The 72089-nt window shown below is 35.0% G+C and overlaps 1 long non-coding RNA gene across 1 annotated transcript; it reads left to right on the top strand.

The window, feature by feature from the left end:
- Nucleotides 1–22271: 22271 nt before the first annotated feature.
- Nucleotides 22272–50415, top strand: LOC101687747. Its single transcript, XR_198797.3, has 3 exons — nucleotides 22272–22473; nucleotides 26865–26984; nucleotides 50240–50415. It is a non-coding gene; the product is annotated as an uncharacterized LOC101687747 (long non-coding RNA).
- The last annotated feature ends 21674 nt before the right edge of the window (nucleotides 50416–72089 follow it).

Below are 72089 nucleotides of genomic sequence, written 5' to 3'. Positions count from 1 at the left end.
GTTTTTCTAGCACTATCCTTAGTACTGAGAAAACAATGTTAAGCAGGCAAGCAAGATCTCAATATATTTTAGCACACTGTCTAGAGGTAAATGTCAGGAATAAATATGTAAAAACTGCACAGATAGAAAAGAATAATCCTAAAATTCATACAGAACCACAAAGACCCCAAATAGCCAAAGCAATCTTGATAAAGAAGAACAAAGCAGGAGGTATCACACTTCCTGATTTCACAATATATTATAAAGCTGTGGTAATGAAACAGGACAGCACTGATTTTTTTAAAAAGGCACCTAGACCAATGGAACCAAACTGAAAGCCCAAAATAAAACATACAGTTCACTGATCTTTGACAAGAGTGTTAAGAATACACAGTGGGGTTATGGCAGTCTCGTCAACAGATATAGCTGAGTAAACTAGATATTCACATGCAAAACAATGAAAATGGACCCTTATACCATGCACAAAAATCACCTCAAAATGTACCAAACATTTATTTATTTAGTTTTAGTTTTTATTTATTTATTTGACAGAGAGACAGAGATCACAAGTAGGCAGAGAAGCAGGCAGAGAGAGAGGAAGGGAAACAAGCTTCCTGTGGAGAGAGCCTGATGCGGGGCTCGATCCCAGGACCCTGAGATCATGACCTGAGCCAAAGGCAGAGACTTTAATCCACTGTGCCACCCAGGTGCCCCTAAGTGTACAAACATTTAAACATTAGACCTGAAACTGTAAAGCTCCTGAAAGAAAACGTAGGGAAAACCTTCAAGACATTTGTCCTGACAGTGATTTCTTAAATATGACACCACAAGGGCAAGTAACGAAAGCAAAATAGTCAAGTGAAACTACATCAAACTGAAAAGCTTCTACGGCAAAGAAAAAAACACAGTGAAAAGGCAACCTATCGAATGGAAGAAAATATTTGTGAACCATGTATTTGGTAATGGGTTAATATGCAAAATATGTAAGGAACTCAATAGCAAACAAAAACCAAATAAACCAGTTAAAAAATAAGCTAAGGATCTGAGTAGACATTTCTCCAGAAAACACACAGAATTTGTCAACAGGAATATGAAAAGATGTTCCACATCACTAATCATCAGGGAAATGTAAATTAAAACAATAATGGATATGATCTCATGCCTGTCAGAATGGCTATTATAAAAGAAGAAGAAGAAGAAGAAGAAGAAGGAGAAGGAGAAGAGGAAGAAGGAGTTCGCAAGGATACAGAGAAATTAGAAATTGTTTACACTGAAGGTAGAAATGTAATATAATACAGACAATATGGAAAACAGTCTGGAGGTTCCTCAAAAAAATTAAATATTATACTCCCATGTGATCCAGCAATCCCATTCTTGGTTATTTATTCAAATCAATTGAAATCAGGATCTAGAAGAGATATCTGCCCTACTATGTTCATTGCAATACTATTCACAATAGGCAGATATGGAAACAACCTAAATGGACATTGACAAGTGAATGGATAAAGAAAATGTTGTATATATATGCAATGGCATATTAACCAACCTTTAAAAAGAAGGAAATCCTGAATATATGACAACATGAATGTCTGTAACATACTATGCTAAGAACAAAAGCCAGTTATGAAAGGATGCATGCTGCATGATTTCACTTACATGAAGTATCTAAAATAGTCAAGCTCATAGAAATAGAGTAGAATGCTGGTTGTCAGGGGCTGGGGGAAGGAGTAAATGGGTAGTTCTTGTTCAATGAATATTTTAGTCATGCAAGATGAGTAAATTATAGAGCTATATGGTACAACATTGTGTCTTTGGTTAACAAAAGTTTGCTGTGCACTTAAAAAATTTTTAAGGACATTTCTTAATAAAATGTCCAATTTTATAAAGAAAAAAAATCAGTGTGCAATATATCTTATGAATATGGGCACAAAATCCACCACAAAATCCTAGCTATCAATACATAAAACAAACTATACACTATTTCCAAGTGATTAGTCCCAGAGATACTAGGTTGGTTTAATAGTTGAAAATCAATTAATGCAATATATTATATCTATAATTAAAAACAAAATTGTATGATTTTAATAGACATAGAGAAAACATCTGACAAAAACCAACATCTTTTTATAAGAAAAATGCCCAAAAAATTAGCCACAGAAGGGAACTTCCTCAACTTGATAATGGACATCTATGAAAAACTCACAGCTAACATCTTACTTAATGGTGAAAGACTAGATCCTTTCCTCATAGGATGAATAACAAGATAAGCATGTCTGCTTTTGCCACTTCTATTAACAGTGTACTGGCGGATCTAACTAGGAAAATTTGGCCTGAAAATTTTAAAAAGCATCCACAAAGGAAAGGAAGAAGTAAAACTATATATATCTCCTAAATGATGGGCTAAGAGAAGTATAGCTAAAGGTATAATATTGGGTTTCTATACTATAGTATAGAAAACGGTTTAGAAGCATAGTAAAGAGTTTCTTTTGAAGGTGATGAAATATTCTAAAATTGATTATTATGGCAGTTGCACATACATGTGAAAATACTAAAAATGAATTCTAGAACTTAGATAAAATAAATGTATGGTTTAATGTACGGTATGTTAGATTATAACTCAATAAAACTCTTTTTTTTTTTAAGTAGATATATAAACAGTGTAATATGTCAGTTCAGGAGAAAAGAAAATTTAGATTGGGTGGTTATGGAAGTCCAAAGCAGGGCTCGATCGCAGGACCCCAAGATAATGACCTGAGCCAAAGGCAGCCATTTAACCGACTGAGCCACCCAGGCATTCTTTTCTTTAAATTTTTATTTATTTATTTATTTATTTTTAAGATTTTATTTATTTATTTGACAGAGAGAGAAATCACAAGCAGGCAGAGAGGCAGGCAGAGAAGTGGGGGGAAGCAGGCTCCCTGCTGAGCATAGAGCCCGATGCGGGACTCGATCCCAGGACTCTGGGATCATGACCTGAGCCGAAGGCAGCAGCTTAACCCACGGAGCCACCCAGGCACCCCCAGGCATCCTTTTAAACCTAGCTTTTAGACTACACTACTACTTTTCTCACTAAGAACTCAAAAATGCCTATCTTCCATACAAGCTAGGAAATTTGTCTTATTTAAAATGATATACATGGTCTCTTAAAACCTCCTCACTTACCAAGAGTCACTTTGTTCTTAGTATGTAATTTATCTTTCTTCAATCTGAACATTTTCATAGTCAGAAAATACACACAATATTGCACTTTAAGTTTCCTTTCATTTCTACTGTGTTTGCATATATAAACTATAGTGTTTTAAAAATATAATACCATTGGGTAACAGCAACTCAATAATGACAATGGCTTGCACAAACAACGGATTATATCTTCCTCATAGTCCATGATAGTATGTCTGATGTCTGGCTCTCCTCTACTGACCTCATTCCAGGATCCAAATTGAAGAAGAATCCTCCACATGTAACAAACTCTTTTCATTAGGAATAATAGAAAGAAAGCTGGAGAAAAAAGTGATGGCTCTTAAAATTTCCACTAAAAATCACCATATTGTCACTTCTGACTATGTTCTATTGGTCTCCCCTGTTTTCACTGAGAAGTATACTCCTGTTACGGGAAAGTACTGTTAAGTCACATCACAATGAGCAGGGATATATGTATTTTTTAATCTTCTTAAGGGCAGAGGAGGAAAAAAAGTACATATTCCCACATCTTATGTTATTAATAAATTCATAACTTCTTATTGTATTTATTTTTAACAAAAAGTTCTTTAAAAAACTTTGAGTGGTCTTGAGAAAAAAATGATAAGTCATATCAGCCTTTTATTTTATTTCTTTTTTTAGAGGGGAGGGGTAAACGGGAAAGGGAGAGAGAGAATCCTAAGCTGGCTTCACACCCAGCACATGAACCTGACATGGGGCTCAACCTCACCACACTGCGAACATGATCTGAAATGGAATTAAGAGTGGAACCTTAACCAACTGAGCCATAACCACATAACCAACAGAGCCAGGTGCCCCATGTTGTATCCGCCTTGTAGCAAACTAGCCATATTGATGATACTTATCCATGTCTCTGTGATTCTATTCATCCCTCCTGATAAAATTGCTGATATCCATACATATTTGTAAATATTTTTTGAAATCTCTAATAGAGGACTTTAGCTTAATTACATGAGTCTCTTTCGAAATTTGTAATAGTCAAAGAACTCTGGCTTAATTACATGAGTCTCTTTACATGAGTTCTGTAAGTTTTCACAACTCATCGTATAAGTTTTAAAGTGTGTTCATTTGTTTTTGAAATACACATCATGAGAAACTATAGTCTTTCACTCTTTAGTGTTTAGAAATTTGTCTCTGTATAATTTGCTTTTTGCATCAAGTAGGATTTATATTCTTTTTTGTTTTAAAGATTTTATTTATTTATTTGACAGAGAGATCACAAGCAGGCAGAGAGGCAGGCAGAGAGAGAGAGAAGGAAGCAGGCTCCGGGCAGAGCAGAGAGCCCGATGCGGGGCTCAATCCCATCATGACCTGAGCCGAAGGCAGCGGCTTAACCCACTGAGCCACCCAGGCGCCCCAGGATTTATATTCTTATCGTGCTTTGGTAAATCTTTCATAAACAACTGTTTCACTTACTCCCCAGTATTTTATTTCATGAACCAAGATCTCTTTACTAGTCAGAGCTAGGTAAAGACCGGATGTTCTATTTCTGATTGCTTTGATCTTCACAAAAATTAAAATGCCAATAAAGTATGAATCAAATTTATATAACCCACTTTTTGTTTGAATGAAGCACAGAAAAGATTTTCAGTTGACTCTAATTTCTCTTAACTAATATAGTTTACCTAATATATTTACAGTCTGCATTATGAATATCGTGATTGTTTCATCTCCCTAATATAGTTGGACATTTAATAACATATGTAATACAGCAATTTAACAAGATGTTTTCCTCTGTATTCACCCCTTTAGATTATAGTGTGTCATCACAAGGTATTAACATCCTCACATATATATAACTCTTGTGCTCCTTTCCATAAGTTCCTTCCTTCCTTAGGCCATAGCCAAAGATCTCCTCAGCACCAAGATACCAGGTCCCTGACAACTATAACCTCTTCTTGAACCATCTCTTTTGCTGAGAAATAAAACTAAGTCCATAAGAAACTAAATTCAGTAAGTAGCTACAAGTATATGAGAATGTATCTCCTTTTGTATCCCAATATTTTTACTGGCACCATATAAGAGGCAAATACCCCAGGTCTTATATTCCTGTCTATGTGCACATAAACATATGCTATACGCTGACCTATGCCATCTCTTCCTTAACCTGACCACCCATGTTTCCTATGATTCCTAAATCTTTCTGCTGTAACAAAAACAAAATAATAACATGTTTAAGAAGTTTCTGTGCTAAATATTTTCTATTTGGTATCAATGTGCTATCAAGAGAACATAAACCACACTGGTATTTTATTTTATTTTTAAAGACTTTATGTATTTATTTGAGAGAGAGCATGAGCAGGGGAGGGGCAAAAGAAGAGGAAGAAGAAAAGACCCCCACTGACTAGGGAGCTGGATGTAGGGTTCAATCCCAGGACCCTGGGATCATGACTTGAACTAAAGGCAGATGCTTACCTGACAGAACCATCAATGCACCTCAGCACACTGCTATTTTAATAGAAACATTGAAGATTAATAATTGTTTAACCAACATTAAAAAAATTAAAAGATCTAAAGTCAATATAGAGATATCACAGAATTCAGTTCTAACCCCAGGTTTAGGGAAACAAAGCAAACTTTGGGGACTATTAGAATTTAGAGCTTGGAGGTAGGAACCAGCAAAGCAGGGAGACAGACCTCTGGAGAGCGTTGGCTGCCTGGCTGAAAGTGTTGCCTCTGGGTATTGAAGATGATCACACAAAGAAGGGCATCATACTTCTAAGAAAGAGGTCCCAGCCAGCTGGAGCTAGTATCTCTGATAGCGGCTATGAGGTTGATTATAGGAGGATAAAAACAATCTGCAAACTGAAATATGTTGCAGAGCATAGAAGAGTGGCTTTAAAGCTGAAAGATAACAGTTGCTTTATAACAGACACACAGGTATCAGTTCGCTTAATCACCTAGTATGGACACGAATACCTTCATTTTATAGATGAGTAACCTGAAGTCCAAGACTACTTAGTGCCCCCAAGGTCACACAGCTAGCCAGGACTGAAGCCATGCTGTCTGGCCCTAAGCCTCTGCTTGAACCACAGCTCTGAGCATCTGTATATCACAAGCATCTTGCATCCTCACCTACTTCTTTGAAGATCCATACTTTTCTGAAGACATCCATTGAAGCTACTTCTTTTCTCATAGCCCCAAATCACATTAGTCTGAAAACTGTATCATTCCTTAGGCAATTTCATTTCCATAAAATCACTTATTTAACTACTTTTTTAGGGGCCCTTGGGTGGCTCAGTCTTTGAGCGTTTCAGCTCGGTCCTGATCCTAGGGTCCTGGGATGGAGCCCCGCATAGGGCTCCTTGCTCAGCAGGAAGCCTACTTCTCCCTCTCCCACTCCCCCCTTGCTTGTGTTCCCTTCCTCGCTGTGTCTCTCTCTGTTAAAAAAAAAAAAAAAAAACCTTAAAAAAAGAACGATTTTTTTTAAAAAGGCCATTATTTTCAGTTCTATTGCTTTTTAAACCCCTTTACTGCTAACACATAATTTGAATACCCTCCTCCATTTTCTCCCTCTTATACCTGAGGATGTCATCAAAATCACAGTTTTCCTATCCCAATTTTTGGTCCCATCCTGAAGAAAGTATATTTAAAAAATTAATCTGTCTACCATCTTACACTCTTGGATATTGGTTTCTGCCTATTCTACTCCATTCAAATTTGCTCTTTTACTCCTATGACCAAACTGTATATCCTCTGTCATTCAGAGATGACCAGCACATTAATGCATAAATTTGACTATACCATTACACTTACAATCCTTATTTTCCCAAGCCTCTCATGAATTTTTATTGTTTATACACGCTTTTCAATTCCATAGAGGTCTCTAACACTTAGATCCTTCTATTTATCTAATTTCAATAAATTGGCCATTCTCTGTCATAGTTCCTTTTCTATTCTCCTTAGATTCCATGTGCCATTACATCAACTAATCCTTTAAAAATATATACAAATTTAACCAGCTTCAATTTCCCTAGTCAGCTCCATATCTTTCTCCGGTTCTCTATGTAAAATATTTAAAGTCCTTTGTATATTTTTAAATGTTCAAATTTATTTCCCCTAACTCAAAAGGAGCTACATATTTTAATTAAGTACTAATAGTCAAATATACTTAATTACAAAGACAGTTATATTTTTCTCTGCTCTTCTATTAAAACAGAAGATGTGACTATATTCCTGTCTTAAGCTCCTTCTATCTGGGCTTTGCCTCTTATCTCATTGTGCCTAAATCCCATCATTATTTCAATTTGCTCATGTTTACTCTTCTGGGAAGAAAAAAATCCTTCCATGGACTTAGGCATTCTTCTACCATCTTATCTCTTTGCATTTTATAATGGTCAAATTTCTCAAATATATGTCTGTATTCATACTCTCTATCCCCTCATTTCCATTCCCCATGTCAATCTATTTTTGTCTAGCTTCTACCTTGAAATTCAACTAAAATTCTTGCAAATTTAAAAAGTAACCTCTTGTTTCTAATTCTTGAAATGAAAGAGCAAGTACATTCCACTCCATTTTTCCAATCCTTCTCTAACTAAAAATTCCTAGAGTAAATTCATACAGCAATTGACTAATGATTCCAAAAGATGGAAAAAAAGAAAATAGAGTCATTATGAACCACAAGACATGAATAACAAACCAGCAGCAAATTTCCAGACATTTATTTATTTATTGCCTCATATACATTCTGGTTTGTGTACTAGATAAGTCCACTAGTCAGAACCATCAATGGACATACACAAAACAAAGAAGTAAAGTCTGATCTTTCTAGACAGAGCACAAGTTAAATAGTGGTCCAGTAGAAGAGAAACACTTAGAACATATATGCCTTATTCCAAATAAACACTATAATAAAAATCTTGCACCACTTTCCCTTCTTATAAAGTCCAGAGACTGAACAGAGCCCTGTCTTCTATCCTTGCCCTGTAACAACATGGTGATGGGCCTACTCTGATCATATGATCATGATAGAGACTTATTTTTCATCTCTGCCCTTTAATAAAGTGGAGGATCACTCTTTACACCATATACACACTGGGAGAAAAGGCCAGTCACATATTCACCTCCTGCAATAATGAGACAACTCTTTTCTCTCTCCCCACCATCTCAGCTATGGAGATGGAGGGCAGAGCCTTGTCCACCATTTTATCTCTGGAAAAAAAATGAGACCATGTATCCATATTTCCCAACAAAAGAAAAAGGAAAGGGAGAACTTCAGAGGAGATGGAATTAGAAAAAAGGATATTTTAAGTCTATATGTGAAGTGTTGGGCAGTCCTCAGAAAAGTTCATACATGAAACCAACCAATACAAATCAGAAAAGTTTTGATAACTTAATTCTGGTGTGGGTCTACCCTTGGTTCTAGCTTGGCCTCCAGGAAGCACAGAAGAGGGAGGGACCACAATAATACTGCAAAGCCTTTGAAAATAAAGTTGACATTTCAACCACATTCACAAAGTGGATCAGGATGCATGTTCTAAACACCCACATATTGCCTGGAAAAAAAGAGATTAAAAAAAAAAAAAGATTTTATTTATTTGTCAGAGAGAGAACAAGAGAGTGCACAAGCAGGGGAGAGCAGCAGGCAGAGGGAGAAGCAGGTTCCTTGCTGAGCAAGGAGCTCAATGTGGAACTCGATCCCAGGACCCAGGGATCACGACCTGAGCTGAAGGCAGACACTTAAAAAAACTGAGCCACCCAGACATCCTAAAAAAAAAGAGATTTTTTTAAGAGGAACCAGACACTCTCAACATAATACTCAGATACCCAGCATACTGTATCTTAAATTATTCATCACTCCAAGAATTACGAAAATCTAAACTTTCATGAATAAAAGGCAGTAAATAGATGTCACTATTAAGATGACACAGATGTTGGTATTATCCAACCAAACTGTAAACCATCTCTCATAAAAATGTCCAAACAAACAATTACAAACAGTCTTAAAATAAATGAAAAAAAGAATAAGTGTCAGGAATGAAACAGAAAAAAAGAATGAACATTTAGAACTGATAAAATATAATGGCCAAAATATAAAAACTCAGTGGATGAATTCAATAGCAGACTGGGGTTGACAAAGGAAATAATTTGGGAACTTAGAAATAGATTAATATATATTCCTAAATCTGAGGAGCAGAAAGAAAATGAAAAGAGCCTCAGAGACCATTTTAGGACAATAACAAAAGTAATTTTATTTCATTGTAATTATTTTAATTCCTTTGTTTTCTAGTTCTTGTGATTCCCCTTGGCCTCTGCTTTTAACATAATAGCTAGAGACAGTTTTTAAAAATCTGTTTCCTGAAACTGTCTTCCCTTTGTTCTATACATATTGGTTCTCAGTTTTAAAATCTCTTTTAGAACATTATAATTCCTCTTGAGTTTTTGAAATTATGTTTTATAGTTAAAAGCAAGTATTACCTGATGCCATTCTCAAAATATATGGGCATGATACCTAATTAAACTATATCATAAAATAGAGAATATATGGGAACAAAATGCAATAAGATATGTACTTTCCTTTAAAATTGGTAAATATTTATATTAGTAAATGGTAATGTTACATTATAGATTGTGTTCCCTAAAATGGCAGTGTTTGGCAAACTGCTGCCCTTGAACTAAAACCCATCCTCCATCTGTTTTTGTACATAAATTTTGACTGGTACATAACCATGTCCACTCATTCATGTATTGTTTATAGCTATTTTTTGCCACTCTTGCAGAACTGACTAGGTGACCATATGTCTCACAAAGCTTGCACTATATACTATCTGTTCCTTTACAAAAAGTATTTACCAATGGGAAAATAACCACTAAAAGCTTATAAATTATATATAATAATCATAAACATGGGTAAATGAGGAAACAAAACCAAGAATAAACAAGTGGAATTACAAGCTAAAAAGTTTATCATCAGTAAAATCAATAGAGTGAAAAGGCAACCTATGAAATGGAAGAAAATGTTTATAGGCCATATATCTGATAAGGGATTAATCTCTAAAATATATAAGGAACATAATAGCAAATAAAAATTATGTCTCAATTAAAAAGTGGGCCAAGGACTTTGAATAGACATTCCTCTAAAGAAAACACACCAATGCCCAAGAGGGCTATGAAGAGATGCTCACAGCATCACTAATTGTCAGAGAACTACAAATCAAAAACACAATGAAATATAACCTCACACCTGTTTGAGTGGCTATGAACAAAACAAGAACAATAATAACAAAGAAAACAAGTGTTGGCAATGATGTGGGCAAATTAAAACTCTTGCACTCTTGGTAAAAATGTAGAATGGTGCAACTGCTTTGGAAAGCAGTTTACTAAAAAATTAAAAACAAACCTGCCATATGTACCAGCAATCCTGCTTATGGTTATATATATAAAATAACTGAAATCAGGATCTCAAAGAGAAACTAGCACTCCCACTTTTCTTGCAACACTAGTCACAATAAGATAAAGATGTGGCAATAACTTACATCCATCGGATGTATGAATAAAGAAAATATGGGTGTATACATACAGTGGAATGCTGTTCAGATGTAAAAAAGAAGGAAATTCTGTCATATGTGACCACATGAATGAACTTGGGAGACAGTATACTAAGTGAAATAAGCCTGTTGCACAATTCCATTTTTTTGACAAAGGTACTTAAAATACCCAAATTTATAGAATTTCAGTACAGTAAGAAGAATCAGTTCTAGGTATCAGCTGCACATTATACCTATGGTTAACAGTAATGTACGGCACACCTAAAATTTTGTTAAAATGATGTATCTCCTGTTCAATTCTTACCATAATAAAATAAAATTTGAAGATGTAGAGAAACCAAAATGGTTAGTCAACAATGTTCAAATAATCCACAGGAAAATAGGAAAGAGGGAACAGTGGAACACACACACACACACAAGTAAAAAAAAACAGAAAATAAATGAAATTATGGCAGATGAAAATGTCTTCTTTTATGTAAACCATTCTAATTCTTCCATTTCACTCTTACAATTTTCTTAGGTCTAGTCATTTAGAATGTGTTAATAAATTTTGCCTATTGTTTTAAACTACTCTTTCATAACCGGTCTCCGGTAACTGATGGCATTTAAATTTTATTTGACAAAACAAATTCAACAAACATTTATAAAACACTATGACTTTGTGGACAATTTACTAGTCTTTGGAAATTATAATAAAATATCTTTAAGTGAGTAACTCAATTCCAACCACTTTCTTGTCCTGGAGTAAGTAGTATAAGAAAGAAAGTGAAAGAAAGTCTTTAATTTCCATGATTTCTTAGATATATATTTATCCCTCATTAAGAAACTAGGAATTACTTAATACTTAATAATCATAATAATAATAATAATAATAATAATCTAAGTGCTATGAATAGCACTTAGAATGATCTGTATTATGTAGGAATCATATAAAGTAGTCATTTCATAGCATGAAAGATCAAATAATTAATTCTACCCAGTGGAAATAGAAAAAAATTCTTATACCAGACAATATTTAATTTTCTAAGAGAAAAGGGTGAATTTTGTCTAGAAGCAAAGGAAAATACATGGAAAAATTAGGAAAACAAATGGAACATACGAATATATTCAAAATGCACTAGTGGGAATTAGATTTAAATACAACATAGAAGTTAGAAAGAGAGATACATTTAATCATGATAAATGCAATAGCAGAAGAAAGACTTGAAGCAATATTTAAAGAGAATGAATAAAAGATTAAGAAAAATAAAGAACAGTGGCGCCTGGGTGGCTCAGTAGGATAAGGCCTCTACCTTCAGCTCAGGTCATGATCCTGGGGTCCTGGGACCAAGCCCCACATTGGGCTTTCTGCTCCGCAGGGAGCCTGCTTCCACCTTTCTCTCCCTCTCTGCCTGTCAAATAAATAAATAAATAAATAAATAAAATCTCTAAAAAAAAAAAAAAGAAAGAAAGAAAAGAAAAAGAAAGAACACATTCCACTTGTATGTTGTCAATGTTTGCAAGAACACTGTGTGACTGGGAATCATAAGGCACCATTAAGAATGAACAACCAAGAACGCGTGTACAGGGAATGGTGGGGCAAAAACATCAAAAAAACTAAAATTTAAATTAAAAAAAATATATATATACATCAACAAATTTGAGAGCTTAAAAGGTGTCCTTCCAACCCCAAATGAATTACGTAGTAGGTAACATAAAGCCCAGGTTTTACTGTAAACTTCGTGCTATGATTTGAAAAAGAATAATGAAAACTAATCAAGAGAAAATCCCAGAGAAAAAGTTTTACTTTTTTCTTTTCATAACTTTCAGTTCAATAAGGCAAACCAAGTTAAAGGAAATGAAACCTAAGTAGGGAATGTACTTTTAATACTCAAATTAAGAACATATCAAGGTCAAAGTATTGATTTCTAAAAGAGATTTTAGAAGTATGAGAATCAATACATATGGAACAGTGGGAAGACTATTTTAGACAATAGATAAAAAAGATCTACTGTCTTCCGTGATTATGCTAAAAGCAGAGACTATGAGGAGCCCTAGGAGGTAAGGGAAAATAAAAGGAATTCAAATAAGAGCAATAAAATAAAGTTGCTTTGGTGCTTATCCATGCATAATATCTATGAGTAAGTTTGAGAATTAGAAAGCATTTGTCTCTAAAATGAATCAGACATCGTCAGGAGATCTTATAGAATAACAATAATTTGATCATGTTTCTAAATTCAGGAAAGAATACTTAGATGATTTTAGTAATCAAAATTTTTAAAGACTAGGAAGCATGGAAGCATTCAGAAATCAAAAACTGAAATAATGAAAAAAGACAAGAAATGACTGGTTAGATAGACTTGCTTTTGTTGCCCTAAAACCCTGACTCAAAATCCAGAGGTTAAAAAAAAAAAAAAAAAGGAGGGCAATCCCTCTGGAAAAAATATCTTTTTTTTCTTTCTTTTTTTTTTTTTTACATTTTACAATTATTTGTCATGGATCATTAAGTCAGCAGCTAAACATTTCCTTCTTTCCTTCCTTCCTTCCTTCACGTGTTCATCTGTTGCTTATGGTTCATTGTTTATGTGACAATTTGGGTACTGAAAATACTCCTAAACATCGAACTTCAAGGTACAACAATGCCATTCATCTTGTCTGAACCGCCCCCCTCAGAGACCTTCTATCATGCAATAAATTTTTCCTTTGTGTTCTATTCAGTCCCCCACTGTGTTTATGGGAAAAGTTTAACAATTACAAACCAGAAAATTTTACATTTGGAAAGATACCTAGCATGCAAATAACCTAACTCAGTATGTACTAATTGGTCACTGTAAACATGAGGCTAAATTATGGCAGATTCTCAATCCGATGAAGACATTTTTAATTTTTTAATTTTTAAATTTCTTTTCAGTGAACCAGAATTCATTGTTTATGCACCACATCCAATGCCCCATGCCTTCCATAATACACACCACCAGGCTCACCCAACATCCCACCACTGCCCCCCGCCCCTTCAAAACCCTCAGATTGTTTTTCAGAGTCCATGGTTCATCTCCCTCTCCAATTTCCCTAAACCCCCTTCTCCTCTCTGTCTCCCCATGTCCTCTGTGTTATTTCTTATGCTCCACAAATAAGTGAAACTATGTGATTATTGACTCTCTCTGCTTGATTTATTTCACTCAGTCTAATCTCTTCCAGTCCCATCCAGGTTGATAGAAAAGTTGGGTATTCATCCTTTCTGATGGGGCATAATACTCCATAGTTTATATGAACCCCATCTTCCTTATCCATTCATCTGTTGAAGGGTATCTAGGTTCTTTCCACAGTTTGGTGACCATGGCCATTGTGGCTATGAACATTGAGGTACAGATGGCCTTTTTTTTCACTATATCTTTATCTTTAGGGTAAACACCCAGTAGTGCAATTGCAGGGTCATAAGGAAGCTCTGCTTTTAATTTCTTAAGGAATCTCCACACTGTTTTCCAAATTGGCTGCACCAACTTGCATTCCCACCAACAGTGTAAGAGGGTTCCCCTTTCTCCACATCCTCTCCAACACTTGTTGCCTGCCTTGTTAATTTTGGCCATTCTAACTGGTATAAGGTGGTATCTCAATGTGGTTTTGATTTGAATCTCCCTGATCGCTAGTGATGATGAAAATTTTTTCATGTGTCTGATAGCCATTAGTATGTTTTCATTAGAAAAGTGTCTGTTCATGTCTTCTGCCCATTTTTTGACATGATTATCTGTTTTCTGTGTGTTGAGTTTGAGAAGTTCTTTATAGATCCTGGCAGTATTCAAATTGGCAATGAAGAAGTCAAACTCTCTTTGCAGATGACATGATACTTTATATGGAAAACCCAAAAGATTCCACCCCCAAACTACTAGAACTCATACAGCAATTCAGTTATGTGGCAGGATACAAAGTCAATGTACAGAAATCAGTTGCTTTCTTATACACTAACAATGAAAATACAGAAAGGGAAATTAGAGAATTGATTCCATTTACTATAGCACCAATAACCATAAGATACTTGGGAATAAATCTAACCAAAGAAGTAAAGGATCTGTACTCGAGGAACTATAGAACACTCATGAAAGAAATCGAAGAAGACACAAAAAGATGGAAGAGCATTCCATGCTCTTGGAACGGAAGAATAAACCTTGTTAAAATGTCTATACTGCCTAGAGCTATCTCTACTTTTAATGCCATGCCAGTCAAAATTCCATGGCATTTTTCAAAGAGCGGGAGCAAATTATCCTAAAATTTGTACAGAATCAGAAGAGACCCCTAATTGTGAAGGAAATGTTGAAAAAGAAACAAAACTGGTGGCATCACATTACCTGATTTCAAGCTTTACTACAAAGCTGTGATCACTAAGACAGCATGGTACTGGCATAAAAACAGACACATAGACCAGTGGAACAGAGTAGAGAGCCCAGATATGGACCCTCAACTCTATGGTGAAATAAGCTTCGACAAAGCAGGAAAAAATATACAGTGGAAAAAAGACAGTCTCTTCAATAAATGGTGCTGGGAAAACTGGACAGCTATATGTAGAAGAATGGAACTTGACCATTCTTACACCATACACAAAGATAAACTTGAAACGGATAAAAGACCTCAATGTGAGGCAGGAATCCATAAGAATCATAGAGGAGAGCATAGGCAGTAACCTCTTCTATATCAGCCACAGCAACTTCTTTCAAGATATGTCTCCAAAGGCAAAGGAAACAAAAGCGAAGATGAACTTTTGGGACTTCATCAAGATCAAAAGTTTCTTCACAGCAAAGGAAACATTCAACAAAACAAAGAGGCAACCCACAGAATGGTAGAAGATATTTGCAAATGACAGTACAGACAAAAGGCTGATATCCAGGATCTATGAAGATTTTTATTTTTTTTAATTTAGAGTTAGTATTGATGGAAAGTTAATTTTCAGATGACATATACCTTTGAAGAATGGAAGACAGCATCTAAGTGTGAAACGATTTTAAACTTTCTATCCCTACCTGACTTAGTAACTCTACGGAGCTGCCACAGAAAGGACAAGACTCTAAAGGAAGTGACTGCTAGAGGCTTACATGAGGACACTGGCAGCAGGAGGACACATGCAGACTTCCCTGCCTGTCAGGGGGTGTCAAGTCCTTCTCTGAAGCAGGAAGTGGGTAGCCCATATCCATGTCTACCACATCTTGGCATCTAACTATGTTAGGTTTTCTTAGTTGAGCTCTTTGCATTTGAGTTAACTCTTCGATTGTTCCCCTTATCAATGTCTGATTCTATTTCTGATGTGGCTATTTTGTAGTAAAGTTTAGAATCTTCTAACAGAGCTACCTTGTTTAATATGGTTACTCCCATTTGTATCAAGAAAATCCCAAATATGTATCCCCTCTTAAGAGTTAGGACTGAGGGAGAAGATGGCCAGGACATTCAACATGTCATTATTTCATAAATAAATTATGTCATACTATAAAGTTACCTGATAGTTTCCAACCACATTAAAACATTGGAGAAGTTCTGTGTTTCCTGATCCACATAATGATTAGCTTATTATCTCTGTCTTAGACTATATGTAGAGATCACCACTGTAAACTGATGTACTGGGATATTTTTGGAGTCTGGATACTAATAAAATAATAATTAACATTAAACAGATATTAATAATTCAGAAATTGATTTTATAAACACTATCCAGCATTCACAAAAAATGTAGGGGTAATGATAATAAAATTAACATTTATTGGCATTTAATATGAACCAAACACAATATGAAATGTTTATATAGGATATCCCATTTAATATTCCTGGCAATTTTTGAATTAGGCATCAGTAATATTCTCTCCATTTAAAAGTGAATAGTTTAGAACTCAAAGAGAAGCACTTTGTACAGAGCAAACAGTAGATGTGTGACTTAGAGCCAGAGACTTTAACCAGTACATTCTTTTGTCTAAGGAAGACTATATATAGTTATAATCCTCACTCACCAACTGAGAAACCTACATTTTTCAGAGAAGTATCTTAGACTACTTCCTAAATGCGGTGACGAGAAGTTTCAACAGTCGCTTAGAAAAAGATGAAGAAGATGATGACGAAGTTGTTTCAACAGTTGATGGTGGAACAGAGTAGTTTATTAAAATAATTACTAAGATTGTTAATAATAGTATTTGTAGATAATAGTATTTATAATAAATGTTAATTTTAGCACTCTTAATGGGAAATATGAGTAAAAATTAAATACACTGAAAAATAATTAAATGTATTATATACATATACTGTGCATATTATTTAGAAAACACGGTGTCGTTCACCTTTATGTTCAAAAATTTCTACTGAAAGCAGCTTAATGTAATAATGTATATTTGGTTCAAGTCTTACCAGTTTCAAATTTCACCTCCAGAAACTAATATGAAAAACAATAAAAAGGTATTTAATGTGATTCTTCAGTCTGAAATAGGAGATACTCCCCTGTTTTTGTGTGTGTGTCTGTCCTTCACTATGCAAATACTGAAAGAAAGAGAATGATCTCACCAGTTTTGGAAGTTATTTTCTTGCCTCTTCTCTGTAAAAGGTGAAGTGCCTTACCACTTGTTTTGCATCCTCAGTATTTCTCCAGCTGAAATTAGAAACTGGCTATCATATACGGAGGGAAAGGAAAGACCAAAGAAAGTGGCAGGCCACTCTAGATTTGTAGGTGGCGATAAGCAAGGTGGCTTGACTAGGTGTTTTGTCTTCCGCCACCTCAAGACAAATAGATCTCAGCACCAACCCACCAAAATCTTAAAAGTTTATGTAGAGAACTTAATGGGGTTCAGCCATATATACCATCCAGAGGGTCTCAGCAACACCTCACTCTCAAAGCTATATCCTTCAAATAGCTCGGGTTATGGGAATGATGGGTGGATCACGCATTCCAAAGACAGGAGTAGGTGAGAGGCCTCCAATTTCTGGGTCCAACTCAAGGGTCAGCCAGAGGTTACATCCTTTCAATGACCCCACCCGACACCACTACATACAGTTTTGCAAGAAACAACTGTCCTTTGCATGACTCTTAGAAAGTATGCCAGAATACCAAGTTTTTATATGCATAATCAAAGAAGTATTGAATCATAATTTATTCATAGGTTATTGAGCACTTGCTTTATAGTGCATAAATATGAATATATAGAGAGTTTTTATTATGTAGTCCATATTTAAGAACTGGAGTATTTATTATGTTTGAATATGTGATCAAACAGACACAATGTATTATTTTTGAAATAAAATAAAATGAAGTATTAAAGTTAATTCCTCTTAACTATTCATCTTATAAATTTTATAAAGCACCCCAAATTATGTGTTAATTTAACCATTAAAGAAAATGAAATGAAAATATGAAATGAAATGAAATGAAATGAAATGAAAATATGAAGTAACTGTGATTGTATTTCACTTTATTTTCATTGTAAATGCTACCCATATCCTTTGTATGATCAATGTAAGTTAGTAGCAAGGCTTCTAAGATATTAATTAACTTTCTGGGTATGAAATATGCTTATAGCAGTTTCCATTAAAATTATGTTTCATTGAATATCAATTGAATACAACTAAAGTTGACTTCTATTCAAATGTCTAATGGGACATTATACCAAAATATTAACACAGATTTATGCATATTAAAAACATGCTGTGGTACTGAGGTTGAATTGTAATGATATAAATATTCCTATTCATTTTAACAAATGTCCCAGGTGTCAGATAAAATAGAAAATTAAGTAAAATCCCTAGATAAGGAAATAATTGGTATACATTTCTAGATAAAATTCACATGAAACTGTACTATAGGAAAAAGCAGTATGAGTTACTACCTTCACCTTAAAACTTTGATGGGTTTCATTTTTAAAAGATTCTAAATGGTCATCATACATTGATATCAAGGTATTTCAGTTGCTTTCAGGTTAATAATGAGATAACACCTAGTTTCCTCTAAGATGTTTATGATGCCTTAATTTTTATTCTTCAGTTATGTCTGCAAATATATTGATAGAACACCACCAACCTATTTTACAAACCTGGAAATATATTGGTTGCCATTTATTCTGAGGCATTATAACATCCATTTAAAGTCACTGGAAGATGTATCATTGTGATAGCTGTGCATATTCTTAAAGTATGACATAATCAAAGTTTATACAAATCTCACAGACTTTAACATCCTAAAATGTTCCTTTTCTTTTTTTTTTCCCCAAAGTCAGAGGTAGCCTATTAATAGAGTAGCTATTGGAATCACTGTGGTGCTTCTTTTCATATTTTCTCTTGAGAAAGTCCAGATAAAGCAGTTAAGTTCTACCTTTATGTTCTGCTTCTAATAGTCTGGCATCCACAGAAAGGAAGATGTCAAGTATTTAATTCAGATGACTTTTCTTACATGCTATATTATAAGATACATTTTAACTACAAAGACATATTGGAAAGACTATAAATTCCCTGTGTCTGATGGCAAAAGACTTATTAATTGGGTAATTTATAACCAAGATATTTCAGGAACCCTACTGTTCTTGTTTGGGTTCCCCCAATAAAGGAAGGTTTGGGACAAGGATTCTTAGGCAGGTGTTATTTTGACAAGTGATACTAAAGAACCAAAATGGAAGGAGTAGAAACATCGAAACAAAGAGGGTCAGTTGTCTTCAGGAACATTACTGGGATATTCCTTTTAGAGGCCACTGGAATTCAGTCCCACTAGGAAGTCCATGAGGGACCCTATAAAATGCATATCAGCCTGAGACATGAGAGAGGGTAGTGTTTGCTTACTCAGGAAATGTCAACTGTCTCACAGTTATATATGTACAAGTGCATCAGCTCAGAGGAGTAGGCCTTAATAGTCATCCAATGCAGCTGAGATAGATAAAGATCATTCCGAAAGCAAGCGATGGATTGTAGATCCACAGCAATGTGCTGTCATGCAGAAGCAAGCCTACGGTCTTTGTGAGAGAAACACAGAAGTTGTCTGATAGACACTCCCTCTGCTTGTACCACCTAAGACCTCTTATGCCCTACATTAAGATCAATATACCACAAAACATTTAATAAAAGATTATTAATTGAATAAGCTGAAATACCCAGAATTATACCTGGTCCCTAGGCCTTAACTGATACTCATCATCTTCCTCTTTTACCATACACTCTAGTTCATTTTTATCCTGAATACGTCCTTCAGCTGTTGTCATTTTCTTTGGGTGAAAGGACCCAGATCTTGATCCCTGAAGAATAAGAGCCTTTGATCACTGCACTTGTGAGGTTACAGTGGTTGCAATTTTACATATAGCTATCACTGGGCTTAGATCAACAAGAGTTGTCCTAATGAATCTCTTAGATTATCAAGATTTTCCTTTCCTGCTTATTGGGTTGCTAAAATTCTAGCGATCTGCAACATAAATTAACTCCTCTTGCTGTCTGCTGAACCACCACAGTGGGAGTTATAACATCCGGTGCAAAGAAAGCCTTTCTGGATGCCCTGGTAGAAACCCCCTTCTACCCTACTCCAGATCAAGACTTTTAATCTTTCCAAGCCTAAAAACTAGAGGACAAAAAGTGAAAATCTAGCAAGTGAGTTGCAGAGTATAATAGTATATTTGGCTAATTATAGTTCTACCACTGGTTCCTGGACTAGTGTTCGAAGCCTCAGAAAACAACAGTGACTACCGTAAGTATGAGCTCTTGATGCATATTTCATCTCTTGCAGAATGTTTTTTTTTTTGACACTGACACACTGATCTTTAATAGGCCATTCCAACATTCCATTGTACTCCCATATCACAGTACAGGGCAGGACAAGTGGATCACGCAGTTACGTGCCCATGATTATGCATTTTTCTTATCATAAAATGGGTCCTTGGGTCTGGGTTGACAACTGGGATATCTTGTAAGAGGTTGTTCCAGAAGAGAAACTGCAAACCTTACTATCAAGACCAATGAGGATTAGTCATTGTCCTTTCAGAGGTAGACATGATTCAATATAATCAATGTCCCATTATGTGTCTGGTTCTTTTTGAAGAAGAGTAGTATATTAAAGGCTGGATATTGGTCTCTGTTTTTGACAGGTCCGACACTCAGAAAAGATAGTAACATGATGAGCCTTGATGAGAAGGAGCTAATGGATGCTAATGTACCTGCTACCTTAGCCACTCCACTTATAAACCATTTGTGCAAATACCACGATAGTTGAGAAGAGACTGACTGACAACAATAGGATGAATCAATCTATCTATAACAATGTCAAGGAGCTCCTTTTTGGTGAATACCCTCTGGTGTGAATTACTGTAAGACACACAAATACCTAATACATTGTGACACTCTAAAATATCCACTCACTGTCTCTTGAAATTTTAATTTTATTTCTGCCAGACCCCTAAATAACCATCCAGCCTATTTTCCCACTGCCTGGAAATAGGTGTTTAGTAATATATTGGGCTGTTTTTCACATAAAATATAAATAGCTAAATGTTTAATGCTCACAGTTATGTCCTCTGAGAGAATTTCCTGATGCATTCTTTAAGGCCACACCACAAGAGACCTGGAGTACAATCCCAACCCCTTTTTTTAGTTTATACCAACATATCAAGCTGATAAACCAGTAAACCAGCTTATTCATCCACCATTATTTGGTTGAAAAAAACTCCACCCTAATCCATAGATGTGAGTTAAAGCAAAGGCTTCAACGTAACACAGATAGGCAACACATGTGTGACCATTCATCTTACCAGGGCCCAAATTACACCACACAATTTCCATCCTAAAGAAATTGCTTTGTACCTTCTGAACCTGAAATTTACTAGATCAGATAATACCCACATCAGGAATGGTAGATTTGATTACAGTCATTGATAGCCCAGAGTGAACTCTTTAGTCCACTCTATGACTCACTCACTTGCTGAGATATCTGTCCAAACAGCAAGTCATGTTCTGCAGCAAAAGGCATAACTTACCCCCAGAATCCTAGAGATGCGCACTTTTCTCTCTTGGTTTGATGCTATAATGCATTACCACAAATTCAGCAGTAAAGAAACACACATTTATTATCTATAGTTCTGTAGGTCTTAAGGCCAGGCTGGCTGGGTTTTATGTGAAGTATCTATAGTGAAAATAAAGGTGTCAGCCAGACAGAGTTTTTGACTGGAGAACATAGGGAAGCATCTGCCTCCAAGCTCATTTAGATTATTGGCAAAATCCAAATCTTTGCTGTTAGAGTACTGAGGTCTTTATTCCTCCATGACTATCAGCCATGGCTACTCTCAGCTCCTAGGGCTGGTCTGCATTCTTTGCTACTTGGTATGCTCCATCTTCAAAGCCATTTATATGGAATCTCACTGATGTCAAATCCTCTCACATTGTGAATATCTCTCCCCAGAAGACCTCCATTCCTTTTGGGACTCACCTCATTGGATCAGGCTCATCAAAGATAATCTCCTTATCTTAAAATAAAGTGATCTGGGACTGTACTATTCACTAAAATACCTTTTAATATATATAATCATTAGTGTTACAGGGTGAGGGCCACTGAATTAGAATTAGAATTTGAATTATTAGAATTAGAATTAGAATCCTACCTCCCACAATCTCCTCCTGGGATTTTTAGACACTCTTCCCAAACCCATGGAGGCTTGCAGAGTTGTTCCTTGGAACAATCTAAGTGGTTCTCTTGAAAGATACAACTAACTGGCCTTGACTTTAAGATGATGTCTCAGCATGACCATCCCACTGGATACATAAAGAATTCACAAGTATTTCAGGCCCCTGAAAACCTTTACAAGCATGGATACATCTTGGGCAGGTATACATCTTACTAAGACATTTAAAGTAACTCATTATTCTGTTTGCCAGGTTCAACTAGTATAACACCCCAGCATAACGTCCTATGAAATGTCAGTGTTAACATCCCTGTAGATTAAACTGTAAGTGAAATCAGGAGAATGAATGCAGCTCTGTGACAAATATGGACTGTTGTCCATCTCACATAAAACAGAACTTTTGAATACTTTTCTCAAATTTTGAAGCCATGTTAGACCACTACCCACACACCAAATTTTCCAAGTCCTCTGGAAGTCCCCTCACACAATTCTGCTCATTGTAGTTCAACCCCTTGATCCAGGAACTCATCACATACATCTGGGATACAAATAAAAAGAAGGGTTGTCATTCTACTTGACCTCAAATATTCATGTGCTTTTTGGAGTGTGTTATGTTTATGTCTAGTCAGTTGTGATTGGTCATTTCCCCAATCAGTGAAACAGTCTGTTACATTACTATTATCTTTCCAGAGTCTCAGAAATTGTTTCATCCAGGGGTAGATGTCTATATATCTGCTGATGTTGAAGTAGGAAAAGGGAGGAAGTTCATTGCTGCTTCCCATTTCTACACTCCCCCCCTCCTGGAAGTCTGGAGTTCCTGTTAAAAGCTATGTTTGTGGTCTAGATACATCTTTCCCATCAGCATTCCAACGTGCAACAAACTCTGATTTGGTCCATCCATCACTATAAAAGCCATCAGCCAGTGTTAGTGAGCAAGCTGAACTGTGCTGGCTTTATTTGGCAGTTGCTGAAGGAACAGCAGTTCTATCACGTGAGCCAAAATTCAGTTTCTAGGGCTCTGGTGTCTTCTTGACTTGGGAATGTGAAGGGTCCCCTCTCCATTGAGCAAGCAACTGCCTGGGGAGGTACGGTTGTCCTTATTCTCTTATCTTAGCAGACTCAGAGAAGCCTGATGGGAGGGTGGCCAAAGGAATAGTGATGATTTGTGTGTGTGTGTGTGGTGTTGTGTTCTGTTTTGTTTTAAGGAATTTTGAGACAAGATAAGCAATCCCCCTTCACTGCATGTTTGAGAACTCAGAGGCTATGCGCTATGAGGGTGAGAATGAATTGCCCAGAGCTCTAAAGGATAATGGTCCCCTAACAAAGGCCTTCCTCACACACTGTCTTCCTAATGATATTTCCCCCTCCTCCTTTATCTTCCAGATGTTTCTTCCCCGAGAATTGTTTTAGTTTTCCGGTCATTATCCCAGTTTGCCCAGTCCTGACAATTTTATCCCCGTCAGTTCTTTCATAACCAGTCTGGTTTTTGTATCACCCACAGAGCTTCAGCTGCTGGCAAACTTCCCAGAAGTTTGGCCCAGAGCCAGCAAACATTAATCCTTCAGACATCCCTGCAATTTAGGAGGGGAACTTTTCTAATACGACAGGCTGTCCCCAAATGGAATCAGAGTCTAAGGAAGTATTTTTTGCTCCCCAAGGTCAGGAGCTCTCTGTTCTCCTTGTGATGGGTCAGTCTAGTGCTTTATTTGGAAGGGAGACTCCTACATAAACCATTTCCTACTGTTTGCCAGCATTCACAAGTAGAAATCAACATTTTAATTTCTAGAAATTCTTTTGGGTTTAGATCCTTTGATTTAAGGGATTAGTTGTCTTCATAGCATTGTCACATGTCTATTTGTTCTGAAATTTTTCCCAAAGATCCTGGTGTTCTCTACAATACTAGAATGCTTTAGCACCCCACTATAAGACAGTGAGGTCTTTCTCTCTCTCTCTCTCTCTCTCTCTCTCTCTCTCTCCTTAACCTTACTGTGGCTCACTGGGGACTAGAGACTCATGGAGGGAATAAATAGACTGAATTATAGGCATATTTCTCTCCCCCAAAACAAAGAAATGTACCTGGTTACTGGTTATTAGCAGCTTTCCGTTCCATTCTCTCATTTTAAGCTGAATGTACCTGATGAGGGAGCAGGAGGCTGGCTGAGGACAAAGCAAAGGCTGGCACCTTGCACCCCCTCCCCACCCGCTCCCCTCAGTAATATGTGTGACATTCCTTAGCCATCCCTGGCTGTCCTAAAGGAAAAGCAAATAGAGATCACAATCCTGCAAGACAGGAGTCTCCCCTGGTTTACCAATGTCCTAGAGATTTACAACAAAGAAGCTATCTTAACAATAGCACAATTTCCAGAGGCAAATAAATCAGTTCCTCAAGCCCTAAATAAAGTTAAATTTCTTCTAAACCCAAATCTCACTAACAAAGACACTTGATAGCAGAAATGTGACTGGCTTGCCAAAAGACAACATTGATCAAGCAGCAAGACCTCTGGTGTCCTGGCTCCTCTTAGGCCCTCTTTAGCATATGAAAGCTCCATTGAAACCCCCCTTTTCCCTCACCTTCCCCCAACCACAGGGTACATAACCTGCCATTCCTCACAACCTGGGGCAGCAGCTCCTTCTGCCCACGGGTCCTGTCACCGTGCTTTAATAAACCACTGTTTCGCACAAAAGATGTCTCAAGAATTCTTTCTTGGTCATCGGCTCCAGACCTCAGCCCACCAAACCTCACCTATGTTCTGGAACTTCATCAGTACCTTACAAGGATTCCTGAGCACTATGCTTCCTCCTGGATACTGCATTCATTCATGGTATGTTGTGTTTTATAACAACAATGTAATCACAACTGGCTCTGAGATACTAAATTTTCACTATTTGACCAGTCACAACTTTAAAGGTTGGTAATATCAAGTAGTGTCATGAGTGTAGAAAATTAAGAACAGACCCTTACTCTTAATGTGATATATATTCACATATATATATATATATATATATATATATATATAAAATAAGTAATATAATATACACACATATGTATGTATCTCCTTGAGGGTGGGCAATTATACAGAAACTGCAAAAATTTAGTATATACTTATGTAATAATTCCTCTCTGAATAAATACACCTAGGAAAAAATTCCATATATGGGCATAATATTCATGCACAAAGGTAAGGTTAAATGGTAGCCACTGCATACAACTTTTATTGAGCACCGACTAAATGCCAGAAACAATGCCAAATTACCTAAATTTATTAATTCATTTAATCCTTGAAAATAAAGCTATGAATAAAGTACATTTATTGTATTTTATAGATGAAGAGACTAAGGGAAATTAATAAATTTGGTTAGACCATATAGGCAGTATGTATTAAGATTACAATTTCAAAGGAGACCCTCAGATAGTTATATCATGAAACATAGAAAAAACAAAGGAAATAATAGCCAGACTGTATGGATTGACATTAAGAACTCTAAGCAAAGTTAGAGAAGACAAATATCATATAATCTCGCTTATACATGGAATCTAAAAACGACCAACCGACAAAAAACTGAACTCACAGATAAAGAGAACAGACTGGTGGTTGCCAGAGTGGAATGAGGGGATAATGGTGATCAAAATATAGAAACTTCTGGTTTAAAATAAATAAGTTTGGGAAATGTAATATTTGGCCTACAGTTAATAATACTGTATTTATTGCATATTTCAAAGTTGTTAAAAGATTTTGTCTTTTTTATTACCTAAGAGATTTTATCTTGAAAGTTCTTGTCACCAAAAAAAAAAAAAAAAAAGACTATGTACTGTGATGGGTGTGAACTATACTTATTGTGGTGATCATTCTGCAATATATACAAACACTGAATATTGTACACCTGAAACTAATGTGTCACTTATAGCTCAATAAAAAACCTATTGCAGGAGCAATATAAAAACTTTATTCAACAAACTTATTTGTGGTTAAAACCAATGAGCAATGAGTATGTCAAAAAATTGTAAAAAGAAAAAAAAGAGAAAAGTGTAGGGAAAAAACGTAGAATTGTTATTACTAAAAGTCCACCAAAAAATCCTCTACTAAATTTTAAGAGAATGTCCAGATATGCTAGTGTTATTCCTGGACAAACTCTTGGTCTGCATTATTTTGCAGAAGAAATTCTGCTTATTCTGCTTATTCTGCCCTAGGGAACAGAGAGCTGGTACTGACACATGACAGCTGGCATCACTAAATTCATGCATCTCAATTCTATGAGCTCCCTGATGTTTCCATTAAACATTTTTACTGTTCAAAATAATTTGAGGTTCTTCTCTTTTTTACTTTAGTTCTTCCTCCTCTTTCCACTTGTAAAAAAAGATTCTAGTAATACGTTGTCAATAGCAAAGTGATTTGGTCATAAACTTTTATAAAAAGCAATAATTTTAGAGATAGAAAATGATAGTAAATGACATATTTCTCCTCCTGTGAACAAGATGACAGATAAGGTATTCTGCTATGTCCTTTACTATAAAGTCCCCAAGTACCATTGTCTTCAAGAGTGAGAATATAATCACAAATCCAGCTGACACAATGAATGCAATTCTGTTTTTTAGGCAAACTGCATAACAATGCCCCTTCATCAGAATCCATGGAGCCACCACTGAACAGCAAATTCTTTTCCCAAGGGTGTCTCAAAAAAGAAGATTCAGATGTCCTTGGAAGAGAGGGATGCAGTAAGTAATTTTTCTGGTAGCTATGAAACTTATGTAAATATCTTTATGTAAATAGCCTAGTCAATCATAACTTTGACAAAAGATTTTAAAAAATAAAACAAAACCCCATTTAGAAGGTAGTAAAATAAGAGACTTTGTTAAATCCTGAGGGTAAAGTTAGGATGAAAAAAATACATCTCTAAAAGAAAAAGAAAGTAGAAAGAGGTATTTGTAAAAGAAATTTAAAAATGTGAGGGAAAATATTGTTTAAATTGTTGAGAAGTAAAATATTTAGAAAAGCACAAAGAATAGTAAAACAAAATTAAGAATAAAAAGATTTCCTAAATGACAGTTGATCAAATAACAAAGGGAAGGGAAAAATTAAAGACTGAAATATTTTTACAGAGACAATTATATTAAAAGTTAAGACATTAACATTCAATGTGAACAATGATACTATATAAAATAATGACACTTAAGAACAAAGAAGAAAAATACTGAGTTTAGATGATTAGGAATATAATCATATAATTAGGAAAATGTTTGAAATAGGAGTAAAATGCATCCTTACTTTGATTTGTTGAAAAAATAAAAGCAAAAGGCACATAAGTTTGATCCCAGTACTTTTTTCATATTAATAGTTTTTTATGCTATTTGCTCTATATTTATGGCCTTGGTTTCTTTTCTTTTTTTTTTTTAAAGATTTTATGTATTTATGTGACAGACAGAAATCACAAGTAGACAGAGAGGCAGGCAGAGAGAGAAAGGAAGGGAAGCAGGCTCCCTACTGAGCAGAAAGCCCGATGTGGGGATTGATCCCAGGACCCCGGGATCATGACCTGAGCCAAAGGCAGAGGATTTAACCCACTGAGCCACCCAGGCACCCCTGGCCTTGGTTTCTTATTTAAGCCAAATAAAAATAAGGAAAACAAAGAAAATTATAAATATTCATATCTGGGATACCATTTCCTTCAAAACATAAATGAAGGATAGACTATTGTAGCAAAGGTAACTGACTGTTCCAGCACCTTATGGACAGGGGTTATTGAGAATGAACTAAACCCAGTGTTTGATCTTACTATAGGAACGGATGCTACTAGGTCTGAATCCCTCTACAAAAGGAACAGTAAGTAGGTAATAATATTTATATTCAACAGGAGCTAATACTGTGGACTGCATCATGTGAAACATTACAAACATTACAAAATTTCTTTGAAGAGACAGGAATAACAGATTTCAATAAAAAACAACAGGAGAATGACATCAACAAGATGACAACATGTTCCTGACTCTTCTTCCCCTCACAAGAATAAGGCTAATATCTATTCAAGAATAAGACACCATGAGAGAATCCTAGAATACAGGTATGAGGCTGAAGTACTACTTCTCCGCACCACAGCGACCAAGACAGACTTCATTAGAAGAGTAAAGAAGGTGGCTATCCATTGACTGCACTGTCCCTTTCCCAGATTAGCACAGCACCAAATGGAGAGATCTCCCCTGAACCACTGTTTCCTCCAGTGGGGAAAGAGAACCCAGAAGTACTGGGGATCATTTTATAGGATCCCCTACTTTGATATAGTACCACACAGACTGTAGGGGAATCTGTGGGGTTCGACTGCTAGGAATCTTTAAAGACTTAAAGGTAAGACTTTAAACCATGAAACTCCTAGAAGCAAACATAGCAACAAACGTACATGACATGAGTATTCGCAAGAAATGACACCTAAAGCAAATGCCTGCTTCTCCCTCTGACTCTGCCTTCCACTCTGTCTGCCTGTGCTCGCTTTCGCTCACTCTCTCTCTGACAAATAAATAAATAAAATCTTTAAAAAAAAAACAAACCTAAATGTGAGAAAAAAACATAAAAATCCTAAAAGAGGGATGCCTGGGTGGCTCAGTAGGTGAAGTGTCTGCCTTTGGCTCTGGTAAGCATCTCATACTCTTTGGATCATGCCAGGCTCCTTGTGCAGTGGGGAGTTGGCTTCTTCCTATGCCCTTCCCCCGGCTCCCTGCTCATACTTGCTATCAGGCTCACTTGCTCTCTCTTTCACTTTCTCGCTCTCTCCAAAGAAAGAATAAATACATAAATTTTTAAAATTTAAAAAATTTAAAAATCCTAGAAGAGAGCACAGGCTATAATGTCTTTGATACTGGTCACAGCAACATTTTTCTAGATATATTTTCAAATGAAGGGAAACAAAAAGAAAAATAAACTATGGGATTATATCAAAATAAAAAGTTCCTGGAGAACAAAGGAAACAATCAACAATACTAAAAGGCAACCTACTGAATGGGAGAAGTTACTTGCAAATGACATATCAGATAAAGGGTTAGTATCCAAAATTTAAAAAGAATTTACAAAACTCAACACCCCCAAAACAAAATATCCAATTAAAAAATGGGCAGAAGACATGAACAGACATTTCACCAAAGAAGGCATACAACAAATGGCCAACACACACATGAGAAGATGTTCAACATCACTCATTATCAGGGAAATACAAATCAAATCTACAATGAGGTATCACCCCACACCAGTCAGAATGGCTAAAATCAAAAACTCCAGAAACAACAAGTGTTGGTGAGGATATGGAGAAGAAGAAACACCCATGCACTCACTATTGGTGGGAATACAAATTGGTACAGCCAATCTGGAAAACAGCATGAAGTATCCTCAAAAAGTTAAAAATAATAACTATCCTACAATCCAGGAATTGCAGTACTGGGTATTTACCCCAAAACACAAAAACACTAATTCAAAAATATTCAGGCACCCCTATGTTTATTATAGCATTATTTATAATAGCCAAATTATGGAAGCAGCCTCTGTCCATCGATACATAAATAGATAAAGAAGATGTGGCATACACACACACACATATACACACAATGGAATATTATTCAGCCATAAAAAGAATAAAATTTTGCCATTTGCAAAAATAAGGATGGAGGTAGAGAGTATTCTGCTTAGCAAAATAAGTCAGTCAGAGAAAGACCAATACCATATAATTTCACTTATATGTGGAATTTAAAAAACAAAACAAATGAACAAAGGAACAGATAAATCAAGAAACAGACTCTTAACTATGATGGTTACCAGAGGGAAGGTGGGGAGATAGATGGTAAAATAGGTGATGGGATTAGTAAGCTTATCACGATGAGCCACAGGTAATGTACAGAACTGCCAAATCACTATATCATACACTTGAAAATAATATAACTGTATATTAACAATACTGGAACTGAAATTAAAAACTTAAAAGAACTAAAAAGAAACTTTAAAAACTTAAAACTTAAAAAACTTAAAAGAAAACTAAAAGAAGTGTGGTATATATATGGAATGAAATATTATTCAACTATAAAAATGGGAAATCCTACCATTTGCAATAAAATGAATGGACATTGAAAGTATGCTAAGTGAAATAAGTCAGACAGAGAAAGACAAATACTCTATGAGATCAGTTGTTTGTAGAAACTTAAAAAAAAAAAAAAAAGAATAAAGTCATGGAAAAAGAGATCAGACTTGTGATTCCCAAAGGAATGGGGTAGAAGGAGGAAGAACTGGAGTAAAGTGGTCAAAATGTACCAGCTTCCAGTTAGAAGATAAATAAGCACTAGGATGAAATGTACAGCATGATGACTATAGCTAACATGCTATGATACATAGAAAGCCATTAAGAGAATATATCCTGAGTTCTTATCACAAGGAGAACAGTTTTTTTTCTTTATTGTCTTCTTACCTTTTTATTGTGTCTATATAAAAAGATAGATATTAGCTGAACCTATTGTGGGAATCATTTCACAATATATGTAAATCAATCATGCTGTATGCCTTATACAATCACATATGTGAATTATTTCTCATCAAAACTGGAAAAAACAGACAAAAACATCTAGTTATAAGATGAATAAATTCTGGAGATCTAGTGCATAGCGCAGTGAATTATAATTAATATTGTATTGTATGCTTGAAATTTGCTGAGAGTAGATTAAGTATTTTTGTTTTAAAAAGCTAACAATATAAGATGCAGGATAGGTTAATTAGCTTGATTTTGGTAATTATTTCACTATATATGCACATATGATAATTATTCACCATACATATGGTAATTATTTCATCTATTTATTTATCTTTATTCCATATATATTATTTCTCAGTTATACCTCAGTAAATCCAGGAAAAAACAACAGCATGGATTTGGAAACCCAAGGTGCATAGTATTGGGGTTATTAGGAAAGATTAAATAATAAGTGTTGTGCCACATTAAAAAGATTGAAAGAAGATTTCAGACAAATGTAGCTGCCAACCCATGCATTGTTTTCTCATCATAACCAAGGAGAACTATAAAATCAAAATATCTAAAACCACCGGGAATTTTCAAATTTAAAAGAAGACCATAGGATCACTGAAGCTATGTCCTCATTGTTTTCTTACACATTTACCAAAGTTGAAAACATTAGGCAGCACAAGAAAATTATTTTAAAAGAATAATTAAAAATTTGGAACAGCAGTGTTGATTTTAGGCTGAATTTAAGACATCCTAGTGGAAATACTGACTATGAACCAGAATACATACGTCTAGAATTATAGGAAGTCAATGGAGTTGTTACCATATTGGTGCTATTTAAAGTGAAAAAGACTGTAGTGGAAAGAAAAAAGATTCTGTGGCCTACTTTCTACAGATTCCAACATTTTTAGGTCTAACAGAGATCTAAAAATGGGAGGAAAATTAATAATTATAACTTGTCAAGCAATGTGTTAAGGTATCCTTAAATGTCTTTGACTGTATTGTTTGAATTATTTAAGTAAGTGTGATTGCTGTTCATTCATTCATTCATATCAAGTATTATTTCTACCCAGTACACACAGGTTTTCTTATCCCTAATAGCCTTTACATAATTTTCTTTTTAGTTTTGCCTTAGGCTTGCTTCAGTATCATGTGGAATATAAGGATTTAGGTTGTGACAATAATCTTCAATTATTTTGATGCCTTAAAGGTGACCTTTTCTCTTTTTGGACATAACGAGTCTTTAAAAGGCTAAAGACTAAAAAGAAATAGGAAAATATGTTCTCCCGTTTGTTTTTGTTGGATGATTTTAAACAGAATAATTGGATAAAGTCTACTTTTTGGAGTATTTTTAAAAATTTAATACATTGAATAATATTGGTTAATAATGAAACATTTAAATAAGAAGTTTTTTTACTTGCTTCATTTTTAAAACATCCTGGTTAAGGCTGTTTTGGGTTATATTCAATGTAATAACTATAGGAATATCTTGGTATTATTTGCTTGTTTAAATTGCACTACTAGATATTAAGTACTAAAGTATATAAAAGTACTGATTTGAAAGGGCACATGCACCCTAATGTGTATAGCAGCATTATCAACAACAGCCAAATTATAGAAAGAGCTCAAATGTCCATAGACTGATGAATGGATAAGAAGAAATGATAAAATACACACACACACACACACACACACACACACACACACACACACAGAGGAATACTACTCAGCTATGAAAAAGAATGAAATCTTACCATCTGCAATGACATAGATGGAGCTAGAGTGATACTAAGAAAAAAAGAGAAAGAAAAATACCATATGATATCACTCACATGTGGAATTTCAGAAGGAAACCGATGACCATAGGGGAAGAAAAAAAAAAAAAAGAAGAGGGCAAACCATAAGAGACTCTTAACTATAGAGAACAAACTATTGTTGATAGAGGGGAGACAGGTGGGAGATGGGCTAAATGGGTGATGGGAATTAGGAGGGTATTTGTTGTGATGTGCACTGAGTATTATATATTATATGTAAGTGATGAATCACTAGATTTTTCACCTGAAAACAATATTACATTATATGTTAAGTAACTAGAATTTGTTTTTGTTTTTTTTTAAGATTTTATTTATTTATTTGACAGACAGAGGTCACAAGAAGGCAGAGAAGCAGGCAGAGAGAGAGGGGGAAGCAGGCTCCCCGATGAGCAGAGAGCCTGATGCAGGCTCGATTCCAGGACCCTGGGATCATGACCTGAGCCAAAACAGAGGCTTCAACCCACTGAGCCACCCAGGCGCCCCTAGAATTGGTTTTTTAAAAGATTTTATTTATTTATTTTTATGTGTGTATGTGTGAGAGACAAAGCACAAACAGAGGGAGCAGGAGGCAAAGGGAGAAGCAGGCTTCCTGCTGAGCAAGGAGCCTGATGCAGGATTCAATCCCAGAACCCTGGGATTATGACCTGAGCCCAAGGGAGACACTTAACTGACAGAGCCACTCAAGCATCTCTAACTAACTAGAATTTAAATAAGGCTTGAAACAATCAAAAATTAAGAAATAATACATACATACATACATACATAATACACACACACACAATTGAATTCAGTGTGGAGAGGAAGAGATTTAAACAAGAAGCCTATAACTTCCATATTTCTTTAGCTGCAGAAAACTTAAATTGGGATAAGTGAGTATTTGGAAGCACTATAAAATAACACACATTTTCTTGTGGTAAAATTGTTATACAAAAAATTGCACACATTTTGAGTACATCATGAGTTCTGACAAACTTAAAAAAGTTTTGACAAACCTGCACCACACCAAGATAAAGAATATTTCCTCAATCCCTGAAGATCTCTAGCACTATTTTGTCACCAATTTTCCTCTCCACACCATCCACTGACAACCATTGATCTTTTTTCTGTGTTTATAGATTAAATTGAGTATTTTAGAAATATAAACTCAGGGGCGCCTGGGTGGCTCAGTGGGTTAAGCCGCTGCCTTCGGTTCAGGTCATGATCTCAGGGTCCTGGGATAGAGCCCCGCATCGGGCTCTCTGCTCGGCAGGGAGCCTGCTTCCCTTCCTCTCTCTCTGCCTGCTTCTCTGCCTACTTGTGATCTCTCTCTGTCAAATAAATAAATAAAATCTTTAAAAAATATATATATAAACTCAGTACATAATCTTCATTACCTAGTTGCTTTCCCTCAGTATAGGATTTTGAAAAATCATCCATACTTTTGTTTTATTTAATTTATGTAGTTGCATGTATCAGCAGTTGCTTCCCTTTTATTGCTAAATAATATATGGCTATATTATACTTTACCTACTCGCCTATGGGCATTTAAGTTGTTTCCAGATTTGGGGTATTAGAATAAAATATATACACTTATATATGAGTCTTTGTATTGCAATTTACTTTCCTTTGGGTAGTTAGCTAGCTGTGGAAAGCTGGGTTGTATGTAGGTGAATATTTAACTATTTAAGAAACTGCCAGAGGTGCCTGGGTGGCACTGTTGGTTAAACTGCCAACTGTTGGTTAAACTGCCAACTGTTGGTTTCAGCGCAGGTTGTGATCTCAGGTCCTGATTTCAGGGTCCTTGAAATCTAGCAGGCATTGTCTCCTTGCTCAGCAGGATATAAGCTTGGGTTTCTCTCAACTTGGGTTTCTCTCTCCTGCTCCCTCTGTCTCTGCCTCGCCCCACTGCGCTTGCTCTCTCTCTCCCTCTCTCTCTCAAATAAATAAATAAATACATAAATAAATCTTAAAAAAGAGAGAGAGAGAAAGAAGGAAACTCCTGAATATTTTCCCAGAGTAATTATACTATTTCATACTAAACATTTTATATGTGTCACAAATAAGTTCTCTTTTTCTATTGCTGGCATTTTCATTTTTTAATGATGCTTTTTGAACACCAAGTTTTAAAAAATACTTGTCATGAAATTCAATGTACTGATTTTAAATAATAGTTCACCTGTTTTGTTTTGTGTCTAAGAAAGCTTTGTCTATCCCAATGTAGCAAAAATGACCATTTTTCTTCTTTTTTTTTTTTTTCTTCTAAAAGACTTATACTTTCAGGTTCTTTTAGGTTTTACACTTAAGCTGATGATCCATTTTAAGTTAATGTTTTGTTTATAATGTGAGGTAAGGGTTTATATTTACAATGAATAAAATTTGTACATTGAAGAACTTTGGCAACTTTTTCAAAATTAATTGACAATATAATATGTGAGTCTATTTCTGGATCTTTTTCTGTTCTGCTCATGTCTACATTTCAGCACTACAAAACTGTCTTGATTACTATAGCTGTAGACAGCTTTTGCCACCATAGTAAAACTGAAACTACCAAGACTACACTCACACCCCAATTTAGATACAATTTAGATATACTCATCATCATTCTTTAAGTGCAATTAACTTGGAATGTGTATGTACACAGTTATGGGAGATGAATGAGAAGCAATATAAATCTTCTGATTATCCAATCCCTAAAATTTTCTAATCTTTAACCCTAACTTTTAATTTATGTTTCATCTAGAGATTCAGAAATAAGATTATATTTTCTCAAATCCTGTCTGCTTTTCATTCTGATATCTCCACTGTCTTAAGACCTCAGTAATTTTTTCTATATCATGAAAAAATTTCTTGGATATTACTTGATATCATCTCTGAACTAAACTCCATCTTCTTCCTAGGACATGACCATGATTTACCACACTAATTTTAGTTATAATCTGAGTGAGAATAATAATTATTCAGATAAATTCTCTCATTGCAATGGTGAGAAAACTGAAGCCAATTCACATTTATCCTTCATTTATTTAGTTCATATTTATTGAAATCACCATTCTCATAAGGCACTATGCTTTCCACTACAAGGAGTGGTCATGACCAATGGGAACCAACTGCTTTGTGGTGGAGATTTCACATTTAAGACATTTAGAAATACCCAAATGACAATGTAAAGTAAGGAGTAAAAGATGCATTTGTGCTAGAGCTGTTTAAAGAGAAAATAAAATTGTAAGGACCTACTTAGCCAGAGGGAGCCGTTTTGTGTTTATGTGGTGAACTTAGATTGACCCTGCCCCTCCCAGAAGAACTTACTTGCAAAGCCTAGATACAAGGGCAGGACAGGCCAGGTGGAGGCATCCAATCAGTGGGGTGCACATATATCTACTAGGTAAGCTGAAATTCAATTGGCCACCCATACAGCTGACCTAGGATGACTGTGCAGTTTTCTTTGTGTATTGCAATCTCATTGGTCACCTGTGTAGAGCCAGGCTCAACCACTGCTATAAAAGTTAGTCTGTGAGGCTGGGAGGGGTCGCCTCTTTGTAAGAGATGGCCCTGACCAGTCGGTTTGATTCTCGATGCTTGGCGTGTAATAAAGCTTTGCTTGACCTTCACGTTGTATCAGTCTCATTCCTTTGAGCACAGACCCTAACACTGGGGGCTCGTCTGGGATCAAATGATGAGAACTGAGCCAGCATCAGAATTTCTAGAAAAAGCCTTTGGAGGTAAGTTCTCGGGATCCTGTCTGTCTGTCTGGTTGTGGAGCTCCAGGGTATGGCCCACCAGGGAGAAGCTGGATACAGTCATGCTCCTTAGGGCTGGAGTGGATGTGGGGACACCCCTTCCCTCTACTGGTAGATCTCCAGGGGGTTCGAGTTCCCCTAGAAAGTCCCCACCGGTGGCAGGACCACTGGGCCTGCGGTTGTCTTTGTATTGCCTTTTTGTTGTCTGTTGTGTTATTTGCTGCAGAGAAATGGGACAAGCAGAGACTGAGGGGACTCTGACTTTTAATGGCTATAACTGGAGCCAACTGTGGTTAGTCTAACTCAAGACAGAGACTTTAGGGTATATTCCCAAGCAGCTGCCGAAACTCCATTTGTTTTGGGGATGTTCCTGTCTTCTCTGGCCGGATGTGGACTGCCTAGTGCCCCCCCCCCACCTTGCTGGTGGGAAAGCATGACATCTGAAGTGGAGTGGGCCCAGGTGTAACATGAAATCTCTTAGCAAAGAGATGACTAAAACTGATGGTTAATTGTCTGTTCTAGGATTTTAATGGGTAATTGTTACAGTAGCTCTCAAAGTCTTTGGTAACCTGAAACTTTAAAGATTTACTTGGATGACAAATGGAATTAAATTTGTTGGACCTCTAGGTCTTAACCAAATGGGATAAAATGCTAGGGTGCTGGTTGCTGGAACTGGGTTTTTGCTTTTGAAATCTGTTGGTAAACATGTTTTGTGCTTAACTGCTGTTGCAACAGTTCACAATTGGTTGATATTTAGTCTTCACTAGAGATTGAGATATTTCTAAGAAAATGTAAATGGTTTTCTCTTTGCCCACCCAGAATTGTAAATGAGATCTCTTTGACTCATAAGGCTTTTCCTTGATATGCTAAGTTACTCAGGAAGTACTGCTAGATCAATGATAAACCTTGGGTTACATTTGGGTAAATGCTGTAACTACTCCAGATGTTCTATACATTTCCTAAAGTTTTAATGTTTTGATAAGGATCATCACTTGATATTTAACCATAACTATTCTGAGTTTTTGTCATTTGTAATTGTTTTAATTCTCTTGTAAGATGAATTCCGCCTTAAAGGAAATTGATGTGGGAGACTTTCAGAACAAATACAGGTTTTTATTTGTTAAAATCCTGGAACTGAAATGGGTAAGAATTTCCAGAAGTAAAAGCTGAAGGAAAAGGAATTAAAACAGAGGAGAAATATTGGCTCTCCTCCAGGCTATCTGGGACCCAAAAGAGGTGGCCGTTATGCATTGCCCGAGACACCAAAAGGGGACTGATCTGATTTCAAAAGGAAACCAATTAGCAAATCGAGCCACAAAGCAAGCAGCCCGAAACAGTGCAAGAGCTGGTCACACTCCCAGCTCCAGCCGTACCAAAAAAAATTGAACTATTCAGAGGAAGATTTAAAGTATTTACAAAAATGGGCTAAATTGGACTATGAAGGGGACTGGACTAAGATTAAATCAGGAAAGATAATTCTTCCTGGAAGATTAGGTAAGAAGTGAGTAGACCAAATACATCTGGGTACTCATTTGGGGACACACAAACTCAAGGAGCTTATAGGCAAGCAGTTCCAGGTTTCTAAATTAGGGCATATGGTTCAGGATATAGTTGATAGATGTGCTCAATGCCAGGCAATTAACGTGGGAGGAACTAGAATGGGAAGAGGGAAAAGAGAAAGAGGTAAGGAACCAGGATTTTATTGGGAAATAGATTTTACAGAAATGAAACCCAGAAAATACGGGAACAAGTATATGTCAGTTTTTGTAGACACCTTTTTAGGCTGGGTAGAGGCTTTTTCCACCAAACATGAGATGGCAGAAGTGGTAGCCAAAAAGTCACTAGAAGAAATAATTCCTAGGTTTGGGCTGCCTCTTGCAAACGGGTCAGACAATGGCCCTGCATTTGTGAATTCAGTCTCACAGGCATTGGCCAAGGCCATGGGCACTAATTGGAAACTGCATTGTGCCTATCAGCCCCAGAGTTCCAGGCAAGTAGAGAGAATGAACCGGACTCTTAACGAGACCTTGACAAAGCTGATTGTAGAGACTGGTGGTGGATGGGTGGATCTCCTTTCTTTTACCCTCCTCAGGGCGTGGTATACACCCTACTTAAACAAGCTGACCCCATTTGAAATAATGTTCAGGAGACCCCTCCGTCCTCCACCTCTGCCCTTGGCTACAAGAGGTTGCCCTAGTAGAAATGACTGATCAGTCTGTACTCCAGACACTGCAGGCATTACAGTCTATTTTAAAAAGAGCCCACACAGGGATCTGAACTGCCCACACTGAGATGGAGGTGGAGGTGGGACCACATCTTTTCCAACCCGGGGACTTGGTTTGGATATGTCGCCATCAAGTGGGAAACGTGGAGCCTAGCTAGAAGGGACCATTTACTGTCAACCTGACCACCACCATGGCAATAAAAGTAGAAGGCATCAGGGCCTGGATTCACACGGGTCAAGTCAAAGGAGCTGAGGACAAGGACATTGCCCAGAGGTGGAAGCCGCAGCTGATGGATCCCACTGACCTAGGACTAAAGCTAAGACTCAAAAGACTATGAATTCATTGTTGCTCCTATTGTTACTTGTTTGTGTAAGAGTTTTTGAGTCACCTCATAAGACAAAAAAGTATAAGTGGGAATAATGGAAACAAAATTAGGAAAACATGAAACAGAATTAGGAAAAATGAAAAAGGTTATACAAAGCAGTGAATGGCTAACTCCTCAGCCGACCGTGCACTAATGTTATTTTTTGGCCCCTGCATTATAAACGTCCTAATGTCATTTGTTTAAAAGAAAATTAGAGCAATAAAAACATTAATCTTACATGCTCAATATAACCCCTTTCAAAAGGAGAACATAGAACTAGCTGAAAAGTCAAGGATTTGACTAATCTCCAAAGAAAAGGGGGGAATGTAAGGGCCTACTTAGGAGAGAGAGCCATTTTGAGTTTATGCAGTGAACATAGATTGAATTGATCCTTCCCCTCCCAGAGGAACTTACTTGCAAAACCTAGATACAAGGGCAGGACAGGCCAGGTGGAGACATCCAATCAGTGGGGTGTGCATATATCTACTAAGTAAACTGAAATTCAATTGGCCACCAGTATAGCTGACCTAGGATGACTGTGCAGTTTTCTCTGTGTATTGCAATCTCATTGGTCACCTGTGTATAGCCAGGCTCAACCACCGCTATAAAAGTTAGTCTGTGAGGCTGGGAGGGGTCGCCTCTTTGTAAGAGACAGCCCTGACGGGTCAGTTTGATTCTCGATGCTTGGTGCAAAATAAAGCTTTGCTTGACCTTTGCTTTGTATCAGTCTCATTCCTTTGATCATGGACCCTAACAAAAATTATCCTAACAAGTCACTTAAGAGTCCTATGAGGTGATATGAATATATGCTTTAGAATCATATGGAATATAATTAAGACTGGTTCCTCCTTGGTCCAAGGGTTGCCACTTCCTCCCTCTATACCAAGTTATACATAACTAAATGGCTGCCTATTTCTCTCTCTGCAATCAAAAATCTTCTCATTACAGTGTCCTAAGCAGACACTGGAAATTGATACTATGTCTGCAGAAAGTAAAAGAATTAATAAATAACTTGTGTAAATAACTGCAATTTAGTATTACACTAGAATCTGGGGTAAGAAAATTTTAAAATGAAGGATCTAATAATCAAAGTTGGGATTATGAGAGAGGTGACCCCGAAGCAAGACAGGAGCTGAGAATGTTAATATTCAAAATCCAAAATCAAAGCCCAGAAGTGGACAGGACAAGGAGATGTCCAACATCAAGAAATATACAACTGTCTTAAGTAGATGCTCTTTGCTCTTTTGTGAACATAGTCCACAGTTTGATATAGGGTCCTTAGATATTAAAATGTATATATTACATATTAATTTTACTCGATTAATGATGTTTTTTAATTCCTCCATTTTTCTATTATCAAAAAGCTAAGATCTAAATATTCTATTTACCATGAAGTTCACATAATCATAGAATTAAAAAATATATTTTTCAGCTTAATATGTGTGCGACAGATGTTTTGCCGAAAACAAAAACAAAAAAACAAAAACACCAGAGCAAAACACAGCTACTTCTTTAAATTTAATTTTTCCTACATATTTTACAGTGCATTTCTCAATTGAGTTGATATAGGCAAGTATGTTGCCTTTACACCACCCAGTTCACCATGAAGCTATTTCCAAAAGAATCAAAAAACTATGTCTATATAATCTTTTTGAAGTAATGTCGTTGTTTCTCAAATATCCTGTACATTTTGTTTTATGTTTTTGTCCAGTTTTCCTGTTCTTACTTTTGGGCTAAAAATTATTTTCCTGATCCATGTTTACAAGTACTTGATATTTATATGTAGATTTCATGTCCCCTGGTAGACTTTGCTCGTTCTAGCTCATAAAATTTGAGATATTTTAATCCTTTCATTAGTCTATCTGTTCACTCTCTTAATCTTTCATATTGCTTTTGCTGTGAGCTCCTGTTTTTCATTTATCTATTTACTCATAGGACTCAAATGCCTATAACTGAATGTATTCCAGCAGGTGTGTTTACATGAAATAAGATGAAGTAAAATCACTATTTTAATGTGTGTGTAACTTGACAAAAGCTGGACATATAGAAAAGCTCTTCTATATTGATTATTCTCTAACATATTCTCTAATAGAGATTAGATTATTCTCTAATATATTACTCTTATGAAGCATATATATATAAAAGATAAATATATAAATATATATATAAAAGATATATATATATATGATAAAATTTGGTGTTGGGTAAATATCATACCCTATAGATATACACATATAAACGTTAAAATTTATTTGAAAAGAAAAAAATACATATATATATAGAATGATATTTACCCAACACCAAATTTTATCTTTTACATGTTCTATACTTTTGTCTATGTGCTTATATCTTTGATATTGTTTTAAATCCTCTAGTGCTCACTTCAGACATTCAGTTAGATGCCTAAATTCTAAAGTAACTATTGCTTCTAAAATTCATCAAATATTTGTTCCTTATCTCTGTTAGTACCAATAATATTTATTGCCTCATTGTTTATTCATGCAAGTTTTAAAGTCACAAATACATATAAGTTGAGGAAGACGCTCTAAAAATTATCAGTTATAACTGTGATGAGAAAGTTACAGAATAACTATCTTCCTGCAGAATAAGTGCAGAATATACAAACACTGCTGGGGGAATTCCTATTTTATAATAGGAATCCCTTTTGTTGATAAAAAATTTTATACAAAAAATCACCATATTAACATTAACTGATTTAAAATACCTCAAGTGTTTAAGTATACAATCATGGTGTGAAGATTTAACTTGCCAATTTTTGTGCTTTTTTGTGAAACTATAGTCATACGAATATTGTACAGGGAACCTGGGTGGCCCAGTTTTTTAAGGATCTGCCTTCAGCTCAAGTCATGATCCCAGGGTCCTGGGATTAAGTCCTCCATCAGTCTGCTTGCTCAGCAGGGAGCCTGCTTCTCCCTCTCCTCCCAGCTCCTGTTCTCTCTCACTATCTCTCACTATCTCTGTCTGTCTCTCTCTCTCAAACAAATAAAATCTCTGAAAAAAATTAGTACATAGATCATGACAATAAATGGCATTTAGTCTTAATATCAGAGTATGCTCAGGGACGCTTCATGTTATACCAGTTAAAGATAACTCTGCCAGATGATATCAGTTTTCACAGATATTTTTTTTTAAAGATTTTATTTATTTATTTGACAGAGAGAAATCACAAGCACACTGAGAGGCAGGCAGAGAGAGAGAGAAGGAAGCAGGCTCCCTGCTGAGCAGAGAGCCCAATGCGGGACTCAATCCCAGGACCCTGAGATCATGACCTGAGCCGAAGGCAGCGGCTTAACCCACTGAGCCACCCAGGCGCCCCCACACAGATATTATTTTTAATATTCAGGTCTGATCAGTTTATTTCCTAAATTGTTAAATTGAGAGTTAATGGACATTTATAGCCTTGACAATATATAAAGCCAAACAAAGCTTTTATCTGAAAAGAAAAAGTTCACTTTTGTTAAGAAGTCACGCTCTGTATGATTACTGGCAAGTACAGGAAAAAATACATATAACGATGCAAAAACTAAACATACTATAGATTAAGTCTATAAAACTTGGGTCTCAAAAGCAAACAGCAACCAAATTGAGGTGCTCAGAAAAATATCAAAAATATTTACAAGAAAAAAAAGAATTTTGCATTGATAATTTTGTGAAAGGTAGCAGGCAGAGATAAGGTTTGATAGGCTAAGGCTTGATAAGGCAAGTTTTGATAAGGAATAAAATAATGAAAATAGAAACTATCTTCAAGTCACCAAATCTATCCAAAATTAGAAAGGATATTCCAGGACATTTCAAAATGTATATGGGGTTACTCTGACTAACATAATTTCCAGTTTTTCACATTATACTATTATACATGTGTATGTCCAGAAAACTATAAAATACCAGAATATTGCCATAAACTTGGACTGAAAGAGAACCTAATACTACACTCCATGAATAAAAGGCAGATAGAATTGAAATGAGAAATACATTGTCTGACTCCTCCTTATGGAATCCTAAGGCTCTGTTTTATGAAATCGGCTGTTGAAAGAAGATGCCCGTACCCCATGGTAGCACTTTTATTCAATCCTGCAGGAAATAATTTCCAAACCCTCCAGGAGAGGTGTCTGTTTGTTTAAATATGGATACAAGACAAAGAATATCAAGATTCTGGCGATGCTGGGGGTAACAATTTCAGAAATTTTCTGATCCTTACACAAGTAAATCAATTTTTCCTAAATCTTGAGAAGTTTCCAGGGCCCCTGGAATTTCCTGATGGTTTTATCTAGGAATAAATAATGTAACCTATTACAATAATGTAATGTTGCTAAAATGGTGGCTAACTATGTACAATTACATGGAAATCATTAATTAAGCATAAGTTTCCTTAACAATGACAATTTCCTTACAGAAAATCCCTAAAAACTTGCTTCACAGTTTTGACACTCAAAAAGGCTTTTGCATTCCTCATGAAACTGTTTAACTGCTGTTTGTAATGCAGTGTCAGTGTCCACCTTGTAGTTCCCTTAGATATATTGCTATGATTATCAACAATTAAGGGATGAATATTCAGTGTACAGAAAATTGCTCAAAATGCTTCAGACGTACCTACTCTCAAGAAGCTGTACACTGCGGGGTGCCTGGGTGGCTCAGTGGGTTAAATCCCCTGCCTTCAGCTCATAATCCTGATGTCCTGGGATGGAGCACCACACAGGGCGCTCTGCTCAGCAGGGAGCCTGCCTCCCTCCCTCTGCCTGCCTTTCTGCTTACTTACGATCTCTGTCTGTCAAATAAATAAAATCTTAAAAAAAAAAAAAAAAGAAGAAGAAGATGTATACTGCAAACTCAAATGACAACAGTGATTATATAATCTCAGATAATGATCTATCCTATTCTCTCAGGTTTTTAATGGGCTTTTGTCTCCGTCAGAAACACACGGATACCTCACTGCACCTATTTTGCCATTCCTTATTGGCTATGTGAGAGTCTCACCTGGCCAAGATTTAAATAGCATTTATTCTGTATGGCTTAAAGTTAAATGTGACATCTCTCTCAGAATAAATATATTCTACCCTATATTCTAAGATCAAAGTTCAGTCCCCACGTGAAAAGTAGTATGATTAAGACTACTTCCAAGATTTTGTAAGGCTTGTTTTTACCTCAGCTGCTAACTTTTTAAATCCTAAACACCTTTTTATACGAGTTATTTAATTATTTTGTTCTTGAGAAGTTGTTCCTTTCAACCACTTCCCTTCTTTTTTTTTCTGACATTCTCTAGAATCCTTCTTCTCTTTTCTTCCTCACTTTTCCTTCTCTTCTTCCCATTCTTTCCTTCCTTTCTTCTTTCCATTTTCCTTCTCCTTTTCTTTTTCTCTTTGTTTGTTCCAAGTATAGAGAGACATTTAGGACTTTCATAGACTCTTCAGATATATATTCAGATATTGGTTATATTATTCAGATAAAAAATTAAAAGCTGTCTCTTATCTAATTGATGGTGTGTGTGCATATTGTGTGTTAACGTTTTTCCCTGTGTAGAAAAAATATAGCCATAGCAAATAACTACCTCCACTCTTTAATAAGGTTAATAAGTAGTGACTTTTTAAGAAGTGATTGGATGTCTACGCATTGCTTATGGCAAATCATCTCACTGGTTGTCAAAAATCTAGTTCAACTGGGTATATTTACAAATAAACTTACAAATTTACAAAGCATTTAAAATTTAATTTCAATTCATTTTCCTCAAAAGGATTTTGATTAGTTTTAGAATTTCAGTAAAGAAAACAACAGATGTACTTTAGAAGCAGGAGAAAAATCTATATGAATTCAAAAAAGCAAAGTTCTTTGAAGTTTCATTGGTTTATCATTTTTGTTTTCCACTCTTGTCAGCATTTTACCAGCAATGTATAAAAATATATATGCACACACAGATGTTGAAACTTTGCATAAGTCTTAATATATTTAAGGGACAGATGGCTGGCTAAATGTGATCATTTGCAACATATATAACTAGTTTATCTGTAAACTCACATTATCCAACACCATAGATATTCCATTAGTAGATATACATATATCCCAAAATAGGAAGTTCGTTCATCGTAATGAAAATTACAAGAATGTTCATAGAGTCCCTAAAGAGCTCCCTCCTCTGTGGGATGCTACAGATAAAATGATGCTAAAGATATATATATATATATATATATATATATATATTTTTTTTTTTTTAATGAGGGCTTTATAAAAAAATAATGACAAGACCTTGTCCCCATCATTTTCTTCCTCTACTTCACTCAACTAATGCTCTTTCTTCTTCCCATTACAATTTCCAGTAGGCAAGATGCAAAAAGGAATTTGAACTAAGAGTTGAGTGGTACTTCTTTGTGTCACATGAAGACAGAGAATATATGTTATTATTTAATATGATGAATATATATTGTGTATATACATTTCTAATATTTTATTATAATAATGTGAATTTCACATGCTTAGGTCTGATTTACGAAGTTGGAACAAAACATACTTATCAACAGAATATTACTTGCTGCTAATTATGAAAAACAATTAGAAAGGTTTTCTCTAAAGTCATCAATGTCTCTCTCTGGCCCCACAGGAACAAAGCTTTAGTTACCTTCTCCCCACTTCATATATTCCTTCAGAATCTTTAGTGCTTGATCACTCCCAAAAAAAGAGACTTGAAAACATCTGACACTTCAAATGATCAGTAAGACATTGCAGATTTTTTCCTACACAATGTTCAAATACAAGTAGTCAATATTTTATTAATATGTGAATTATTATTCAGCTGATTCATTTTTCCTAATTCCCAAACACAATGGAACCAAATGGTAAAAATAACTGGGTACAGTTAAGTGACTTAAAGCCCAATGGTTTTTTAGGGTATTTTATTTATCTGCAATTCTCAGTGTTAACTCAATGCTTATATAATATAGGGCATATTTCATATATTATTTATAACCAAAATATACTAATATACTCAATACCTACCTAACATTATAGAGTTAACCATCAAAGAAATTTTGAATGATAAATATGATTTGGTTGTTTCTACATTTGAATAGTCCTTTTAGTAATTTATAGAAGTATACACGCATATCATCCATGTATATCTTTATTAATTGTTTCATTGATTTTAGAATATTGAATATACATGTGTGTTTTATATATATGTATATATACATATATACATATATAGAGAGAAAGAGGGAGAGAGTATAAGCTTATATATATGTACATACATATCCATTATATCCATATATATTTATATGGTATATGACATATTTATGAATATGCAAACTCATAGATATAATTATACATATTCAAAAATATTTCTTATATAAATACATCATAAATATTTAAACATAATGTGTATAAACATTGTATAATAAAATCAACATACATGCATTTTTTTAGTTTTGTTTAAAAAAGATTATAGAATACTACATCAAAAATTAATGATGTACTATATGTTGGCTAATGAAATTTCAAATAAATAAATAAATAATTTTTAAAGGCAAAAATAAAAAGATTATAGACACCTTAAACAATTTTTCCTTGACAAATTTCCTTTTTAACCCTCTACATTTAGATTTTTTTCTTTTTTAATATTTTATTTAAGAGAGAGTGCAGAGCAAGAGAGAGAATGAGTGTTGGGGAAAAGGCAGAAGAAGAGAAGCAGAGTCACTAATGAGTAGAGCCCACTGTGGAGCTCAATCTCAGATCCTTGGGACCATGACCTAAGCTAAAGGCAGACACTTAATCAACTGAGCCAAGCGCCCCTACAATTTTCTTTTCTATTAGCTTATTAGGTTTTACATGACCAACCTGAGTCATCTTTACTAGTGCACCTTCAATATGTTCAATTAGGTTGTCTTCTTGAAACAGTTTTCAATTGTAGCATTATTATATTAAACTGTTTTTCTCCTTAAGAGTTTCCAGTTTTAATATTCTGAAATATATTTGTCTGTTGCCTGTATCTACCACCATCTTTTATTTGCTCTTTTCATTTCTATCTCTGCTCTTAACTGTACTTTTTGTCATATACATTTTGGATATCCTGCAACTAATCTTTATTTTTGAGATTGCTTTGTCATTTCTTCTGTTCCTTTTCTGATTTCAGGAAGTTGGAATTTAACATTTTCCTATTATTCCTTCATTTATATTTTGATTTTGAATTTCTTCTTTTCTTTCATATAATTCCTTCATTGTATTTTATATTACATTTATTTTATGTGTTTTATAGTCAATTGAAGTGTTTTAATATGCTCTTGTTTGTTGTTTGTTTTTCTACATTAACTTTATGTACGCTGGAGTTTTTTTCTGTATTAGATTTATGTCCTTTATGCCAGAGGTAAACCAAAAAGAAATGGAGTTAAAGAGGCTAAAAAAATAGTAAAATCTAAAATAGGCATTGTAAAGTATAAGGATGAAGGCTAAAATTCATGTTAATCATTTTAATTTTCAATTTTTTACTTAGAATGACATTAAGTAACATTTTAAAAAAAATTCACAAGAGGAAGAAAGAAAAAAGCTTTATAATTCAGTACCTGTTATTAAAGCACTTTCTTACTCATTTTTAAAAATTTTTTTAAAGATATTTATTTATCTGAAAAGAAAAAGACAGAGCTGGTGAGGGAGGAGTAGAAGGGGAAAATGAGGGAGATAGGGGGGGAAGACAAAGAGACTCTGGGTCGAGTTTGGAGACAGATTCAGGCTCAATCCCAAGACCCCGAGGTCATGACTAGAGCTGAAACCAACAGTCAGTGGACGTTTAGTCAGTTGAGACACCTGGTACCCTGACTTTCTTCTCATTTTTAAACAGCAGGCTCTCTGTTTTTATTTTGCATTTTGTCCTCCAAATTATGTAGCTGATTCTAGTCTTAAGGACTATGAGTTAAGACATGTAAAATCACTTGGAATAATGCCAGGCAGATGTTTTATGAGTATTAGTTTTTAATATCATTATTTCTATTAAAAGACATAGACATGGGGGGCATGAAGAGGTTAAAAAAATGACCAACAAAATATATTCCGAATGAAAACAGAAGTTTATCAATTAAGGTAGAATTTAGCCTTCAAACATTAATGAGACAGATTTATAGTTTAAAAGGTTGGAATTCATAATGCTCATGTAATAGGTCTAAATATCTAGTGTACAAATAGTATAGTAGCAAAATTTCTAAAGTGGAAACTACAGGAAATAAAGGGAGAAATAGAGAGGCAGACAAAACACATCTGAAATAAGGTAATATAACTTATTATTCTAAATCCAAAAATTTGAAGTGAAAAAAATTAAGTAGTCTGAGGATTTAAACAATATTAACTAATGACTTGTATATTATAAATATATATCATCGTCATCTACTCATTAGTAATGTAGCAAAAAGTACTTCTTTTCAATTGCAAGAGAGTTTAAATGTGAAAAATAATCTGCACAAGAAGGAAGAATACAGAAGTCTACATTTGATTAAATAACACTATATATCTGGATATGGTTGCCAATACATTAAGTATCAATAATTTATGTATATGAAAGAAACTGATTTATAATTTCCTTTATTTATAATTTCCTGCATGTTAACTTTGGAGTCAAGAATATATTGATCTTAGCAATAATTGTTAAGAAATGTTGCCTCTGGGGTAAATACCCAGTAGTGCAATCGCAGGGTCATAGGGTAGCTCTATTTTTAATTTTTGGGGGAATTTCCACATTGTTTTCCAAAGTGGCTGCACCAACTTGCATTCCCACCAACTCTTTCCAACACTTGCTTTTTTTTCCTGTCCTGTTAATTTTATCCTTTGTAACTGGTGTAAGGTGGTATCTCAATGTGGTTTTGATTTGAATCTCCCTGATGGCTAATGATGATGAACATTTTTTCATTTGTCTGTTAGCCATTTGTATATCTTCTTTGGAGAAGCATCTGTTCATGTTTTCTGACCATTTTTTGACATAAGTATATGTATTTTGGTTACTGAGTTTGAGGAGTTCTTTAAAGATACAGATGTAGTGAATAAAAGGGCCATGTGTACCCCAATGTTCTAGTAGCAATGTCTACAATTGCCAAACTGTGGAAAGAGCCAAGATGCCCTTCAACAGATAAATGGATAGAAAAAGTATGGCCCATATCTACAATGGAACATTACACAGCCATCAGAAAGGATAAATACCAAACTGTTGTATTATCATGGACAGGACTAGAGGAGATTATGCTGAGTGAAATAAGTCAGGCAGAGAAAGTGAATTATCATATGGTTTCAATTAGTTGTGGAGCATAAGGAATAACATGGAGGACATTACAAGAAGGAAAGGAAAAGTGAATTGGGGTAAACTGGAGGGGAGAAAAAGCATTTAGAGACTGGGGACTCTGAGGAAAAAACAGGGTTTTGGAGGGGGGTGGAGAGGATGGGTGAGCCTGACGGTGGGTTTTAAGGATGGCAGGGATTGCATGAAGCACTGGGGGTGATGCATAAACAATGAAGCTTGGAACACTGAAAAAAATAAAATTAAGATGTTAAAAAAAAATAAGAAATGTTGCCTTTTTCTGTGAATTTTCGAATATTTTGTTCAACATGGGTGTTATTTCTTCTTATGTTGGGAGACTTCACTCGTGAATCTAACTGAGATAGATGTTTCCTTTGTAGGGAGGTTTTTAATAACACATTCATTTTCTTTAACAGATACTGGAATACTCAAATTTTCCATTTTTTCTTGTTTCAGGTAATAGAATTGTTGTCCCCAAAATTATGCATTTCCTTTAATCTATGAAATTGCTTGGCATACAGTTGTTCACAGTATCATCTTATTAAGTTTTTGTTATTAACAATGTCTCCTTTATCATTCCCAGTTTTGTTTAATTGTACTTTCCCCATTTTCTATGAAAAAAAAATTGCATTAGTCTTTTCAAATAATTAATTTCTGGCTTTGATAATGTTCTCTATTGTTTATTTCATTTCTTTCTTATCATCAGTGCTTTCTGTCTCACATCTGTAGGAGGGGATTTGCTGTTTGTTGTCTATCTTTCTGAGTTGGAAATGCTTAGGCACCTAATTCCAATTCTTGGTGTTTCCTAATACATATATTAAAGTTATAAATATGCCTTGGAGAAATTTAATTATATCCTAGTTTCACATTTACTTATTCTCATTATTATCAGTTTAGGATAGAGTTGACTGAGATTATTGATCCACTTTTAAGTGTTTTCTTCCGTATTTGATACTTTTGAAGTATATTTTAAACAAAAATTCTAGTTATTCTTTGTTAACAATTTTTAACTTAAATTTATAGTTGTCCAAGAATAGGCTCTGAATGTTTCAGTATTTATTTACTGACATTTTCTTTATGGTTCTAGGTCTACCAGTCATGGAAACTTCTGCATAAATCTGAGAAATATGTGAAGTCTTTCATCATTGCAAGCAAGGTTCTCTACATGCTTTCTGGCCAAGAATTTTAATACTTCTGTTCAGAACTGGATCCTTATTTAATGTTTCGTTTTGTTTTTTGGTCTACTTGCTTTGCCAGCCATATAAAGAGGTATGTTAAGATTTCCAAAATTATTGTATATTTTGTCTATTTCTTACTTTGTCCTATTAATTTATATACACACAAATACACACACACACACACACACACACTCACATTTTAAGCAAGATAAAACTTACATATCCTAAAATTCACCATTTAAAATTACTTAGCTCAGTAGTTTGTTATATATTTACAAGGCTCAGCCATACCTAATTCCACAATATTTTTATCATATTAAAAACAAACCAAACAAAACAAGACAAAAAAATACTGTGGCAGGGTCAAGGTGGGGAAGTCCATTTTCAGGATCACAGTGTGAGAAGTTTCACATATTAATTCCAGAGGAAAAAACAAGCAAAATGAATAAAAAGTATAAGAAACTAAGCATTTAAAGTTTCTAGAAATTGGACTAACACATACAACTAACGAAGTAAATTAATTATTTCCCATTCCCTAATGACTAATGATGTTGAGTACCTTTTCACATACTTACTCATTTTTATGTTGTCTTTGGAAAAGAAGTTTATTCAAATCCTTTGCTCTTCTGCAGTTGGGTTATTTGTCATTTTATTATTAAGTTATAATAGTTCTTTATATATTCCAAATTCAAGTCTCCTTTCAGATATATAATTTTCAATAATTTTCTAACATTCTGTGGGCTGTATTTTAACTTTAAAGACAGTGTCCTTTGAAGCCATGAGGTTTTTTTTTTTTTAAAGGTTTTTATTTATTTATTTGACAGACAGAAATCACAAGTAGGCAGAGAGACAGGCGGGGGTGGGGTGGGGAGCAGGCTTCCCGCTCAGCAGGGAGCCCAATGCAGAGCTTGATCCCAGGACCTTGAGATCATGACCTGAGCCAAAGGCAGAGACTTAACCCACTGAGCCCCCCAGGTGCCCCAAGAAGCCATAGATTTTTAATTTTAATGATGTCCAGGTATCTATTTTAGTTGTGTTTGTTTCTGCTCTTGGTGTCATAAAACTTTTTTTTTAAAGATTTATTTGTTTATTTTATTTTATTTATTTTTTTTAAGATTTTATTTATTTATATGACAGGCAGAGATCACAAGTAGGCAGAGAGGCAGGGAGAGAGAGAGGAGGAAGCGGGTTCCCTGCTGAGCAGAGAGCCCAATGTGGGGCTCGATCCCAGGACCCTGAGATCATGACCTGAGCCAAAGGCAGAGGATTTAACCACTGAGCCACCCAGGCGCCCCTATTTGTTTATTTTAGAGAGAAAGAGAGCACATGCACATTTCAGGGAAATCAGAGGGAGAGAGATATTTCAAGCAGACCCCTCTCTGAGCAAGGAGCCTGACACAGGGCTTGATTATAGGATGCTGAGATCATGACCCGAGCCAAAACCAAGGATCGGATGCTCAACGAACTAAGCCACCCAGACGTCCCTAAAACTTTTCTAATTATCAAAGCTAACAAGGATTTACACTTACATTTCTTCTAAGAGTTGTATAGTGTGATTTCTTAAATTGGGGTATTTGATCCATTTTGAGTTAATTTTTACATATGGTTGAGAAATGGATTCAACTTCATTTATTTGCATGTATATACCCAGTTATTCCTAACGTTTATTGAGAAGACTATTTTCCCCATTGAATAATCTTTTTACTCTTGTTGATAATTAATCATAAATGTGTAGATTTATTTTAAAACTCTTAATTCTATTTCATTGTTCTACATAAGCATGTGTATGTCAGCATCACACTGTCTTGAATAGTGTAACTTTGTATTAAGTTTTGAAATGTGGAAATGTAAATATTCTAAATTAGTTCTTTCTCAAGATTATTTTGATATTCTTGAATTTCCAAATGCATTTTAGGATCAGTGTATTAATTCCCACAAAGACATTACCCGGGGTTTTAATGGGGCTTATGCTGAATTTGTAGATCAATTTGGGGTATATTATCATCTTAATGATGAACCTATAAATTTTTCCACTTACATAAGTCTCCTTTAATTTTTTTCATGAATGTTTTGTAGTTTTCAGTAAATGTTTTGAACTTATTTTGATAAATTTATTTTTAAGTATTTTTGGTGGTAGCATGAATGGAATTAACTAATAGCATTTTGTTTGCTTGTATCTATCGTGTTGGAAACTACTGATTTATTTTGCATTGACCTTGTGCCCTGCAAAGTTGCCAAATGAATTTTTTAGTTTTCATTTTCTTAGTGGATTCTGTAGGATTTTATATACACAAGACCATGTCATCTGCAAATATAGTTTTACTTTTACCTTTCCAATCAGTATGCATCCTATTTTTTTTGCTTAACTACCCACACTGTAATCTCCAGTACAATGCTCCAGAAGTGGGAGAGTGTACACCCTTTTCTTGTTCCTGATCATAGTGGCAAATCATTCATTATTTCACCACTTAGTATGATGTTAGCTGCATACATTTCAGTAGATATCATTTATTATATTAAGAATATTTTTTCTATTCCTAATTTATTGTGTGTTTTTAATCACTGAATTGTGTAGGATTTTGTCAAATTTTTTTTCTATATTTATTGAGATAACCATATGGTTTTTGTCCTTTATTTCAGTAGTATGAGCTATTATATTGATTTTTTATGTTGAAACTACCTTGCATCCCTGTTATAAATCCCTCTTGGTCATGATCTGTAACATTTGTATATGCTCCAGGACTTAATATATAGTAATTTGGAGATTCATCTGCAGTTTCTTTTGTTGTTGATATCTTTGCTCATGGTATCAAGACAAGTTGGGACTCATAGAGATTTGTTAGGAAGTATATCCCCCTCTTCCATTTTTTTAAAATGATTTCTCAGTAGGTACATTTACACACAAGATAGAGGACTTTTTTTGGAGGACTGCAAGGAATTTACATATCTAGCTATATCCCATATGACATTTCTCTTTAAGTTTCAATTCATGGTAAGCAAAATCTCATTCACTTCCAGGTTGTGACATTCAGAACCTTGTTAAGGAAGCCACATTACACACTTCATGGCATAGTACCTCATTTAATTAAGAAACACCGAGGGTGGGAGGTCGGGGTACCAGGTGGTGGGTATTATAGAGGGCACGGATTGCATGGAGCACTGGGTGTGGTGAAAAAATAATGATACTGTTATGCTGAAAATAAATAAATGAAAGAAAAAAAGAAACAGAGAAAGAAGGAGGCAGTTGTGAAAGAATTTCCACATAAAAATAAATCAGGGGATATAAATGGAAAATTTCATGCATGTGCCCTCAGGAAAACAAAACGTAAGGACTAAGAGACTGATTTCCCATAAATATCTGATTAACAGAAAATTAATGATGTCGGAATTTTCTTAAATTATAGAGAGATTTTCAGGTTTATCTCCTATCAACCTTGTGAAATTTTTGCTCATGCCTTCCACAGACCTACCCAGGTCAGGTTGATCTCACAAAGTAAGTTGAACTGAGATTTGTTTGTATAATTGGACTGGTTATCTCAGGGAATTTTCAAAGCCAGTCTCCTTTGATTTAAGACTGGTTGATTTGAGCAGACTTCTAAGTGAACTTTCCCCTCTTTGCATTTCCTGCCCATAAATAGAGCCTACCTCAAACTTTCAAGTACTAACTATATAGCTTGCTGTTGTCCCAAATTGCAATTCCTCCGCTGTCCCAAAAGATGTTCCCTCATCTTTTTGACAATGTTGTGCTTGCCTCACTTTACCTATTTTTTTTTTTTAGGTCAACACAGTCAAGAGAAATTGGTTTGTTTCTCAATTTTCTAATGTGACAAATTCATCTTCATTATGAATTAAATCTCACAAGTAACCTATAGGGCACACAAATGAATTTTGTCCCATTTTACAAATACGTAAAATATCCTTCCAAAGGTCATACAGCTCAAAATGTTGTAGGCATAGTTCAGATTCAATAGGACTGCCTCAATGACCAGTCATAGCCTGTGGACCATGTGCGATCACAGAGTCAATATTAAATTATTATTCTTTAATTAAATAAAAAATGCTTCTTCAATCAAATCATTTTATAAGGCTATGCAGGCAGCCTGTCATTAAGTGGAACATCTAAACAATGTGTAGGTTGTTTTATACCCTTTGAAAGATTGAATAACTTTTTAATAAAATGTTGTCCTTGTGGAACTTGAATATATATGGGAAATTTATTAGATTTAATTTGGTATTGGTTACATGAAAGTTATAGCATACTTCCTAAAAATATATTTAATTATCTAGGAAAAGTACAAACATAAATAGTTCTTGATGCCCAATTCTTTACTGCCTAATAAAAATTATTATTTATATAAGAAAGGGGGTGTAATAAATACTTGATCCTGAGCCAGATTTCCCTCTGCATTTCATAGTCATAACCAGCTTCTCCAAGATTTTGTCCCATACATGAATCACACACTTAGCTCCACATCTGAATTATGATCCAACAGCCTGAATGGAATCACGTGGTGGCATATATGAGACAGCAGATAATTAGAAGTAATTTCTCAGTGTTCTAGATGTCCTTCCTTTCTGCTTCTCTTTACATTCACTTAGAACACCTCTGCAAACCACACTTTAAGTGATAGTCTAGGTAACATGAACAAGGTTATGATTCCACTTTACCTGCCAAACCAAATCTTTTATTTCTAAGATGCTAAATAAAGTCTCATCTAAGTAAATAGAGTAAATTGAAAGAAAACAATAGTTTTATAATGCTGTTTCTGCAAATATGCCAATGTTTGGACTAGTCAGAGTTAAATGAAGTTTCATGAATAGAATTTTGAATATACTCCAAATGCTAGTTTTGCTAATAAGGGCATCAGTATTCAAAACAATGATTATTATGACATAATTTATAATTACAAAGATGCTCCTATGCCAATGTTATTTCCCATAATTTCATTGTTTGTATTTCATCTTTTTAAGAAAGTTTAAAATTTTATTTCTACATGAAACAATTCTCTTACTCAGATTTCAGATCTACCCTTCAATTGTGTGTATATACCCTTCAATTGTGTGTATATATACAGTGTGGACACTGTAATCATTTAAGGACTACAGAAGATAATACAAGTGGAAAATAGGGATCTTGATCTCAGTAGCTTTAACTTTGCTGGCTTTCAAATCAGTAACAATAAATCTGAATTATTTTGTTAATCACTTAACATCATTACCCATTTAAACGGGACATTGTGACATTAATTTACATCTATTTCAAGAAAAGCTTTATCATGGGAAAAAATGAATTTAGGTGATCTAGGGAGTTAAAATTATCTCTCAATAAGCCAAATTGGATTTTCTCTTGCTTTTTCAAGACCGTATTAGACAGAGAGAGAGAGTATTCCTGCTTACTGTGAATTCTTGTATTTTGCTATGTTCTAAGTACAAGCTTTACCAATTAGATACTGCTGTTCAGCACTTAAAGTATAATGGGTCAGCTCTAAAACAGACCAAATAGCAGCGATATAAAGTTTGACAGAAGTGTATCCTTATCTTCCAAATAAAATAGATATCTTTTCTAATTAGACTATTTCATGGTATGGTACAGTGTGTTACTCGTATTTTGAAACTTTTTAAATTTCTATGACTACATTGGCATCTTTCTTCACAATACAGGCTATGAGAAACTCCTTAAATTTTGACGGCCTAAATTGAAAAAGGGAGACCTATCATTATTCTATCTCATGGAACCCAAAAGAGCTAGGTAGTTTTTTTTTGTTTGTTTTTGTTAAGAAAAAGAATATCCTCTCTAACATAAAGATATGTGAGTCATTTGAAATCAAGTTGTGTGCATTTGAGTGAGTTTGAGTTCTACATCCTCAAGTCTCAGTTTTCTCAACTGCAAAATGATAATAAAAAGAGTAATCGCCTCAGGGGTTCCTGGGTCGATCAGCTGGTTAAGCATTTGCCTTCAGCTCAGGTCAGGATCAGAGGGTCCTGGGATCTAGCCCAGGGCTTGGGCTCCCTGCTCAGCGGGGAGTCTGTTCTCCCTCTCCCTCTTCTCCCCACTTGTGCTCTCCCACTTGCTCTCTCAAATAAATAAAATCTTTTTAAAAAAATAGTAATCACTTCAAAAAAATATAGTGTGCATAATATATATAATGTTTGGGTTCATTGTTGGATACTCTATATTCAAAAACATTAACAAATTATATCATTATTTTTACTATGCTGATATCACTTTTTAATCAACTGGATGAATGTCATTAAAGATAATTTATGATTAATACTAAGTATCCTGGAATGGATTAACCTCAAAAAAGCATAGAAGAGAACAGAAAAACAGGATTTGAATCTAGAATATTCTTACTTCTACTAAAGGAGTTGTGTGGACAACTGTCACTTACCTTAGGGAGTGAAAAAAGGGGTGCTTGGGTGGTTCAGTGTGTTAAGCCTCTGCCTTCCACTCAGGTCATGATTTCAAGGTCCTGGGATCAAACCCTGCATCGAACCCCTCTCTGAGCCTGCTTCCCCCTCTTTCTCTGCCTGCCTACTTGTGATCTCTCTCTCTCTCTCTGTCAAATAAATTAAAATCTTTGGGGGTGGGTAAGAACTGCCCTTTTTTTTTTTTTTAAAGAGGTGAAAAAGATAATCATTGGGTCTGGATTGCATCAGAAATGACTGGGCAAAAGGCAGGTGTAGTAAGTGGAACTACAACCACCAGAAACTGTGATTTTCATTCTAATCCTCACTATAGTACAGTGCAAGGTTAGCTCTGCTTTTCATCCAATTAAGAGGGAGCAGGCTTTTCATTGGCTACTGTACTAATTTAATTATTATTATCTATGGATAACTGAGAATATTTTCTTTATTAAGAACAAAATCTCAGGCTCTCTGCTCAGTAGGATGCCTGTTTCCTCCTCTCTCTCTGGCTGCCTCTTTGCCTATTGTGATGTCTATCAAATAAATAAATAAAAATCTTTAAAAAAATAAATAAAAATAAAAATTAAAAAAAAAGAAACAAAATCATTTGCATCAATCAAAACCAACACAAAACTCTACAGGTGTTTTTTCATTATAACTACAGAGGCAAAAACTAGTAATGCAGGATAAAGGCAACATCCTTAGTCTAGAGTTGAGATTCACGACAGTAAGTTTCCAAGTAATTTACTCCCTCATACATTCTATATTCAGGTACTCACTGCATGTCAAGTGTTGTTTTAGGTTGTGTGGAAATTGAGATAAATAAGGAGAAAAGATCTACTATTGCATGAAATGCCCCTTATGATAAAGGGGAAAATACAACAAACAAAATATAATGAGATGGATCAGTAGTAGTGTATTATATAATAAAAATAAAAATTATGCTAGTTGAGATAAAGAATGAGTATTCAGTTAAATTTCCAGAAAAACCCATACTTAAATGATATTCAGTATACTTGAATGGCAAGAAGTAGCCAGATATGCCAAAATCTGGCTCGTGTAAAAGCCTGAGGAATAAAAAACTGGGTAGCTGCCGAAATGGAAAGTAGAGCAACATGGCTGGACTTCAGCGAGGGTGTTGGAGACTTTTAGGAAATGAAGGCAGCCAATAGGGCTTCAGTTAATGTCACACTTTTTAGAATATCATATGAAATTTGGGTTTATTCTAAGGTTAATGGGAACCCATTGAGGGTTTAAACAAAGTATTTCCAGGATTTAAGTATCTATAGAAACATTATTCTGGCTAAAGAACAAGAAACCAATGATTTGGTATACAGAGAATAAGTTGATAGGGGGTGAATTCTGAAGAAGGGAGTTAGAATAAAATGCTACTCTACTCGTCCTGGAATAGACTTGATAGATGGATTTATTTTCTACTTTATTTCTCTCCATTTAAAGTGGTTGTAGTGGAGAGGGGGGATTTGCAGGATGTCTTGCATATTAAGTCACTAAAATTTGAAAACAGTTTGAATATAGAAGAATAATAAAAAGGAAAAGAATTCTTGAGTTGAAAGTTGAATATAGGTATAGAAGTCAAGCAAGCATTCTTTTTTTTTTTTTTTTAAAGATTTACTTATTTATTTATTTGACAGACGGAGATCACAGAGAAGCAGGCAGAGAGAGAGGAGGAAGCAGGCTCCCTGCTGAGCAGAGAGCCTGATGCTGGGCTCAATCCCAGGGCCCTGAGATCATGACCTGAGCTGAAGGCAGAGGTTTTAACCCACTGAGACACCCAGGCACCCCTCAAGCATTCTTTTTTGATGCCATGTTTGCAAAAAGTATTAGAAATCCAAGAGGATACAACATGAAATGAAAATCCAAGAGGATACAACATGAAATGTTAAATCTATGTTTGATTTCAGGGGGAAAGGTTTTGGGTCTGTAATACTGAGGCTCATTAGAATGTCAGTATTATTAAAGTATATCACAATGGATAAGACCACTTTGGATAATAATGTGGAGGCAGAAGGCAAAAGATTGCAGTATCCATCTCTAAGACAATGAAAATATCCCTTGTACTTGGAAATCAACACATTGGTTCCTAGTATAGTGAATCTCATCATTTCCTGATATCAATACCAATGGTCTCATTGACTTAGCTGATACAAATTGACTATATATGAAATAAAAACTCACTCTATTTTAGACTAAGCAAGTACATCTACATTAAGGAAGAATTGTTCAAATTTGAAAATGCAATCTATCTAGAGGAATTACTACATATGTAATTAAGGTATAGATTTATATATGAGCAATGAAAAATGTTAAAAAATTATTAAAAAAATCTTCAGGAATTCAGTTTACCACACTCAGCCTTATTCAGAGTCTGGACCTTGTTCTCATGTCTCAGTGTAGTATCTATGCTCAAGGCAAGAAAATGGAAAGAGGATGCGCACCTGGGTAGCTCAGTAAGGTCAGCCTCTGCTTTCACCTCAGGTTATGATCTCAGGGTCCTGGGATAGAGCCCCATGTCAGACTCTCTGCTCAGCAGGGAGCCTACTCCTCTATCTAACTTTCTTTCTCTCTCTCCCTGTCAAATAAATAAATAAAATCTTAAAAAAAAAAAAAAAAAGAAAATGGAAAGAGAATCAGAAATGATAAGGATCAAGGTCCTACTCAGTATCTCTTAGGAGATTTCCAGAGTATCTCTTAGGAGATTTCCAGAGCTGCCAAATACAGACTCCATTTACATCCCATTGACTGAAACGCACTTGCAAAGGCCTTCCACAGTGCAAAGGATAATGGAACTGTAATCTTTATTAGAGGTGACCATATGTCCAGGTAAGTATTCTATTTCTTTAGGAGTGAAGGGGTACTGAAAATAGTGGTCTCTGCTAGTGAGTCATATTAACATTTAGTAAAAAATAATGATAAAAGTATAGTGTTAAAAGGAAATAATGGCAACAACATGGATGGAACTAGAGCGTATCATGCTTAGCGAAATAAGTCAAGCAGAGAAAGACAACTATCATATGATCTCCCTGATATGAGGAAGTGGTGATGCAACATGGGGGATTAAGTGGGTACGAGAAGAATAAATGAAACAAGATGGGATTGGGAGGGAGACAAACCATAAGTGACTCTTAATCTCACAACAAACTGAGGGTTGCCGGGGGGAGGGGGTTTGGGAGAAGGGGGTGGGATTATGGACATTGGGGAGGGTATGTGATTTGGTGAGTGCTGTGAAGTGTGTAAACCTGGTGATTCACAGACCTGTACCCCTGGGGATAAAAATATATGTTTATAAAAAATAAAAAATTTAAAAAAAAAAAAAAAAAAAAAAGGAAATAATGGAGTTGATGGTCATTTACAAACCCAATGAATTAGTCCCACTTTGCCAATGATCTAAAGATCAAATTTAATTGATAGTTGATAAATTGTTCACATCAAAATTACTTTACTTTAGGTAATGTGCAAATTATCCTGTATCCTTTCTGCAGCCCAATGTAATAAGAAATAAAAGGGAAAAGCTATAAAGTTTAACAATAAAGGCAGTAGGAAATTACAGAAGAAAATCTATAAAATATTACAACAAAGAATAATGTTTAAAAGAACTTGAAGTGAAGAAAAAAAAAGAACTTGAAGTGTATGTGTAAATAGAAATGAAGTTTCAGAGACAACATATGTACACAGTGTCTGGCAGATATTACATCCTCAAAAATGCCATCTCACTCCTCTTTCTGTGAATCTAAAGACATGCGATTTTTGCTCATGTAAAACACTATATGCAGAACATCTGAGCAATACCTTTAAAGAAGAAAATGGGGGGAATTTTTAAAAGTATACAAGGTCAAGGATATCTCTCTATTAGAATTGATTGTGAAGTTTGTTTTTTTTTTTCCTATATGTATTTTAGTTCATTAGTAAAGACTAGGTCCATTATTTGAAAATCTTTAAATTTTAACTAAAGCACTGAGTATTCGGACCTCTCTAATCACTGAAGTTTTCTTGTCTAGTCCAGAGCTAGGTGAAAGAAGTTCTGCTTCCACTTGAAGGAAACAAAAATCAGGTTGAACAGTGTACTCCTTGGAAAAAAGAGTGAGGTACTTTTAACTACTATAACTATTACTGCCATGGTTAATAATTTAAAAAATTATGTGAGGTTTCTTTCTTTTCTTTTATTTTTTTAATTTGACAGAGAGAGATCACAAGTAGGCAGAGATACAGAGAGAGAGGGGGAAGCAGACTCTCTGCTGAGCAGAGAGCCCAGTGTGGGACTCGATCCCAGGACCCTGAGATTATGACCTGAGCCAAAGGCAGAGGCCTAACCCACTGAGCCACCCAGGCACCTCTTATGTGAGGTTTCTAACCCAGGATATAATAAGAATTGGGATAAAGTTAGAGAGTTAATAAGTGTATCTATAATAGTCTTGCATAGGGTGGAGAAGCCCTGTAAGAGAACCCTAAGAAATAAGTATTTGTTTAAAAAAACAATTCTTTATAAACTGTGTTTGGTGGTATTTTAGGATTTAAGGTCCATTCTTTTATGGGATTTAAACTTAATTAAGGCAAATTACTTTATGTAGTTCTCTCCTTAACTTAGTTATTCATTTTTAATTTCCTGTGGTATTTTCATGTTCACTTTATAGAAACCCATTTATCCGGGGAACATTTTTTTATTAAATTACAAAAGAGTTTCACCAGCATAAGAAATAAAATACTGTATTTGTTTACCTCTTATAAGAAGCAAGGAGTAATAACAAAAATAATAAATAGAGATATTTCATACCTGATACATATTTAATCTTTTTTAAGATTTATTTATTTATTTATTTTAGAGAAAGAGCATATGGGTGAGTGGGGGAGGGGAAGAGGAAGACAAGCAGACTCCCCACAGAATGGGGAGCCTAACATGGGGCTCGATCCCAGGACCCTGAAATCATGACCTGATCCAAAAATCAAGAGTTGGGCACTCAACTGACTGAACTACCAGGCACCCTGCTACATGTTTATTAATCTTAAAGAATAGAGATATTTCCTAACTGCTATACATTTAAGCCTAATTTTGTTATTTAAAATCTAGGGTGGCTGGTTGGTTCAGTTGATTAAGCATCTGCCTTCAGCTCTGGTCATGATGGTCATGATCCAAAGGTCCACATCAGGCTCCCTGCTCTGCGGGGAGCCTGCTTCTCCTTCCCCTTCTGCTTGTCATCCCCCTACTTGTGTTTGCACTCTCTCTTGATCTAATAAATAAAAAAATAAAAACTTTAAAAAGAAGATCAAATAAAAAATAAAATATGGGATGCCTGGGTGTCTCAGTCGTTAAGCATCTGCCTTCGGCTCAGGTCATGATCCCAGGGTCCTGGGATCCAGCCCCACGTTGGGCTCCCTGCTCAGCAGGAAGCCTGCTTCTCTCTCTGCCACTCCCCCTGCTTGTGTTTCCTCTCTCACTGTCTCTCTCCGTCAAATAAATAAATAAAATCTTTAAAAATAAAAAGATAACATAAATAAAAAATAAAATAAAATCTCATTAACAAAATATTATTGTATAATGCTATTATACAATAGTGTTGTATATTTGTTATATAACATTGTTTATCACCTCACACTTGTGAGAATGGCTAAGATAAAAAAACACAAGAAGTGACAAGTTCTGACAAAAATGTGGATACAAAGGAACCCTTCTGCACTGCTGGTATGGAGGGTACTCAAAAATTTAAAAATAGAATTATCATATGATCCAGATAGTCTACTGCTGGGTATTTACCCAAAGAAAACAAAAACACTAATTTTAAAAGAAACATTCACCACTATGTTTATTGCAGCATTATTTACAATAGTCAAGTTATGGAAGAAACTCAAATGTCCTTTCACAGATGAACAGACAAAGATGATGTGGTATAATTGCATAACAGAGTACTACTTAGCCATAAAAAATGAAATCTTGCCATATGAAACAATATTAATGGATTCATAGGATATAATGTTAAGCGAAATAAGCCAGTCAGAGAAAGACAAATAACCATATGATTTCACTCATATATGTAGTTTAAGAAACAAAACAAATGAACAAAGGAAAAAGAGACAAAGAAAAAATCAGACTCTTAAATACAGAAAACAAATTGGTGGTTGTCAGAGGGGACAAGGATGGACTCATGCATGAAGTAAGTGAAGGGGATTAAGAGTACTTTTATTGTGATGAACACTTACCATGGTGATGAACACTTACCATGGTGAGTAGACTAATGTACAGAATTGTTGAATCATTATATTGTACACCTGAAACTAATATAACACTGCATGTTAATTATACTTGAATAAAAGAAAATTACTGTTAAATTGTTAACATAATATTAATATAACATATAAAATAGTATTATATAATAAAAAAATACTGCTAAATAATAAAATACTGTTATATCTAAGTATTATTTTATTAGAGGGATCTCAAATCTGAAATCAACTGTAAAGATTAGTTAGTTCAGTAAACTATATTGTCTCTGCTTGAACATCACTAATATCCTCTGTTTTCACAGAACACAGGGAATATCCGTTCTATTTTCAGAGAGATGTGTAATTGTTTTTAACCTCTAGTGTACATTCTGCCACCTCCTCCAACATCTTTTAAACATGGATCTTGGTTTAGTTCTCTAAAGTCACAACAATAGGTGACCATCATTTTTCCATGCCAGACATGGAGTATCTTAGCATAAGTTTCATGTACACCATGTCTTCTTTTTTTCCCAGACCAAGAAACTTTATTTTTCTCAAATACGTTTCATATTGTTTTTCTATGGTGGCCTGGAAAAAGACTGCATTTTCCCTCCGAGGCAACTGCGTATAGATAACAAAGTCCTAAGAAGTTAAATATAAAAAGAAGCAATCTATGCTGCATTTAAAAGTGTCTTTAAGGAGAGGGGATATTGCTCTCTGCTTTTGCCTTCTTCCATTCATTTCTTTTTAATGTGCTTGGACTATGGTTATAAATATATGGTGCTTACATATACCTTACATACACCTTGACTCTAAGTATGAAGGCCATATTCTAGGAGGATTTCATTGGAAATTGCGAAGGCAATGGTTACAGGTAACTTGGAGGAACAATGACAGAAATTTAATTTATAAATCCCAGATATCTGAGTAAGGAGTAAAACTTCATGCATAATTTAAATGCTGCTAATATGGGAGTTGTATCAATTATTGTTGAGTTGTATTCTGAATGGATGCATCTTTATATAAGCTCTCATACTCCAAGTGTGCTGACATGAAGACATTTTGCTACCTGAAAAAAATGACTATATTTATATATAACAATAATTTATAATATGATGATGTTTAAATCATGCTAAATTATATGGAAAGAATTTAAATATTTTAAATATATTGTTTATATTTATTTAACTTTTTATTTTTTTAATTTTATTTTATTTATATTATACAATACACTTATTTTATCTGTTGACTCTCATTTATGAAAAACAAGAGGTTTTGTACACTTATGGTTCTTCCCATCTTTTACCCCCATTCTTATAAATTGGTTTTGTCAGCTGAATTACAATTTTGAATTATTAAGATATATAACATGTACCTTCTCTTACCTAAATGTAATTTTAAAAATTAGTTTACCGTGATTCAAGATTTGACAGAATCAGTTCCTCACCAATATTTTTCAAGCTATAGCTCTCCAAATTTCTCCATTTGTTTTATTTTGAGGATTACTTATTATCCAGATATCATAGTTTTCTTTCAGTAGTTTTCTTAGTAAATGTTCAAGGAAGGTTTTGCAGGATGAGAACGCCCATTGCTTTATGGCTGAGTTAACATTTTTCTGAATATAAAATTACTGGTATAAATTTCCTTTCCTCAAAACTCTGTTTTATTATGAGAATATTTGAAGCCAACACGATTTTCCAATAGTGTAGACATTTCTTATCTGACTAGGTACCCATCAGCTTCACAGGATATTTGTTAGTGCTAATTATTTACATACATTTTTCCTGTAATGGGTCGTGTTCTTTCAATCTATAAATTCAAGTCTATTTTTTTAGGTTATTTTCTTCTTTTATATATCTTTATCTACTATCTTATTTCCGTTTTGCATTGTCCTCTGCTTCTTGAGCACTGATTATGGGTAACTTGACTCTTCGTCTTTGTAACAATTATCTTCTCTCATTTATTTTACATACCTTTTGTTATTTTGTATTCTAATTTGAAGTGAGCCTTTGGGCTTATGAATTGTTTGGTCCATGGAATATAAGCAGGCGTAATATGTGCTACACTCAAGTATGTTCAGATCCCCTAAGACCCTATGTGTAACTTGTTACCCTTGTTTCTTCCAACTCCATCAAAGAGCAATAGTTTGACCCTGGGTGAGGATGAAACTGACTACCAGAGCTCTACACCAAGCCAAAACGGACACATAGCATAAACAAGAAATAAACCATTGTTCTTTTATACCAGTGATATTTGGAAACTGTTTCTTTTTTTTTTTTTTAAAGATTTTATTTGTTAATTTGACAGAGAGAAATCACAAGTAGATGGAGAGGCAGCCAGAGAGAGAGAGAGAGGGAAGCAGGCTCTTTGCTGAGCAGAGAGCCCGATGCAGGACTCGATCCCAGGACTCTGAGATCATGACCTGAGCCGAAGGCAGCGGCTTAACCCACTGAGCCACCCAGGCACCCTGGAAACTGTTTCTTACTATAGCATAACTTATCTGTTCCCAACTGGGTATAGAAAACAGTCTGCTTTTCTTATTAGTCATAGCATTTGTTTTTTATTTTATTGCTATTATTTTTAATTATTTATATTCTTCCATCCTCCCTATTATGTTTATCTTCTCCTATTAGGTTTCGGATGTCTGCATCAATGTTCCATGTGTTTAAACTCTTTTCTCATTATCCTTCCCATCTTTGTATTTTTCTATTGTGTTTTTGAATATTTTTTCCATGTTCCATTTCAATAATTCTCTTCTTTTTGTTAATTTTGTAAAATGTCTTTATTTCAGGGCCCCTGGGTGGCTCAGTCAGTTAAGCATCTATCTTCAGCTCAGGTCATGATCCCAGGGTCTTGGGATCACGCCCCGTATCAGGCAGGCTCTTGTGCTCTCTCTCTCTCTATCTCTGTCACTATCCGTCTCTCTCTCTCAAATAAATAAAATCTTCTTTTAAAAAAGTCTTCATTTCAAGAATTCTGATTCTTTTCTTGGGTGCAATATTCTCTGGAATCATGTTTAAAATAGAAATTAGATTTGTTTCCAAAGAGTTCTTAATTTTGTTCTGTTCCCTGAGATTCATTGGGTGTTGAATATTCAATTTTTTTAAAATTTGGTGGCTTTCTTTCATGGATTTAGTTTTCTTTCTGATTGTTTTCCTATCTTTTTAAATGGATAATTCTTATTCTCCAATGTTTGTTGTTTGTATGTAATCCTATTGAGTGAATGAAAAGAATAGGATTATGTGGAAGTTATTAACTCCCTAAAACATATCCCTCATTTTCAGAGGTAACACTGACTGGCCTACTCACTTATACTACAGCTTCCCATTTAATAACGTTAGTGAATGCCAGAGGGTTCAATACTATTTCTATTAAGTCTGGTTTATATATCCCTTGAACTATTCCTACTGCGTCAACAGTATATTTTTCTATTGATTTGAACTGTGGTTTCTGTGGTTTTGTTTCTCTGTAGAATCAGAAACAGAAACCTTCTTCTTTACTGACAGAAATTTCTGAAAAGTTTTGACACATTGATGGCAGTCTTTCTTGTTTTTTTCTGCTATTGTAGCTGTAGTCTGATCTCTAACTTGTTGTTTAAACTTTTTCTGGGATTTGGGGGTTTGCACAGTTGGTGATCTTGGCTTCATGAGGAATTTCTGTCTGATGTCTGAGATTTGCTTCTCTGAAGCAAAGTACAGTTTCTCTGGAAAATGTTATTATATTTTCCAGTCTATAGTGGTAATTTTGTAGCCTGCCTATGTGTTTCTTTTTTTCTTTTCTTTTCTTTTTTTTTTTTTAAGATTTTCTTTATTTATTTGACAGACAGAGATCACAAGTAGGCAGAGAGGCAGGTAGAGAGAAAGGAGGCTCCCTCCCTCAGCAGGGAGCCTGATGCAGGGCTTGATCCCAAGACCCTGGGATCCTGACCTGAGCAGAAGGCAGAGGCTTTAACCCACTGAGCCACCCAGGCTCCCCTGCCAATGTGTTACAATGGCTTATTCACAGCCTCAGATCATCTGTGAATTTCATTAGCATGTTTTCCATGTGCCCAACTGAACTGCAGATAAAGATGCTCAACAGGATAATATTAAGAACCAAGTCCTATGCCTCAGTTCCTTCCAAGTTGACATTAAGTCATTAACATTCCCTAGGATTCTCACTGAGAAGTTATTAAGCTAACTATGTTATTGGAAAGCTGGAAATTCTCCATCAATTTCTCAAAAAATCCAAAAAGAAATTGTCAATAACCATGCTAATTTTTTTTTTTTTTTTACTCTCTATCTTCATCATTTCTTATCTGGTTTCTCTGTTTCATTGTCCCCCTGATTGTTCTCTGTACAAGATCAAAATAATCTTTCAAGTATGATTAAGATATAGCCCTGATCCTCATGCATCAATGTCTTTTCTGTAAGTTCTTATAGGACCTGACATCTAGTTACTTTCTACCATTCTTGTAAAACATTGTTTTTCTTCAGATAATTTGCACTGTTGATGTTCTTAACATAAAATGCTCTCCCCTTACTTCGGACACAGCTTTCTCCTTCCCACCGTACACTGTCCACTCAACTGTGATATCGCCATAGATGCCTTCCCTAATTATCTGTTTCAAAAAACATGCCCCTTCCATCACTTTTTATCTTTTAATACTGTTTTATGGTTTTTCATAGTACCTGTCACTATTTGACAATACATATCAATATCATGTATACGTGAGATTCAGATACAGGTACAGGCATGGATATAGATGTGGATATTGATATATAAATACATATGCATATAGATATATTTATGTTATTTATCTATATACTTATATTAACAAATTAAGTTTTTTATCCTTTTTCATTTCTCACCAAGAAGGCAAGGCCTTTTTTGTTTTATTCACAAGCCTATCCTCTGTCCTTTGACAGCACCTAGCACTTCATAAATATTTATTGAAAAAAGTCTAAATGTAGGAAAAGAGGAATGAATCCTCCTCATCTATTTGTCTATCAAAATATATTTTTAATTGTATAACATGACTTTTTAAATTTTCATTGGCTCTTAAAGGTCATTAATTGCCTTTTTAAATGTTTATAAGTCATCTGCTTGGCAATTTTTTTGTCAAAATGTTCTTCACATTATTGAAACTCACTTGTCCATAGTTCAGGCATTTACCTCATTTGCTTTCAAGAAAATCATGTCTTTGAACATTTCTAACCTTCTAGAACTTCTAAAGAGGGAAATACAATAAGTAAATGGTAGAATATGTATCAAAATAGCCATTCTTATACCAAGAACTCCTAAGTTATGTCACTGTGATTCATCAATTTTCAGTGATAATTGATAGAACTAGGAAATTAGGAGCAGGATCTTAGGTTCATGTTATTCACATTATTCTAATTTTCTGTCTCAAATTCTGCAACATGAGTGTCCTAGGAATTACGTTTCAAAGTGTTATAAATAAGTATATGGGGAATAAATGTAAAATACAGAAGTAGTAGACATTCATTAAACATTTGGTAATGCAATTAATAGCCTGATGGAGACAGGACAGAGGTAGGGCTCAGATACAGGCATTAAATAGTTGTTTTCTCACAATCTTACCTACATTGCACTTTAATTTTTAGTATGAAAATGTTCTATACTTTCCTACTCTGATGATCATTCACCTTGAAAAAAAATAGACAAGTTTGTTTTGCTTTGCTTTGTTTTCCCTATGCTTACGTCAATACATTTCATAAGGTGGGTCACTGGCTAATGTGTTTGTTTACTTTTCTGTTGTTTTCTTCATATGTTTTTGTCCATGAAAAAGTACTGTTTAAGGTTCCCTTGTTGGTAATATAATTACTGAATGATTTCTCTAAATTTGCACATATGCCACATTTGAACATGATAGTAAATACAAATACAAAATCCCCTCACACACATATACACATATTGCTCCCAGAAGATAATGACAGGAATTAGTATCAGCTTTATAGACATAAAGAATAAAAGGGTTCAAGTCCCTGTATATCTCCATATAATTCACCAATCTGTTCCTACAGAACCAAATGGGTTGTGTTAGGTAAGAGTGATATTTTTGTTGGAATTTTTTTTTTTTAAGATTTTATTTATTTATTCAACAGAGAGCACAACCAGGGGGAAAAACAGGCAGAGGGAAAGGGAGAAGCAGGCTCCCTACTGAACAGAGAGCCTGATGCGGGGCTAGATTCTAAGGCCCTGGGATCATTAACTGAGCCAAAGGCAAATGCCTAACCAACTGAGCAACGCAGGCACTCCACTTTGCTGGACTATTAACAAGCCTTCAGGTACAGGGAAGGTGGCCAATGATCCAATTAATATACTTTTCTCTATCCCTATGAATAAGAGTATCTTCCATTATTTTTATGATTTATGCTTTATTAATTCTATTAACAACTCTTTTTTCCTAAGCCAGTGCAAATTATGGTAAGGTTTCATTCTTTTTGCATAGTTTCCTCACATGACTTGTTGAAAAATAAGTCTACTCATAATTTTGTCCTAGACTTGTCTCCAGATTTTTCCACCATCTAACTATAAGGCATGGGAATCTCTTTATATGCTTTGAAAAAGACCCACTAACATTCACACGTAGGTAGTTTTTCTTTGTATTCTCTAATGCAGTAATTATACCAGAAAGAAAAATTTAATTTTATGATATCTATACTAACTATCCTATAACTCTCAATGCCTGACCTATTATGTTTGCTTATGCATTCTCTCCTACTAGTATCTCATCCAGTTCAGATTTTAAATTATCCCATAAGACAAAGAATTAGCAAGTATAGGAAAGAAAAAATAAAAATGCTGCTATTTGTAAGTAATATAATTGTATAAATAGAAACTCCAAAAGAAAATATGAATAATATACCTAAATTTATAATAAATTTAAGATCACTAGATATACAATAAATATAAAACATAAAATAAATATAAATATAAATAAATATATATAAAAATATAAAATACTAAAATAACTACATTTCTACTTAATAACAAAGGGTATTTAGAAAATAACATTAACATCATTTACAAATACATAAAATTACGAATACTCAGAAATATACTAGTGAAAGATGTTCAAGACCTTTATAATAAATTCTACAATCACACTAGTTTCCTATTGCTGCCATAAAAGTTTCCACAAACTTAGCAAAACACATATTTTTACCTTATGATTCTGTAAATAAAAATTACAAAGTACGTCAGCAGGGCTACATTCCTTTCTGGAAGCTCTGGGAGGGAACTATTTCCTTGCTTTTTCCAGCTTCTAGAGGCTGCCCATATTAGTAGACTTATGGCCCCCCATCAGCCCAGCCCTTACTTCCTTTATCACGTCTTCTCTAGCAAGACCCTTTGGTCTTCTTCCTAAGAAACATTATGATTGCATTGTCTCCACTCAGATAATCTGGAATAATCTCCTCCTCTAAAAATGCTTAATCTCATCATAAGTCCCCTTTTGCTATGTAAAATAACATATCTACAGGTTCCAGGAGTTAGGATATGTAGCCTTCCTTTGCAGGATTATTATATTGCTTACCACAATGGAAAATAGTCAAAGAAGACACAAATGAAGATATTTATGCTACTACACTTTAGAGGAAGCTATCAAGGAAGGTGTATATGTTCATGGATTAGGAATCGAAATACTGTAAAAATGTCAGTTTCTCTTAAATCTTTCAATAGGTTCAAAGCAATGCCAATTAAAATAGTTTGTTAGTAAATGGAAATACTGATTCTAAAATTTATATAAAAATTCCCAAGACAAATTATAGCTATGTTAATTTTAAACTGGCTTTAAATTTTTGTAGTACTTACATTTTCATATATCAAGACTCATTATGAAGTTTACTATAATTAAGACAGTATGGTATTAGTATAAAGATAAAGTCGTCAGTAAAATAGGACAGATTAAAGATTCCAGAAATTTCCCCTCCATATATAGGTATCCAGTTTCTGACAAAAGTGATACTATAGAACACAGAGGAAGAATGGTCTTTTCAACCAATAGTTCTACGTAAATAGATAAGCTTATAAAAATAATTTTTATGCCCTTACTCTTTCCACACATAACTATTTCAGGGACATTTATATTTACATGTGTATTTTTTTCTGGATGTGTGTTAGAACTAGGGGTTTTAGAACATAATATAGGAACATTACATATTGGTCACAGGCCTGGCATAAAGTTAACAATACAGAAAATGCTAGCCATAAAACAAAATTTAAAAGTAGGAGAGATTGAAGTCAACAAGATGGTGAAACAGGAGTTTTCTACTGCCTTTCCCTCAACGCCAATTTTGACAATCACACATTCATGAGAGCACTTTTGTGGAAATTTAAGTCAAGTAGAGAATTCCAGCACACTATTAACGCAAAAAAAAAAAAAAAAAAAATCTGAGATTGGGATGCATTGAGGAAGGTAGAAAATTTCACTTTAGCCACATCATCTTCCCTCATAGTAACACAGCTGAGTACCAAGAGAGACCCACTTGGTCCATGATGTCTTCCATAGGGGAAACTGAGATGTCTTCCCCAGCTATATGAGATGCTGCTACCACTTCTTTCTCATCCTATCTGGAATACTGTGCAGAAATGAGGGATAGAGAGGGACTAGAAGCATAGCAGCCAGAGCTGGAATTCATCAAAGGGATGTGTCCTACAAACCACTTCTTGTATTCCATGAGGAAGCCCATCCAGACATCCTGGAAATGCCTCACCTATGGACCCACCTCATCCATTGCTCCAGACATTTCACCCACATATCCCCACTCCCATGATGGGCTCCTTGAGAATGCCCTATGAGCAGCAGGTATGAGCCTTATAGGTAGCTAGTGAGCCTGTCAGAATTATAGCCTGACTATGTAGGAGTGGGAGAGAGCAAATAAAGTTAAACGTTCAGCACCACCTTCTAGAAAGCTAATGGGAAGCTGTCCTCACTCAGTCTGGCTCTGTAGGATCAAGAAGAAGGACACAAGCTTAAGAATGACTCCCTCTCCCCAAGACAGAACAAGTATGAAAAGACGTATTCATAAAAAATAAGTCTGAGATGGCCTCAGAACTTCTATCAGAATTGACAGGTGAAAATACTTCTCTCCAAAAGCCACTCCAGAAATACTGGAAGAGGTTTCTGCTTTT

Source organism: Mustela putorius, unplaced genomic scaffold (genome assembly GCF_011764305.1).
Source record: "Mustela putorius furo isolate JIRA1106 unplaced genomic scaffold, ASM1176430v1.1 tig00000228_pilon_pilon_pilon, whole genome shotgun sequence".
Taxonomy (NCBI): Eukaryota; Metazoa; Chordata; class Mammalia; order Carnivora; family Mustelidae; genus Mustela; species Mustela putorius.
This window is presented reverse-complemented; position numbering and strand designations above follow the sequence as displayed.